The sequence below is a fragment of the Camelus dromedarius genome, chromosome 23 (assembly GCF_036321535.1).
Source record: "Camelus dromedarius isolate mCamDro1 chromosome 23, mCamDro1.pat, whole genome shotgun sequence".
Taxonomy (NCBI): domain Eukaryota; kingdom Metazoa; phylum Chordata; class Mammalia; order Artiodactyla; family Camelidae; genus Camelus; species Camelus dromedarius.
The window spans coordinates 29087974-29160062 of record NC_087458.1 but is presented as its reverse complement, the minus strand read 5'-3'; the positions used below and the strand labels follow the sequence as shown (position 1 = coordinate 29160062).

The 72089-nt window shown below is 44.1% G+C and overlaps 2 pseudogenes; one reads left to right on the top strand and one right to left on the bottom strand.

The window, feature by feature from the left end:
* Positions 1-30824: 30824 nt before the first annotated feature.
* On the top strand, positions 30825-57366 carry LOC135318951 (inner nuclear membrane protein Man1-like; annotated as a pseudogene).
* Positions 57367-69118: 11752 nt separating this feature from the next.
* Positions 69119-72089, bottom strand: part of LOC135318950 (zinc finger homeobox protein 2-like) — a 14599-nt pseudogene continuing 11628 nt past the window's right edge.

Genomic DNA, 72089 nt, shown 5'->3' with positions numbered 1-72089 from the left:
TTTAAGTGGAGCCCTGGGCGCCTCTGCGTGAACGTGGGGCGAGGCGGCCCCGGTCCTCGGCTGCCCGGCCCTCGGCGGCGGCTCTGCGGTGTGTCTGCTCGCGCAGCCATGGCCGGCCGGCGGGCGGCCCCCGTGCTCGTGCTCGTGCTCGTGCTCGTGCTCGTGCTCCCTCCGCCAATTCCCTTAAACAAACTCCAGAAGCAACGCTCACCCTGGGAGTGGGGCTTGCGCAAGAGTGGATGGAGCCCAGGCTGTGGCCCAGGACTTTCCAAGGCCCCCCGACAAGGATCGCCCTCCTGGGCCGCCTCTGAAGGGCTCCAGAGCGGCTGCGGTGGGACCCGAGATAAGGCTGGGCCCCTCGGTCCCTCGGTTCCCTGCACTGAAGGGACTCGCTTTGCTCCTTGCCCCCTGACTCAGCGCACTTTCCGCTGCAGGGACACAGAGCCCACCGCGGAAGGTCGTGAGAGCTCAGTCCTGGCAGCCAGGGGACAGGCGAGTGTCAGTTTGCTCAGTCTCTCTTCCACCCACTCAGCCCCCCACGCCCGGCTCCCGCTGCGTGCTGGGCACCGCTTCCGTACCCACGAGCACAAGAGCTAAATCTACTGGGCGTTTACTGCGCGCCTGGCCCCGTGCTGAGCACCCACGTACTTTTTTCTTTAATCCTCACAACAGCTCTGAGTGTATTTTCCCTACTTTATTATTCCCATTTTACAGATGAGAAAACAGACTCTGGGAGGACAAGTTTCTGCAGTCAGTCAAGAGCAGGCAGGGACTCCAACCCAGGCGTGTTTGATCTTAAAGCCCGTGCGCCTCACCACTAAGCGCCCCCCCCCCCCCCCCGTGGTGCACTAAACACCAAACAGAGGGCCACAAAGAACTTAGAAGGGATGATCTCTGAGTTCAGTCTTCTTTTTCAAATAGGTAAAAGTTAGCCAGATGGTGGAAGCATGTCTGTTCACTGACTAAGCTGAGCGAATCTTCAGGATGGGAAGAGGTGAGAGAGAGTGTGTGTGTGTGTGGCCGCGCACGCATGTTCGGTCTGCTGGTTTAGGGAACAGGCTTGGCACTAGAGACTTCAGCAGGTATCAGGGCCACACTATTGGTGTTTTCAGCTACTGACCTTGATAATTTAATCGCTCCCCATATTTAACTGAGAACCTACATTAGTGATGTCTTACACGTCGCTGTAGTCTTTTGGGTGTCAAACGTCATTTGGTCTCCACCATGATGTGACCCAGACAAATTCAGTTTTTCAGATGGGGAAATTGAGGCTAAGGAGATTAAGACGCTTGCCACCATGCATGTCACTAACTCGACTCCTTGGACTTAGAGACTCTCAGGATGGGACAGGCCTCCGAAGAGCATCTACTGCAGCCATCCATCCACTGCAACCCCCCTCCAACATCCTTCCAAAGTGGCTGCCGTACCTTTTGTGTGAACATATTTAATGGAAGAATGCGCATTATCTTCCAAAACACATCATCCATCCTCAGAGAGATCTCTCAATCGCTGACAAGTTCCTCCCTATTTTGAGGGTAACTCTGTCTCCAGGTCCTTAAACTCCATCACTTCAGCTCCCTTTGGGGGCCCTAAAGGGCAGCATCACTCTCTCCAGGGGCCAGCCCTTCAAAAAGTCAGAAATGATCCTCCAGTCTCAGCCAGGAGGCCTCGGCCATACCATGAGGTTGCTCATGGAGACCTCTGTCCCGCTGCCCTGCCCCTCTGGGCCTGTCCCTCATGTCTGTCCTGGCATCAGGCCAACACAAGTCTGCTCTCAACACTCAAGGGGGGCCCTGTTTGCAGAGAGCTTCTGCCTCGTGGCCTGGCCCCAGGCACATTTGCCCAACCCGGTCTGCGGACTTGCTCCGGCCTGTGTGGTCCTCCCCCTTGTGTCAACTTTGCAGCCACTCTGCTCTCCTCCCCCTCTCCCTGTGCTATTGAGAGAGGGCTAGGGACGAAGCAGCAGCAAAATGCCCTACTGCTCAGGCCTGCAGCCCACTGTTGTGAGTCCCTCCCAGGCCGTGTGGCCCCCTGACTCACCGGGGTCCACCTTGGGTAAGTGTCCCGTGCTGGGAGAACACAGGCTGTCCTTTCAGAGTGCACATTTCCATGAGGCCCAGGCTGGTTCCCAGAACAGCAATAAAGGAAGGACCCACACATTCCCTCAGCCCCCCTTGCTCAGCCAGTGTTGACAGAAGGGCCACGTGACACCGAGTGAGGGAGGTGGGGGCCTGGAATGAGTGGCAGTGGGAGAAGGAGCAGAGGACACGGTCCTTTGCTGGCCATCACCTGGGACAACACCAGGCACTGTCCACATACCCCTTCCTCTGCTGCCCATTGTGGGACCATGAGTTCCCAACCGAAGCTTGAGCTGTTGGGCTGAATCCAGTTCGGCCCTGCAGCCAGTAAGGGCCTGTCCCGGGGAAAATGTCTCTGGCTTGGGCTCAGGAGGCAGCAGGTAAAGACACCCTGCCTGTCACCTTCCTCTGCCTCGTTCATCTGCCCAGCCCCTTGGTCAGACCGCGGTGGTGGAGGGCGGCCTTTACACCCCGAACCCTCCAGCCCTCCTGTTCCCTTGGCTGGCTGTGTTTGTCTTGGCGGCCTTCACCTGGGCTTTTTAAAACAGATTCTCTTTCCTTTGTTTTTCCCCGGCAGCTGGCCCCTGAGGTGCAGCACACAGAGCAAGTCTTGTTTGCAAGGAGCCACAGAACCCTGCTCTACCCGGCAGCCCACCCATGTCACCTACTTCTCTCTGGGGCCACAGAGAGAAGCCATGGATGGAGATAAGTGAGGATCAAGATCTGGGACCAGAAAGCCAGGCTGGGGGACAGGGGGGCCGAAGTTAGTCAGTGCAGGAAGAGCCGGGCCAGCGCAGAGCTGGCACTCGGCACCCTTACACTGAGATGTGTCGGAGGAAAATGGGGATCAAATGGAGAAATTCAAGTCCCCAAACCAGTCTAGAGGGAGACCCTAGGAAGAGGGGACCTACCTTCAAGTCACCCCTTGTTATCTGTAAGGGCCCCCGGGCCCTGCTCCTAACCTGCGATGTAGGCACGGTAGTACTCGCCTCGCTCCAAGGTAAGCAACTGGACTTCTTGAGCTGTTTTCCGGTTTGCAGTCGCTGCATCTCGGCTGGGTCACCACCTCTCACCCCCCACTGCATCCCTGCGGGGCCCCCGGTCCTTGCTGAGCCTCTGGCTGAAAGCGCCGACGCCCCAGTCGCCCCCTCGCAGCCTCGCGGCCGCCGGCCCTACTTCCGCCCAGAGAGTCCTGGCTCCCTGCCGCTTCCCGCTGAGCTGCCTCCATCCTCCTCATGCCTCACTGCCCCTCTCTTCTCTTGGCCAGCTCTAACCGACCTTGTCTATCTCTTGCCACTTGCTCGATCTGCAGTAAATTCTCATTATCTGAGGTAGTTACATTCTGCAAAGTCACCACTTACACTGAATTAGCGAACACAGAACCATTGCTCCTATGGGGGGATATGGGCTTAGGCTCTTGCCAGCCTCTGGTCGCAACATTTTTATCGACCATCAACACATAACCTTGTTGTATGTGGGTTTCCGTTTAAGTGCACCTTGCTTAACAGATATGGTTGACTCATTAATGTGCTGGATTCAGTCCACAGCACTAGGACTCAGGCCTGATCTAAGTGGCTCACACGGCATTCTTGCTCTCAGGAACCCCACACAGCCCTTCAGCGCGATGCTTGGGGGCCATTCTGAACAGCCCAGTCACTCACACAAAGCACAGATAAGCAAAAAAATGAGATGCTAACTAGACTGGAAAAGCACATGTATTTACAGTATGAGAGCTGAGACAAGAGGGCAGGGCACTGCCTTGTCCAACCTCAGAGTTCAAAGTCTCCACTGATCCGTGCATGTCCGTGAGTGACTGGGCCACAGAGCTGGTTTTGAATTACATATAAATTTTAACAAGTAGTAAATTTGAAAAAAAACATCATCTATGAATAACGAGGGTCACTGCAGCCCCGCTTCTGCTCTCCCCCTCTTCCTTCACCGGATCCTCCTGGATCCTCTCTGCCACGTCCTCCCTTAGTCCGTCCTCACTTGTTCACACAACAAACACGTATCAAGCGTGAAGTCTGTATCCGGCACCGTGTCCCCCTGGGCCCAACACTGTCTGCTCCCTGAGTGTCACCCATCTGTGCCTGCCTCTGCTGGAAACCCTCCCCTCCCCGCAGGGCAGAGAGCACAATGCCCCTGCTCCCTGCTATGTCAGGCCTAGCACGCCAGGGGCTATTTATTTGCTAGATAGACAAACAAATTCATCAATCAGTGTCCTATATTTGTTACTGCACAGGACCAAACTATTGAGCCCAACACAATTTTAAAATATTTCAAGCCAACTCCATGATTATATTTAACAACAGACACCTCTAGGGACCTGTCTGGAAGCAGCCCCTAAAATTATAAGCACTTCTTCAGGGATAAGTTATCTGCTGGTCCTCCATCCCCACATTTTCCTCAGGAAAGGGTCCAGAAGGGGACCATGGGCATACAGCTGAGACAGTGAAAGGGGGCACCTCCTTCTTAATATTTTTCCCTCCTCATTCTTCTTTTTTTCTTCCTCTTCCTCTCCCCAAGGAAAGCCAGGTAGCCAGGAGGCTGCTGAGGCTTGCCTCTGACCTAGGGTTTTAGGGAGCAGGGTGGCAGAGGTCCCTGGTTCTAGGTTGCCCAGCCCAGCTTTTCCTTGCCCAGTGGGCATAACATTCCCCTGCACTTGGCTGGGGGCCCTGGGATTGTATCTCCTGAAGACTCAGCACAGCTGCAGGCAGCAGGATTCAGACCCAGGGGAAGGAAAGGACTCCCAGTAGAGGCCTGTCACCAACACAAAGTGACGGCCTCCCAAGAAAGGAGATATGAGGGGATGGGCCACGTGAGTCAAGATGAAAATTAATTCCCAGCCCCCTTACATCTCACTGCACTGCAGCCACAATCCTCGAGTCCCTGGCTCTGCCCCCAGGAATGTGTGTGCACACACGTGCATGTACGAACGCGGCCCCATGGTCTGCAGGGCAGGAAAGGATCAAGCTAGTTTAGGGCTTCTTCCCAGTATGTCACTTCTACCTATAAAGTCTCCACCCAGTAGGGAAAGATTGAGACAATTTGGCACGTGAATCCAGGGGCTTGGGGGTTGGGGGCAACTAAAGGTTGGTGTGAAGGTGAGTCATCTTTCACACTTGCTCATGAGCCTTCCACAGGTGCATACAAAACACAGCCTCACGTCACCCTTCAAGGCTAGGCTCCGTAAGGGGAGCCCAAAGGGGTCTGGCCCAACACTACATAGAAGGCAGAGAAGATGGGGGTAGCACAATGGAACAGGCTCTAGGTGAGAGCCCGTCACATCTGCACCTCTGGAGGTAGCTCCCATATAAATGCAGCCTCAGGGACACAGCAGACAGGGCAAGACCCATGAAGATGCTTTGTGGATCCAGACCCTCCAGGAACAGAAGGCCAGGACCACTCAAAGACCACGTGAGCACTGAGGTCTACAACAACAGCATGTTTGAGAAATGGAAGCCCTCGAGGGGCCTTGGGTGTCTAGTTATGAAAACTCAGACAGCAATGGGTCAGGAAGACATGGCTGTGTGACTTGGGCCCATCCAAGCTCCAGACTCTTCACCTGCACCGTGCGCTAATACTAGCACCCTGCTCATGGGCTTGCTGGGAGGATTAATTAGATAAGGCTTAGCACCGGGGTTGGCATGCAGAAAGTCTGCAAAATCTTAGCAGCCATGATGACAAAGATGATGATGATGATGATGATGACAGAATTCATTTAGCTTTTGAGAGTAAAGAGTTTGATCCCAGTTTCATTTTTGTGGTCCCCTTTCTCATCAGCTTCAGTTGTCTCTTCTATAAGATGAGATGGCTCAGTCAAATGAGTCCCAAGATTGCTTCTCAAGCTAAGGATTTAGGACTCTAGGAGTTTCCACATTCCTGGACTCCATAGAAAGTAATTAATGCCCTGGTACATTCCTGGAATCCATTTGTTCCAAAATGGCGCAGAGCAAGAATAGAGATAACCCAGCTAAAATGTAAGCAGGTCATAGTACACTGGATATTTAACAGCCTCTTACTTGGTGCCTCATCTCCTCTCTTGACCTTTGCAGCCAGGGTGATTATGCTGAGCACAAAATAAGTGCCTCACAAACCAGTCCACCCCATCAATCCCCTCCCAGCAGTGGGGACCCACTGTTCTGACTTTTACCACCATGCATTAATTTTGTCTCATATAAATGGAACCAAACAGTATATGTTCTTTTGTCTCTGTCATCCTTTCCTCGACATGTTTTTGAGATCCATTCTTGTTGTGCTTATCCATAGTTCATCCTTCTTATTGCTGAGTAGTAGTCCATTGTATAGACATACCACAGTCTGTTTCTCCATTCATGGATGTTTGGGCTCATTTCAGCGCAGGCCTGTGATGAATAAGGCTGCGAGGACTTGCAACAAAAGCTCTATTGCTCTTCAATAGGAGAAAAAATGTCCTGCGATAAGTGACAGTGGAGCTATTGGATGTCGAGTTGGAAAAAAATTAACCCTTACCCCTAACCTATACGTCACACAAAAATTAATTCAAAGTGGATTACAGGCTTGAATTAGGAAAGCAAAACAATCATTTTATGAGAAAATATAAGAAAATATCTTCACGACCTGGGGAAGGACAAGGATGTCTTAAACAGGACACAAAAGGCATTAAAGAAATTTAAAAGTACTTCATTAAAGTTAATAACTATTAAAATCAATTGCCTGACCTTATGGTGAAAAACAATATGAAAATGAATATATGTATGACTGAAGCATGGTGCTGGGCACCAGAAATCGACACAGCATTGTAAACTGACTGCACCTCAATTAAAAAATTAATTGCCTGTTCATCAAAACTTCATTAAAATTAATAACCTGTTCATTAAAAGATACCATGAAGAAAATGAATGGATGAGCCAAAGACAGAGAGATGTTTGCAATCTGTATATCTGACAAAGTAGTCCTATTTAGAATGTTTACTTTTAAAATTACACAAGTCAGTGTTAAAGAGAGAAAGAGCTCAATAAAAAAATTGGTAAAATATTTGAACAGGAACTTTAAAAAAGATACACAAAGTAGCTCCTAAGCCTTTGAAAAAATACTCAACATCATTACTTCTCAGAGAAATGTAAATAAAAACAAAATGAGACATTGCTACTTACCTACCAGAAAGACTGAAATTTTAATTAAAAAGCCTGGCAGTCGCAAGCACTGGGGAGGACAAGGAGCAACTGGCGCTCTCGGGGGCTGCTGGGGGGAGGGCAGGCTGGCCCAGCGGCTTTGGAGAAGCATTTGGTAGAAGCTACTGAAGGTAAACCGTGCTCTGACCCAGCAATCCCACCTCCAGATGAATAACCAACAGAAAGCGATGTGCATATTCACCAAAAAGACGTGACAAAGAATGTCTTCAGCATCTTTATTTGCAGCACCCAGCATACCAGCACCCAGCATACTTTGAAGTATAAAATAACAATGTCCTCTAAGATGACTTTCATCTTAGGTTTGAGAGGACACAGAGCAACAGAAGGGAGGATGCAGAGGGCTGCTCAGCTTGGTTCAGGAAGGAGACAGATAACAAAAGGGGGATGAAAGCAGGTGGTCCCCGGAAGGCCACTGCTTAGATGATGAACCTGGAGGTGGGGCGGTCCTGCTCTGAGCCAGCTCGGTGGGCCTGTCAAGCTATATATGAGAGTCAGAGCAACAGCCCGTCACCTGTGCCCTGACTTCGGCCTTTGCTTACATAGTGTATGTGTCCTGTTGGAAAAGACAAGGAAAAGATAAAAGCTCCACCAGAGAAGCCAGGGAGAGCGAGGTCTTTGAGGGGCAACACCTCCCTTCCATGTGTCATAAGTAGGCACCCAGTATCCAATGAGACTCTTGAACACTGGGATCCAGTTCACTGGATGCAAGCCACAGTGGAGCTGGTTCTGCTTCCAGAGGGATGGACCTTCAGCCACCTTGCTGCCTGTCCATGCTGCTCAGCTCCTCCCTCCCACGGACACCACCAGGGAAGGACTGTGCCAGGTGGGGGTCCTGGAAACCCCTGGGCCAGGAACATTGCATCCATCCATGTGGATTGTGCATGCCCAACATGACTGCTTTTCGGAAAGCAGAAATACCCTTGTCCAAACACAGAACAGAAGAGGTGTTTGACAAGGAGCTCAACAAGCACCTCCTGGGGCAGGCCTTACAGCTGTAGAACCCACCGGGAAGGGCACGCACGGGGTGTGGTCCTAGGTGGCCTGGGTCTTACACGGGAAATGTCTGGATGCACCTCTCACCTCAACACACATACTTTGTTAAACTGTATCTCCTGGTGATGGGGGGGGAATCAAAAACATGTCACTTTTAGTAAGAGGAACTATTGGAAAATATTGTTAGGGAAAAATAGAAATAAATAGAAAATTGTTCTGCTTTAAAAGTAAACAGTCCACAGGAAGCCATGAGATTATTTAAAATTCCATATTGAAAGTCCAGGAAAGATGTTAGCTAGGGCTTCAAAACAGCTGCTAAATAATGAACCTGTTGGGCTGGGCTGGTGAAACTACAGCTCATCACAGAAGGAAAACTGTGTTTACAAAAATGGGAAGTGGGTCTAAGGAAGCACAGAAATCCAGAAACCGCCCACCTCAGAGAGGCAGCTGGTGCTCCCCAGCCTGGGCACCGAGCCTTGCCCTGACCCGGCGCCCACGCTGCTCCCTGATCTGTTCAAGCCCCCAGCGTTTTCCTCCTCTGTTCGTTCTCAAAGGCAAGCTCCTCTCTGTAGAAGAGGATGGAGTATCTCATTCACCAGCCTCTCTTTAATGAGCTATCTTGATAAGGTTAATAGGTCCAAAACATAATACAAGGAACTTCTTAAATGAGATATCTCAAACCAATAATATGAGCTATTTCAAGTCAGAGATGAAACCACAGCCCCTCCCCTTGTGGAGGTCTCGGTCTGGGGGAGATGCTGCAGCCTGATGGGGTAGCTAACCCAACAGTCATGGTGGGGGTGTGATAAATGCTCTAATTGAGGGAGCATGGGGGGGCTTTGGGAGCCTAGTGGGAGGCATCCAGCCCTCCCTGGTGTATCAGGGAAGTCTTCTAGGGACCCAGTGCCTAAGCTAGGTCATGACCCAGAAAGGGGAAGGAAAGACATTCCAGGAGGAAAAGCCCCAAGTGCAAAGGCACGGAGCTGTGACTGCTGGGCAGATGGCAGGAGCCTGAGGGAGGGACAGGATGGTGAGAGAGGAGGCCAGATCAGAAGGAGAGTTTTATGTCATGCTCCTCTTCTGAATTTACTCTGAAGACACATACATAGGTGTCAGATGAATAACTGACAGTGTGGGTTTCATGATGCGAAGCAACGTCCAACTCACTCCCACTCCCCAGGGATAAAGGCAGCGTTACACAAGGGGACATTCAGGAAAGAGTGATTATGCCCATAAGAGCACTGAGGAACTTCGACTGAAAATAGATTTACATATTTGTCTTGCTTATTCTCAAGAGTACTGAGAAGACAGTGTTCATGGCATGAAGAATATGGAGGAGGTTCAGCACTTCGAAATGGTGGAAACAGGAGGACCCCCAACAAACTCAGAAAGGGAGGCTTTCAGGGTAAAACCAGGAAGCTGCAAACATCTGGAATGAATCCACTCAAGAGGCAGTAGGGAGGCAAACAAAAATTGGCTCAAGGAGGGTTTTGATCATTTCAGTGGTGGGAGAGTCACAGTGATTGTTAAGGGCAGCTGGGGGTGTTTGACACTCATACCTGACCACCTAAGGCTGGAGTCTTGGAGCACTGCACACTTTTCCAGCAAGCCTCACAGACAGGGTGGACCAAGGGCTGGGCTGGACTGACCACTCATCCAGCTCAGCCTGGCCCTGCTCCTGCTCCCTGCATCACTGGCCTTAAGCCTGGGGGACCTGGTTCTGATAAATGATAGGGGACCAGGACTCAGAGAGGGAGCTACTGAGCCTGTGGACCCAGCCACAGAACTGAACACATGTTCTCTTCCCTCACTACTCACATGTGTGCCAAGTTCTAGAGCCTGAAAAGGGCTGTGAATGCCCATACCTGTGGGTTTGAGCAATATCTGACTATTTTCTTCATGCAAGTCTCATTATTTCAACAAAGAGGCTCATTTTTACATGGATATCACTTACGGGCAAGGGTATCAGGTTTCTATGTTCAATGTCAAAGGTAAGGACATGGAGACAGAGAAGAAAAATTGGATAATAACAAGGAGGGGGCACTAAGGATAGAAGCCAAAGAAATAAACAGCAGTCACCATAATGGTAGAGTGAGGAAAAGCTGTAGAAGTAGAGGAGGAAAAGACAGAAGTGGAGGTGATGGTGACGGAAGTGGTGGTGGTAGAACTGGGTGGTGAAGACGATGGAGCAGTAGTGGTGAAGGTGACGAAGGAGATGAAGTCAGTGGAAGTATAACTGGAGGTGATGATTATTGTGATGAAGGAAGTGATAGTAAAGGTAGCAGAGCATTGGTGGTGAAAATGATGACGGAAGTGGTAGTGGAAGTAGTGAACCAGTGATGGTAGAGGTGATGCAGAGATGAAAGCAGTGAAGATAAAGGTGGAGGTGATGGTGATGATAGTGGTGTTAGTGAAGGAAAAGGAAGGGGGATGGTGGAGGTGATGAAAGAGATGAAGGCACTGGAGGTGATAATTAATGGAAGTAAACATTGTAGTGAAGGTGAGGAATAAAGAAGAAGGAAGTCAGTTATGAGCTAGAGCAGGGAGGGAGGGATTCTGGAACATGTGAGTCTCGAACCAGAATTTACAGACTTGTAGAATTAGAGGATAGAGTAGCACATTCCAAACCAGGGAAAGGTTAGTGAGAATTTGCAGGGACAGAATACACAGGTTGGATTTGTGGGGCAGTGAGGGGAGGATGCATACTGGACTGGCATGGGAAAGGGTGCACTATGAGGACAGAAGGTGTGTTGTGGGCAGTCTGGAAATGGGGAGCAGCCAGCTGGAGATGGGGCAGCCAGCTGCAAGACTGGAACCCATGGGGAGCACAGTGATGGGCACCAGGATCCAGCAGTGGAGCGGGGCTCGCTGAAGCTGGGAGGCTCATCTTATCCTAAATCATAGCTGTTATGTGCCTTCTTTCCTGAGGTCCAGGTTTCAACCACCACCCCCACCTTAACTCCTGAGGAACCAGGATGCATTTTGCCTGGTCTGACCCCTTACCAGGCCGGACTGCAGTGGTGTGCTGCAGCTAACTCAAGTGGGACTGTGAGAGCTGAGTATGGGAATGCCTTCTCAACTTTGAGTTCAGTGACATCATGTTGGTGGTTTGAAATCAGCCATGGTGAGCGCATTTACAACATGGAGATTGGCAATGCTGCAAATCACCTTTGCTTTTCCAGGAGCTCCAGTTGTTAAAAATTTAACAACACACCAATGATTACACTCCAGGAACCCCAACATGAGAAGCCATGGTACTCCCCAAAGTAGGCCCGGGCACAGAGCACATCCTTGCATTCTAATGCCATCTCTTGTATGTTTCAAACCTAACCTGCATTACAATAATTTTGAACCCCCAATAGGCAGGGAAACTCATCAGGTCTGTATACTTTTCTCAAATTTCTATTATGAATAAATTCAAATACACAGAAAACTTGAAAGCCAGCACAGTGAATATGCATATACTGTCTGAACACATATTCAAATTGCCTTCAGTTGTTCCAAGCATGTGTTTTTTCTTTTTTTTTTCTCTTCCAAAGATCCAGTTAAGTTCACTTATTGCATTTGATTGTTCTTCTCTTTCGTCTCTTTTAATCTAGAGCAGGGATCTAGATTTTTCAACAAAGGTCCAGATAGTAAGTATTTTATGTTTTTCAGGCCAAGAAGCAAAATCAACATAGGTACTTAGATTAACAAACATTTAAAAATATACAAGCCATTCTTCCATCATTCAAAAGTCCACAAATGACAAATGCTGGAGAGGCTGTGGAGAAAAGGGAACCCTCCTGCACTGCTGGTGGGAATGCAGGTTGGTGCAGCCACTGTGGAAAACAGTATGACAATTCCTCAAAAGACTAAAAATAGACCTATCATATGACCCAGCAATCCCACTCCTGGGCATATATCCAGAAGGAACCCTACTTCAAAATGACACCTGCACCCCAATGTTCACAGCAGCACTATTTGCAATAGCCAAGACATGGAAATAGCCTAAATGTCCATCAACAGAGGACTGGATAAAGAAGATGTGGTATATTTATGCAATGGAATACTATTCAGCCATAAAAACTGACAACATAACGCCAGATGCAGCAACATGGATGCTCCTGGAGAATGTCATTCTAAGTGAAGTAAGCCAGAAAGAGAAAGAAAAAACCATATGAGATTGCTCATGTGTGGAATTTAAAAAAAAAAATACAAAACAGAAACAGACTCATAGACATAGAATACAAACTTGCGGTTGCCAGGGGGATGGGGGTGGGAAGGGACTGGGATTTCAAAACGTAGAATAGATAAACAAGATTGTACTGTGTAGCACAGGGAAATATATACAGGATCTTGTAGTAGCTCACAGCGAAAGAGAATGTGACAATGAATGCATGTGTGTTCACATATAACTGAAAAATTGTGCTCTACACTGGAATTTGACACAACATTGTAAAATGACTGCAACTTAATAAAAAATGTTTATATATATGTAAAAAATTAAAAATAAATAAAAATATAACAGCCATTCTTAACTTGCAGCTCTTAAAAAGAAAAAGCAGTGGGCTAGATCTGTCCTGTGGGCCACAGGTTGCCAACTTCTGACTTAGAGCACTCTCTCCACATTGTGTCCCCTGTGACCATGGATGTGTGACTTGTTCAGTTGTGCTCAGAAGGACCCAGGGCTTGGTTTGGTGTCCTGCTATCACTCTCCAGAAATTCTTAATTTCTCCTGATACTCTGTATTTGAACTTACGTTTTGTAAGGGAAGTTTGAGGGGACCGTGGACTATGTGTATAAGCAGAGGAGAAATGTACAGTGTGTGTGTCTGCTGTCATTCCTTGCCAACTTTCTGTGTGCAGAGTCCCTGATACCCCACAGGCGCACAGTTCCAGTGGACCCATAATGTGTGCTACGTCTACAGTGGAGTAAGTGGGGCACTTCTGTCCAAAGACTTTCTTCAGATGCAGAACAAAAGCAAGGGGGTTCTAAGAAACAGATCCTTACTTACTCACCTTAATTCCCTGTAACGTGCTTCCCTGTAACTTGCCCTGGAAATCATGACGTATCAGAAAGGGGAAAGAGAGAGCACTCCTTTCCTTCAAAGTCTTCCTTTCTTACAAGCACCTGGAAGGTGGAGACTGCTGGCAGAGTGCATCAAGAAATGAAATACGGGGGAGGGTACAGCTCAGTGGTAGAGTGCGTGCTGTGCCCGTGGTCCTGGGTTCAAGCCCCAGTACCTCCATTTAAAACAATAATAAATAAATAAACCTAATTACCACTTCCTGCCAAAAAAAAGTGAAATAAAAGCAGCTATTATTTTCATGCAACATTCCCCCTTTTCTGGTAAAAACCAAATACACTTGCCCTCGTACAAGCTATGAAGTACCAGCTGTGTAATTTTGGTGATTCCACGTATGAGTTGAGCACTTTTAGTTAGTTCCCCAGTGACCTTTCACCTAATGATTTTGGCGTCCACTGATGATCTTTGCCTAAATCAGTGACTACACTGGAGCCTGTGGACCGGTTTTCTGTCACTCTTCTCGTGTGTGCACGCAGACCTTCTTCAGTTTCAAAGAGAGAGACCTTCCGCTCCTCCGCGCGCGCCCTCTGTCTGGGGGAGGGCGGGGGATGTGGCCTAGGGCTCTTTTTCATTCTTAGTATTACAGGTAAAGACCATCCCTATTCTTTGTGATTTGGCTCAAATTGGGCCACGTTTGTTCAGAGGAAGGCCCTTCAGTTTGGCTCCTGTGTTCTTTTGCCATCGCTCCCATTCACCTTTCAGTGCTCCTGGCTTTCTGGCACAACTTCACTTAACAGTATGTCATAGAAATCGCTGTACACATATTCATGGGGATTTTTGCTCATTCTTTTCTAGGCCTGCCTGGTACTCATTATGTGGACATACCAGAGTTTATTCAGCCAGTCTCTCTTTGGTGGGATTTGGGTTCTGCATACGTTTTATTTTTACAAATAATGCCACAGTAAGTAACCACGTGTTTACTCGTTGAGCTGTACCTTCAGGGTAGATTCCTGGAAAGAGCGGTGAGGCACTGCCACCTTCCCCTCCACTCTGCACTCCCCCAGGGATGCGTGAGCTGGCACAGCCTCAGAGTGAACTGCCAGTTTAATAAGTGAGAACTGATTGTTCAATGAAGTTTTGATAGGCATTTTCTGATTGCTTATGGGGCTGAACACAGTTTCGTATGTTTGAGAACCATTTGCCTTTCTTTATCCTATGAACTGTCCGCTCATGGCATGTACCCATTTTTCTATTAGGTTATTGTTCTGTGTCTTCTCAGTTTCAAAGGGCTCTTTACATGTCATGACTTTACATGTGATACGGATTGCAAACATTTCCCCTCAATGTGTCATCTGTCTTTGGACTGTTTCTGCTGTGTCCTGATGGTGTTTGTTCTTTGGGGAAGGAGAAGGCAAGAGGGAAAGGCCACCAGTGCTTCCCCAGCTGTGTTCTCAAGATTTTAGGCCACTTCTCTCCCTTGCCAGGCCAAAAAAAACAGCCCAAATCAGGTGTGTAAATGTCCCAGAGCTCATGAGACAGGAAGCATGGAGACTAGCCCAAGTATGGGGATGGCCACCACACCACCTCCCCGCAAGAGCTCGGGGAGCCATCAGTTGGAGGTGAAGCAGCCCTCGGGGAGAGGCCAGGGCTCGGGCCCTGCCAGGCTGGGTTTGTACAGAGGCTGTGAAATTCCTCCTGAGCTCAGCAGGACATGGCACTTGGACTCTGGGTGAGCAAAGCAATCTAGACCCCACCCAGAACGAGGCATGAGGGAGGCCAGTCATGAGAGGGGTGGGGCAGGACCCTGAGTCAGTCCTGAGTAGGACCTTTGCTGACTCACCCAGGCTGTGAGGCACCTGGAAGGAGAGAGAAACACCTGAGATCTCAATTCTAGGACTTGAGGGAAGTTAGCACTCCCAGCTGCCCCCTTTTGTGTTTGCAAAATACGAAAACTAACATTATAACTGATAATAGTAAGTGCTTTTTATATATTACCTCATTTGATTCTCACAGCTCTACAAGGTAGATGCTCACCTGTGGAAACCGAGGCTCAGAGAAGTAAGAGTCACCTTCAGCACCTGCCTCCTCCCTTGTTTTATCTGTCTGAGAGATTTCTCCCAGACCAGGGCTCATTCACTGCCAGCCACTAACAAAAGCCAGGGAGTTCCCAGCCCCAGGGGCAGCCCTCAGCCTACGGAAGACAGGGGCTGCTGGATGTGTGCGCCAGCCTCCTGTCTGCAGCAGGGAAGAACATGTGCTCTTCTGAGGCATGTTCCATATGGTTTCTCGGAGTCTACAGTCAGATGGAGCCTCAGTTGCCCAGTCTGTAACCTGCTCATTGATGTACCCTCTATGGGCTTCTCTCTTTTCTCTGACTCACTTTCCCTAGTCCCTTGCTATGATGACCTGTCAAATAAACTGCCAGCACCCCGGACTTGCCCGGTGGTGTGGCTTTGAGGGGAACTCAGAAGACACTTGGTTTCTAGTTCTGACTCAACTTGTTAATGATGCAGCACCTGCTCCAGGTCTCAGCTCCCACGCTGGAAAATGGGGCCATCATCTCTGCACAGCTCATGGTGGAGAAGAGCCACGAGACAATGATTTCACTGAGCGGATGCCTGTGAGAACGTCCTGCACAGCACAGGGACCAGCAGGAAGGATGTGTAGTATCACTATTAATTACACCAGAGAGGAGACAGCAAGGTGATCTTATGGGAGCCAGAGAGTAAATATACTCAGTCACGGACGTCAGCAAAAATTAAAGTGATGGGCCTCTTCCCTTGCCTTTCAGCCCTTCCTCCAGGACTGAAAGTAATCAGTTCCTTGGGTTCTTGTGCCAACTTCTGATCTGGCCAGCTGTCTTCTGTGTTTTTAATGGGCCCATCATGGCCAGGATCATGGCAACTTTAGACCCACCAGCCTGTGTGACTAATCTTTAAGAAGAGAAAGGAGGATTGATATTCATTGAGTGCCTACTCTGCTAAGTGCTTTACATAAATCACCCTTTTTAGTCCTCATAATAGCACTGCTTACCTGGGCTCACCAGCTCCACTTCACAGATGAGGAAACCAATGCCCAGATGTTACTCAGAAAGACGTGGGGGGCATGGGGGGCAACCCCACATCTCTGTGCCTCCCCAACTCCATGCTCCTTCTAGATCAGATGTGCTCCCCGCCAGGAGGCCAAGCACAGTGCCCAGTGACTCCGCCTGAGCTCACAAATCCTCTTTAAGAACTGTCTGCAGAGCCAAGAAAACCAGTCTTGTTAAACCTTGGTTGTACTCGATCAGTTAGCCATTTGCCTTCCCCCTTCTCCCTGGAAGCAGTGCCGTGTGGAGGTTGAAGAGGTAGACTCAGGCGTCAGACCAACTGGGGTTGAATATGCTTCCCTGCTGTGGGATCTTGGACAAGTTACTTAAACTCTCTGTGCCTCAGTTTCCTCATATGTAAACTGTGGACAAGGAAGCCCTACTGTGTATCCCCAGAAGGGCTGTGATGATAAAGCAGGACAATTAATCCACGTAAAGCGCTAGCCTCATGCCTAGACGTTCGGAGTGTTCAGTAAACACTGGCAATGCTATCCCTTCCAAGACAGCCCTGATTCCCCACCCCTCCTCTGTGCAGTTAGGTCTCCCTCCTCTCTGCTCCCCCAAGTACCCCCATGCTGCCTGTCATGGTACTTAACCCCTAGGCACGGTCATTGCCTGCTACCGTAGGCCAGGTAAGAGCTGTGCCCCCTGAGGGCTGGCACCAATCCCACATCAAGTGGGTCGGGGGGCTCTTAGAAGGACGACCAGCTTGTCATCAGGCTGGCCAGCCTGCTGGTCACCCCTGGCAAACCACGCACACTTTCAGTGTTTCTCATCCACAAGCAACCAGAGCAGTGCCTATGTCAGTGGGCGATGGGTAAACGAGCTCTGAATGACTCTGAGCTAGTTTTAATTTTAAAACATCCAGCATCCCCACTGAGAAAATTCAAGATCATTTGGAGAAGGGGCTGGGACCAGTTCCTCAAACAGTGTGGCCTCACTGGATATGTGGGTATCCAGCCTCCCCAGGGAGCAAACTCACTTGCATGGATAAATTCTGATCTGTGGTTTCAAATCAGAGCTTCTTCATGTCCATCATTATGCTGTGTGCAAACAGGAGCTCAGTAAACAGGCACTTACTTGTCAAAGTGCTCCAGAGCCCCTGAACTCACAAACAGAAGCCAGAATCAGTCTCCTCTCTTGCAGGCCAGGCTTTGGTCTGTCTGGGAGATAGAAGGCCATTCACCAGCCTGCTCCCCCTGGGAGTGCTGTCCTGGCCCCAAGCAGGCCACTGAAAGGGGGCCATTCTCTCATCTTAGAAGGGCCTCAGATACCTCACAGTGAGGATTTTCTTTCCCAGCTGCCTCACTTGATCTTTGGGCTTAACAGGCAGTGGGCAAAGTCCAGGGAGGCCTGCAACAGATGGCCTTCCACCAGCCCATGACCTACTCTGCTCTCCTGGACTCCCAACTGGACACTTTTGCGGGCTCTCTGTAACCTTGGAAGAGCATGGGAGACCACAACACTTTCCTCCTTTCCTCCAGATTTGATGCTGGTCTCCACTGGAAGCTAGGAGGCTGCTTCCTAGGGCCACAGCCCCTGAGCCACCACCCTCTCCCTTCCCTGTCTCCCTCCAACATGTCAGGGGGTCAAGGCATTCAGGTATCTTAAATTATAACACAAGTCCTGACTCCCCAGTGGGAGGAGCTCAGAGCTGGGGCGGTCATAGCACAGCCTGCCCTGGGCTAGGGCTCCCTCTCTGCAGACCAGCCTGCTGGGGAGGGGAGGTGCTGCTGGCCACGGCCCCAGGAGCTCGTGCTCCATCGGGTCAGCTGGGGGTAGCCAGTGGGGAAGGTGGGGTGCCATATGAACATGTGTTGGGGGAAGAGAGAAAGATCTAACAGGAGACACTGTGTGGTCTCCTGAGAGATTCAGGTCAGTTGGTCTGACCTCTTGCTTTTGGTATCTCACCCCAACTTCTGGCATTTTCATAACATCATTTACCAGGGAGACCAGGCAGGACACAGCACACACAGTGAGTCCTGAGCAAGTAGCAGTTACCGCAATTATCAAGGACCAAGGCAGAGGGGCACACAGGCAGCAACGCATTGTCCTGTTTGGCTGGAGCTAGGGACAGGTGTGAAACATCATTTAAGGTGGAACTGAAAAGACAGATTGGAGGTCATCCTATAGCTGAGGCCCGTGGGAAGTTTAAACTTATTTCAGTGGTCATGGGTACCATTGAACAAGGTGAAAATGGAGTTTATAGACAGAGGAGGATTTGGCCTGTGGTCTTATCACCAATGCCCTTGTGTTTAGATCATGCCAACCCCACTCCCCCCAAACCCCCATGCCCACCCCCCGGCCTACACAGCAAACAGTCACTGCTTTCTTCTTTCCTGCCCTCTGGATGTGAACGTGGAATCTTGCTTGAATTTGCTGAGTGACAACAGGGCTCAGCGAGAAATCACAGATCTGCACTCCTTTCCAATCAGGCCCTATCTTGATTTAATGATGACTGGTGTGGTGCCTAGTTTTTGCACATGTTTCATCTCATTTTCCTGGGATTTCTTCTTTTTTTTCCTCCCCACAGTGCTCTTTGCCAGTCACCAATAAAGGAATCTTTGGAAAAACACTATACAGGACTGGCAGTCTGTCCTGTGGATCCAGAATGTTGAATCTGTAGGTAGGGAAAGCTGAGGCCAGTGGGAGGTGATCTGCCAAATTCAGTGTAATAGTGGTGGAGGAACAGGTGTTGGAGTCGGGCCACAGCACCCCTGAGGGCAGAGACTAGGTCTGCCTTGTTCTCTGATGTCTTCTCAGGACTTGGAATAGTGCCTGGCACACAGCAGGTGTTCAATAAATGGATGCTAAGTAGAGAAGTGAGTGGAGGAATGGATGTCCATCATCGTGAGAGGTGCATGTGTAAGGAATGCCATGCAGGGTCAGAGGACTGAGGAATGCCTTGCTGCCAATTGCCAGGCTTTGGAAAAGATCAGCCACTCACCCTGCTGTGTGGTGGGCGGTGGGTGATGAGCCAGTGTTGGAGGGAGGGGGCAGGTCCACCTCTGAGGACGAGTCTAGCCAAGGCCCACCTGGAGTGGGATACTGGCAAGACAGCGCCAGGGAAGTCACCCTGCGCCCCTGTCCACCTCTACCCTGCTCCCACCCCAGCACCTCCAACATGCCCACTGCAGGGGTGACCATGACAAGGTCATCTTTATCGCCTCAGTAGGTGGCAAATGCCCATGACTTGCAGCCTGAGAAACCCACTGGCCAGGGAGAGGCAAGAAATCAAGGCCTAGGCCTGGCCTTGCATGGTGGAGCGGAGCCCAAGCCCGGGCCCCAGGAGCCCTGGCAGAGCGTGACCCAAGCCCCCAGCGGGAGTCCACGGCAGGCAGCACGTCCCCTTCCCGGCGTGGTCAGGACACTCGGCCCCTCGCGCGGGCCAGAGAGGCCCCGGGGAGGTCGGGGCCCGGGGCACGCATCCGAGGCAGCCAAACAAGTGCGGGCTTTGTGCGGCGGGTGGGCGGCAGAACGGCGAGTCCCCGTGCCCCTGGGGGACCTGGTCCCGCTGCCACAGCGGATTCCTGCAGCCGCAGTGTCTTGGCAGGTCTGCAGGGCCAGAGGCGGCGGGCGGGCAGGCAGGACTTGAGCGGCCCCTCGCCCTCCCCTCTCTCTCCAGGAGAAAAGCTCCAGAGGCGAGGAAGCAACCAGACAGACCTCTGAGGGATGCAAATCTGCCACCGAGCCAACAGGTCCAGCGATTTGAGCACAGGCTGGCTTTTGATGGAGCAGGCGCTGAGGCAAACCCAGGGCCGGCCCATGGGCAGTTCTCCCCCACTGGAGGGGCCGAAAGTACTTCCAGTGCAGGGTAGGCTGGGGAGAAAGGGGACATCCACAGGGTCTTCCCTCCTGGCCCCCGGACCTGCCTCCCCAAGGCCCTCAGGAGTGAAGAGGTCTGCACACCGGAGATACTGAGTGTCTTGCACTCTCTGAGGTGTGTGTGGTCCTGCTGCAGCATGGAGTCTGAGCACTGAGCCCACCACAGGGACAGCAGGTGGGAGGGAGGCAGGTCTCCCCGGCTACCACCCCAAGATCCCAGTCCCAAGCTACATCTGCCCAATGCTCCCAGGACCAGAACAGCAGCGGACCAGATCCTCTGCCTCTCGCTTGCACCTGACTGGGGTTCTGCCTCAAGTCCAACCCTGCCGACCCTGAGGGGGTCAGTGTGACCTTGGGAAGGGAGCTGTTGGAATGATCTCTGGGCATTCTTAAACTCTGCTGGAAAATGTCCACACAAAGGAGTATGATATTTCAAGGGGTGAGGCCTTTAAAATAGTCCTTCCTTCTGATCAGCAATTTCAAGGAATTTGTCCCAAGGAAGGAGTTATACATGGGCACAAAGATGTTCACTGTGGCATTACTTATAATAAAGCAATTGGAAACAAATTCATAGCTAACAATAGACCTATACAGACATCACATGGCATGGACATGAGAAAAATTACCAGGATACATCATTAAGTAGGAAAAACATAAGATACAAAACTGGATGTTTTCAGTTTAAGAGTTGAAATGGTACTGCACATAGCAAATGTGCTCTTCCACCTTGAGCAGGTTCGATTCTGTGTCGGCTCACTCACACTTGCCTTAACTGCATAGAAACACTTTAAAAACCGATGTGTGCAGCTTGTGAACTGTGGGCCAGAAAACATACGATCAGCATGTTCATTACAGAGAATCTGTGACTCAGGAGCGCTTGGCCGCTAATCAGCGTCGTCTCCAAGCCTTGATTTTTGTAGCAATAGGATCGATGGTGTGTTTTGGTGGATCAAGGCCTCTGTTTTATTGTCTTTTTCAAAATATTTCCAAAAGTAAACACATCATGAGGATTGTAAACTCAGTTTTAAATCACGCTAACAAAAATGTCAGGAGTTACACCTGATTTCAAATGTTTTATACTTGGATCTTTTTTCTCTGCTGCTCATATCAATGTCAAGATGCTGTCTTTCCCTGGCTTAATGTTTGTTTTTTTTTCTGTCAGTTTCTTAACCTTTCTTTTAAATATTTTGAAGCTAATTTTTCCACAAGATCAGCAATAAATTATATTTAGAGAAGAGTAATGCATTGCTGTTAAAACCACCTGAGAACAGTGTTTTCATATCATTTCCCAGTTGTATTCTATTTTAATCTACATAGCTCACTGTGTGTTTGATTTTCTTATTTATTACCTCTGCTCAAGGGTTCCGAAAACAATAATACCTGAACATTATCAGTCGGTGGGTTATGTTTTGGGGTAAGGAATCTCCCGGCTTAGGTAAACTATCTGCAGTGCGGAGACAGTCCCTGTTTCCCATGAGGTCCATTCAGGAAGATGACACCATGAGGGTGCTCAGGGTAGACCCCAAAGTGTGCTCTGTCACTGGCCGAATTAGTTCACACTGAACATAAAATAACAAAGTGTCCCATGGCATCTCAGAAACGCTGTCATCTGAATGTTTTGCAGAATATTTCAGAGTAGCAATAATAAACATGTTTCTTTGGTTCCTATTTTATATTATCTGATCATCTCCCATCCCTGGCCTGGCCAGTTAAATAAGCTAAGGATACATCTAATGTAGTATCCTCTTAATTTCCTTCTTGCTTACTCAGATGCCCCAAATGCTAATCACTTCTCCAGTGCCAAGCAGTTTATCACTCGAGCTGATGAGATTAAAGTAGGAGACTCTTAAACCACATTCTGTAACACCATAATATTAATAAAATATTCTTTAGAGAACTCAATACTTCTAAGTGTTTTCATGATATATTAAATAAATACAAGTTAGCATCCAGTCAGCAGATGACGAAGTTTGAGACAATGAAATGTTAAGTGATATATAAAGTCATGGAGTTTGTCTCCAGAGTGCTGTGCACATGTAAGAAGACTGCTCAGTGTTAACTGAATGGCTGCTGGAGAGCCATCTCTGAGCCCATGACTCTGTCAGCAGTTTCTAACTCTTCCTGGTTTTCATGCACGTATCTGGATTTGCATGAGTGATTTAAGATACACTAAATGAGGTTCCTTGAAATCTGACTGTGTTTTACTATAGTCATATGTTATGTATGCATAGATCTGTGCGATCGTGATGATGTCATCTGTAAAGCAGTGAGGTTCCTCTTACCAAGCAGTTGATCTGTGCACTGCCATAAAGCAGCATTGTCCCCTGGGAGTGCGGGCACTGACTTCTGTTCCTCTGCTCAAGTAGAGGGTGTGGATAGGTAGATAAACATGTAATGATGGAGATGTGCTGGGATACCAGATGTACTGACAAGAGAATAAAAGGGGCCCACGCTTGATCTAGTTTGACTGACGGGACCCCTGTGTAAATCCTAAAGAAAGAGGAATCACCCAGGGAAAGGTAAGAGGGTTAGATGTTAGTTAAGGCCATGTATGCTTCAGAATGTTAAGAATACCCACGTGTGAAGAGGAAACAACAAAGAATATGAGTAAAAAGAACTAGTCGATTATCAAAGAATAGGAAACAGTGGAAGTATGGTGAATTCGTGCCTTTAAACCTCTATTCTCGTGTTAATTTGTAACTAAGTCATAGAATAGTTTGTAAAGAATATTTTTGGGTGCCCAGGAATTAGTTCATTTAATTTATCTCCAGTATCAGCGACCTTTGCAAATGAACATTCTGTACTGTACACCCGGTAATTTTTCTCGTGAGAGTAAGCTGTCTCCTTGGAATTTTCAGATCATCACACTCTAGTCAGGCTGACACGTCCGCACACCGAGGCATTCAGATAGGTACAGGACACATCTTGGTATCTACCTTTGGCTCACAGATCTTACTGACATCCATTTACTGGACGTACAGGGAAAATCACTTATTTAAGGTCTTCCCTTGGGTAATAGAATGCTCTGCGAAATGGTAGACTTCATGAAAGCAGGGGCCTTTTCTCCCGTGTTCATGCCTGTGTCTTCAGTGCCTCAAACTTAACTGTGTTGACTGTCACCCTCACTGATCAGACAGCCCTGTTCTAGTTGAACAGCACTACTCTAGATTCTGTTTTCACCTACAACGTTAAGTCTCAAACATGTTGTGTTACGCTTAACATAATGAAGAAGAAAATCAACGTTGATAATCATCAAAAAGTGTCTCCTGATCCAGTGGAGGGAAGAGGATCACAGAGACAGAGGCCTTCAGATTGTAGTGGCTGCTTTGTTAAAGGTTCCAAACCACTGTCATCCAGACATTCTTAATGTTTTCTTCAAGCATGATTACATTCATATTGTGACCCTTTACTGCAAAGGGTAATAAATTTAGTTTTTCTTTTTTAGCTAACGTAACATTTTCGTTTTTTCCAGAAATCTACATCTATGCGCCGGAGACATTACAGTCTGGGAAGTACAGTGTTCAATTGCCTAGAAATTACTAATTAATGTAGAATTACATGTTGGAATTTTTTCTAATACTTATAATTAATCTCTTTTTCTTCTTGAAATTCCAAGCACCATTAGCTAAACAGATAGCTTGCTTGCAACATTTACTGCAACGTTTGAATTCTCATTTGTCCCTGTCTAACAAAACAATTATATGTTTTAGCATTTTTGCAAAATTGAATTCTTTTTCTCACTCCTAGTAATGTGTTCATGAAGACTTGTCATCTCTCCATCCTGTTATATTAAGAAACAGTTGACTTTTCTTCAGGATTTTCTTTAGCTGCCTCTATTCATGTTTACTGCTCTAACTCACAATAAAATTGAGTACATAAACAAGAATAGGTGAATTTTTTTTGAGTAGAGAGAAAATATGTTTTGGCACCATATCCAAATTCTGTAAAGGATGCAGAATGGTTTTATATAGAGTGGTTTTCTATTTCTTTGATTTTAGAGATGACATAGCTTCTACAGTACACATTATTGGGGAAATACTATATTTTTACTAAAGAACATAATGTAACGTTTGAAACTATTTCAGACTGAACGTTTGGTAACTTTTAGGACGTGGGTTTGTCTATAAGAATTGTGGGGTCCCTTTGGAATTGAAATTCTAGAAGTCTTCAGCTAAAAGGTGCAGCAGTTGAACACTGTGTGTCTGAGGGCAGTTGGGGTCTGAGTGTGTGCGCCTTTGTGTCCTCCCTCAGGTGGAGCATCCGCAGAGATCCAAGAAGGCCGTGTGGCACAAGCTGCTCTCCAAGCAGAGGAAGCGGGCAGTGGAGGCCTGCTTCCGGATGGCCCCCTTGTACAACCTGCCGAGGTCAGAGTCCCTCTGCTGTTTGTGGTGCAGCTGCTCTGCCCCTAGCCAGTGACAGGAGTCTGGCCCACCTCAGCGTGAGCACAGCGGTCCGAGAGGTGGAGGAGACCTGCTGGCTCTTCTGTGTGGCACTTGGGTTTTCTTCTTGGGTCTTCTTGTTGGTCTATAATGTCATTGCCAAACGCCTTTGAGCTGAGGCAGCTCTGCACACACACATGAGGCAGGAGAGAGGAACTAGGGACACATTCTTCAGGGGCCACTGCCTCCACTTGACCCCTCATCTCCCAGCTTAGAGATGCACGAGCTTGGTCGAGTTTCTTACCTGACTTTGTTACAGGTTTCTCTGTACCGTAAGATCTGCCCCCTCAGGTTGTTCAGAATGTTCAGTGGGCTGAGGTATACAGCGAGCTTACAGCGGAACGCGACGCAGTAGACGTTCCTCACCGTTGGTTATTTCTGTGAGGATTAGCCTTTGGGGAAAAGAACCGGCAAGGAACTAAGTCACGGGAATAACACCAGTCTGTTTGGCAGACCCACCAGCCTTCTAGATGTGCAGCAGGCATGCTTGTTAACAAGGAAGTGACCAGTGCACTGAAGTCCAGCCCACGGCGCCACCCCCGCCTGCCTGTGGCTCTCCTGAGAGACTGCGCCTTCCTGCTCTGAGCTTTATGCACGTGGCGTCCGCCCCGTGTCTGGTCCACGGCTCAGCCCGGCTGCATCTCTTTTAGAACATCTCTGACTGGGCCACGCCCTCCTACTTCTTGCACATGGAATGCTTCCTCCTCTGTTCCTGGGACACTTTTATGCACCTCCAGTTGTGCGCACTTCTTAGAGGGTTGGAGCTGTTTGTGTCCCTGATTCAGACTTCGAGACCCTTCAGAGCTGTGTTCAGTTTCACACTCTCAGCAGCCAGAACTTCGCTGCCTTTCAGTAAGTGTTTGAATGAATGAATAATATGTCAGGGAGTAAAAAAGCAAAACCAGAACACCAAAAAAATCCCCACCCCACCCCCACCACCAACAAAGCAAAATGAACAAAACGTCACAACTTCCCCGCCCCCTAAGGCAGGTGCGTTCCTTGCCATCTCGTCACTCACTGAGTAGAAAATACATTAAACTTCCTCCTCAGCCCATGTGCTGCTCCTCAGTCCTCTGACTCAACCATGGCGTCACAGTTTACTCAAGTAGAACACTGGCCTTGAATTCCTGTTCTCAGTCTTCGTCTGGTCCCTCCTACCCAGCCCTCCTCCGGGTGCCGTCAGATGCGCTCTGACCTGTCCCGCGTCGCCGCCCTTCCCTCACCGTCCCCGCTCGCGCTCACTGTGCCGCCTGCTCACGGCACGTGGGTGCAGCGGATTGTGAGTGTGTTTCTACTGTGTCACAGTCTGCGGCCCGCTCTCTCCAGTGTGACATACTCAAAATTGTATCCCTTGTTCCAGTGCTTTCAGGAAATACACTCAGGCATCATTTGAGAAATATCTAAGCCTCAGCCCATTGAATCGGACTTTCTCTGAGGGCTTAGCATGGGTCCTGTTTCAGGGCCCCACAGGTGATTCTGCTGCACCGGTGTGGTAGAGCCTCTGCCCGTACACGGATTTCTGGTGGGTTCTGGCCACTCCAGCCGCATCGTCAGTTCCTCTCCCCGGTGTCAAGACCCTTCGTAAACCTCCCTGACCTGACGTCTCGTGACCCCTCAGCCCACCTTGGTATCATTCAGCGCTCCTTGCCCTGCGATGCCAGCTGGTTCTAACACTCCGATGTTCTCGTATCAGGTCCCCTTTTTGCCATGACTTCCTCCTGCCTTCTCTTCAGGGGGAGCCTCACCCGCCTCTCTCGTTGGCCTCACGGTTGGGTTACGTGCTTGTGGTCTTTGCTGGTCTCTCCCTGCAGGCAGCCGCTCGTCATCAGTGCTGCAGGGTGGTCTTGGGATGCAGACTGCCCCCACAGCAGTCCGCTGAACACGCGGTGTTCCGCAGTCCTCGGGGCCTGTCTCTTCTGTGAGCTGGAACACGGTGGCGCGTCCTCTCTTGATGTTTATTCACATGGTTGATCCTGAGTCAACTTTATGCCGTAACAGCTGCCACTTCATGAGCATCCATCCCACGTGCTCTCCATTCTTGACCTCAGTTTGAGTCCCACAGAACTTAAACTCGAGGGTGTTACCCTAATTCTATAAGTGACAGATGTGAAAGCTGACAGAGTCAGATGACTATTAGATCCAGGTTGGCATGTGGCTGACAAGTCTTGCCTCCCCAGTCGAGAGTAGGAAGCCTGTTTTATTTTATTCTTTTAGCGCACAGATAATCCAGCGATAAAGCACTACTGAAAACTCTTTCAGTTAATTTTTTTAAACTCTTTGTTTGAATGTGTGCTTATCTTTTAGGCATCGGGCTGTCAATCTCTTTCTTCAGGGATCTGAAAAGCCTTGGATTGAAACAGAAGAGCATTACTTTGAAGATAAACTGATAGAAGACTTGGCGGTGCGTTCTTGGTGGGCGGGAGGCGAAAGCGGGCCTGGCCTGGCGGGTGACGGTGGTGCAAGCAGTTGTAGCACGGGAGGAGACCCTGCGGCGTGGCCTGGCCCTAGGAGACTTCATTCTCGGGTCTTACTGCGCTCAGGGTGGAGGGCCGCACTCACTCTCCTTGTTTCAGAGAGCTCTCACCAACGCCAAGCAGCTCAGGAGCTAACTAAACTTTGACTCTTTTCTTCAAATTCTTGCTCAAAGCACCTTCAAATACCTCAGAACCAGGACAGAACTCTAAAAGCTGAACTGTAAAGAATAAGCTGCAGGTTGCGAGAGCCAGTGAGAAGGAGCTGGTTTTTAAACAATGCAGGGCAGAGAGCGCGAGACCGGGCCCAGGAGGAGCCCAGGTCACGGTGAGTGCGTCGTGGGGGCGGCTGGGCTTGGGCCCAGCCACCCCGACAAGAGGGCTTGTGTTCCTGGCAGTGCCTTGCTCGGGGGGCCCTCGTCCTAAGTTTTCACAAGCTGTGGGCCTGTTAAAAAACCTGACAAAAAGCCATCTTCTCAGGAACGTTTGCAAGCACGCAGTCCTGCAGAATTTTGCAGACTAGTTAAAGGCTTCATGACTCCCAACTCAAAGACCTCTTGTCTAAAAGATTCTGTTTTTTTTTTTTTTAACTCACAGATTATCAGGGAACATGGGGGTAAACAAATCTAGTTCATAATACCTTAACCCTGGTTACCTCCATATATTTTAAATGAATTTCATTTGTCTTTAGAATCAAACAGCCCGTAGAGTAGTAGATACCTTGTAGGCATCTTCCCAGTACCTGCAACATTAAACCTTAAATCTGGGAAAGGAGACCGTTTCTGTAGAGAGACAGTCACTCTGAATGGTTGAGTCTAATGGAGACACAGAACTCATTAAATCATTCACTAGAAAGTCAGGATTAATTAATTCTACAGTCAGTAAAAATGCTTAATAATTTTCCTCATGGTGTATGTTCTATCTAATAGAATGAAATCTTTTTTAAGTTTTAACAATAACCAAAGATGAAGAAATTAATGTGGAAGTGGTTCAAACATTAACTCCATCAGCATTTTTTGCTTATCTTTGTCTATGTAGGCAAAGAAAGTGTTTCATTGGATGATCAGTTTGCATTGCTATGTGAGCTAAATTTTTATGCTCGGAGTGACATGCAGCTTTATTGCAGGTCTCTGTAAACCGAGCACTCTCTGCAGCTGACATCCGCGTAGCAGATGGACTTCCAGTTACGAATCTGCTCCTAAGAGCAGCGTTCAGAATTTTTAAATGATGTAACTCATTCTTGCCCGTTGTGTTTTTTGGTCCTATTATTAAACTGCTTTTTTTAAAAAGCTGCATGCTTTGGCATTGATAATACAACACATACATATGTGCAGCTCCAACACATGATACATACACACATGCCACAGCAGGAAGAGAAGGGCCTGGTTTTGAATACTTTTTGTTCCTGGCCGTCATGCTGCTCCTGGGTTTGGGGGAACATTTTGCCTAAATGTGAAATTTTTGAATTTGACTTTCTTTGTAGAAGCCTGGAGCGGAGCCTCTGGAGGAAGATGAAGGCACTAAGAGGGTCGATCCTCTGCACCAGCTGAACCTTCTGTTCAGTTGAACAGCTCTGACGGAGAAATGGTATGGCGGGGAGGGTTCACAGGAGGCGTAGGAGGAACAGAGTCCCCACGTCTGAGTGTCCTGTGTGTCGCATTTGTGTCTCGATTGCATCTCGTTCTTGGTAGCAGAGAGGGTTATTCAAAGACGTGACCAGCCTGGCATCCACCTGTGAACCAGCACCATTCCATTCCAGCTTTGACACTTACCTATCAAGTAGTTATGTAGCTCTGGTCTTTCTTAACAGCTCTGTAATTAGCTGACTGAGTTGATTCTGAATCTTCTTATAAAATGCTTTTCCCCTCTATCACAAACAGTCTTGATAAAATAAAACCAAAGAACCCAAAGCAAATCTCAGTGCCAGAAATGCTTAGAGACCATGGGTGACCCTAAATTTCCTGGGTAGACTCTGTCTCTGTTATGCAGTGAGTCTTGGGAAACCTTAGGAGACAAGTGAGCCATCATCTCAGTGGGCAGTTTCTTGTGGGGTGGGGATTAAGGGCATTCTCCATTTCTCTTGGTTCCTGTGGTCTGGCTCACGTGAATTCACCAAAGCCACAAAGGGCAAACCTCTCTGTAGTTAAATGAGAAATGCACTCGTAGACCAATAAGCCATTTGTGCTCAGCACCTGCTCCGTTCAGGGGCACCACGTAGCTTGACTCTGCAGATAAGAAGACGTGTCAGGGGCTCTAACACCTCCATCTGCTTCCCTGCAGTTGGAGGAAAGCCTGCTTTGCCCCAGGCCCTCCTCGTCTTCTGCAGAAGTGGGGAGAACATTTAATTGTCATTCCTAATCCACGAGAGTTGAAGAGCTCGCTTGACCTCCAGGCACGTGCTGCGCGTGTACATGTCTCCCTCTTAGCCAGCGTGCTCACCCTTCTCTCCCGCTCTTACTATTTCCTAACTGCAAAGCCATCTCACCCCTAAGCAGAGAGCAGCCCTCTGTCTGGCACGGCCACATAATGAGGTGTTTCTCATAAGTGGTCTTTCCGAGGGCTGAAGTTTAACTGCTGAAATGACTTGGCAAACATCAGGTATTTTTTTGATGGAAGCCTTTCTTCATGAGTTAGCGGTTTTCACACTTTTTAAAAAGAGAATAATAAACGTACTTTAACCTTTCTTAGTTTTTAAGAATCACTCTGACCGCTGTATTGTTTAACTACAGAGCAGCGCAGTGGTTTGGGGAGTCTTTCCAGCAAACGTCAGGTATCACTTCTGCTGTCAGGAGCCTCTGTCTCGTTGAAATGTGCTTGTCTCAGCTTTTGTAGTTCCAAGAGAATGACAGCTGTCACATTTGTAAGTCAGGATAGACCATCTGTCTCTCGAGACTTGGGCCTCTTCTGTAAGGAAAAGTGGGGCCGCTGTTTAGGAAGCCAGAGGTCTTTGCTTCTGATTCTGCAGTATTCTTGAATGATTCCTTTGCCTAAGTTTGTGTTTGTTTTCCTTTAAAAAGAGATACTTGTTGAAAAACAAAGATTATTTTATACAGTGATGGTACTTTTGCATATGACCAGCCTTCTACTTCAAAACTGATTTTTTTTCTTGTTTTTCATAGCAAACTGGAAGAAGATTTTTTATATATGGCTTATGCAGATATTATGGCAAAGGTAAATAAATATCTTGATTCTAATGTTTAGTTTTTATAAATGGAAATCATTTTCATCTGGCAAAGCATAAGAATCTATGTATTTCTGGATTAAGATTAAATATTAAGTTTTAGAAACTTAAGGGACACTAATCTGAACTTCCCCCTTGTTTTATAAATATCTGTTCTGACTTTCTTGACAGGTTATTATTCTTTCTTCCTTTAGCATTTTACTTTTGGGGGAGTCACTAATTTTCCAAACATTCATTCATTCAACAAATACTCATGGGCGTCACGGTATTGGAGACACATGGTGAGTGAGACAGACACACACGCTGCCTGCGTGGAGTCTGTCATCTGATGGAGAAGACGAATCTTGACAGATGATCCTAGAAAGCCCTGCCTGACAAGCCCAGTGGCAAAGGAACTGTCAGGAATACTGGGAGCAGGTCGCACAGCCAGCTTAGTCTCGGTTCAAGGGAGTCCTCTGCTGTGGAATGACTTTTGCAGGGTGACCATGTGAAAACTGTAAGAGCTGGTGTTCACTGTGTGCTTATTTCATTTAATCCCATAACAGAAGGAAGGCTTGGGGGAGGAGGATGAAAAAGGAGTCCGGTCTCCCTGAGGCCGCTGGCTCGGGCACAGGGCACACGGTGGCACCAGAGGCTGGGACCGGGAAACCCCTGGACAATCGCACGCCTAGAGCAAAGAGGAAGGGTGGCAGGTTAGGCTGTGGACACAGCAGTGTGAGGTGGCTAGGTGGAGACCTCAGACGTGTGAGAGGAGGGTCGTGTCTGACACCCACACCTCCCGGCAGGCTTGTGAGTAGGTTGGGATTCATCAGCACAGGAGAGAAATGAAGGCAGTAGATGGCTCGGCCAGGCAGGGAGGGCAGCGCGGGGAGCAGGAGGCCCAGGGCCTGTTCCTCCCAGGCCTCCAAAGACGGGGATGCTAAGAGATGTCAGAAGAAAAAGACCCTTCTCCACAAAAACAGGAGAAACCTTATGTGTGAGCATATGTAGGGCCTCTGGGAGTGTGTGGTCAACAAAATCGTACTCTGCTGAGGGGCTGAACACAGTAAGGACTGAAAACTCTCCAGGATTTATTGCATTTGTCGGGTAATGGTGGCGAGCACAGTGGCAGAGGGTGGGGAGAGGGAGCAGTAGAGGTGCAGGTGCGGGCGGGGCCCGTGTGGCCTGGACGTCTCCACTGAGAAGACCGGGAGCGCAGCTGGGACGGGGGTGGGACATGTCTAGATGGGGTTGTGAGGTTGGCGGGAGATTGTTTTTTGCTTCTTTGCCATTTTTTACCTTTTTTTTTTTTAAAACAGAGACTTGAGTATGCTTCTATTCTGGGCCGAAGGACCTAAAAGAACAGACAAAGGAATAATTTGAGGAGTGAAGCCTTGAATGGGTGGGAGCAGAGGGGCTGGCCAGGTTACAGAGCATAAGAGGAAAGGTGTGGCTCTCCAGCCCCTTTGGAACCATGGCCCGCAGTGAGACTCCTTTGCCCAGTGTGTTTACAGAGAGACCAAAGCAGATACCCTGGGAAGAAAGCTCCCATGAAATCACACCTGCACCACGGGCGGTGTGGGCTGATACTGTCTGTTCTATCTAAGTTAAAAAGTTGCTTGAGACCATGACTCGCTAAACAGATTTCGCGTCCAGTTAATGGGTTGAAACCCATAGTTTAAAGAACACGGATGGAGAGATAAGAAGGATATTTCCTTCTGCGGAAATTGGCGTGGAGGGAAATACTGCACAGGTAATCTTAAGGAGCAGGTCAGACAAAATTCCTCCATACCCGACATTAGAGGTACAGTATTCATGGAGGGTACAGACTTGCCTTCCAGATATGTTTTGCTAAAGTTCTTATGGGTTTTTGTTTTCAAAATGCTGGTTAACTGAAGACACGGGAGTCAAGGTGACCTTGGCATACAGCAGACAAGCTCCTGTGGTCTGACGGACAGTTAACATCTTGGTTTCTGTGGTGGAACCTACTCTTTAGCAACCTGTCCGTGCAGTGAAATTGTCACGGGGCTGTTTTCTCCTTTGCAAACCATGTCTACATTCTCCTGAAGTGGGAAAGGTGATGCCCAGTGCGTATCTGTTGAATGAATGAAAGAACAGAACAAACCTTGTAGAATTTATCACTGAGTTGGGGGAAGGATGACATTTTGTACCCTTGCTCCCATTCTCACTTCAAAGTACTCTGAATCATTGAGTCAAAAGTATTTTCCTGACTTGTAACTTACATCTAACCACTTCCTCCGTGAGCTTCATTGCTACACTGAGTGTACCAGCCATAACATTCCATGAGAAGGGCTGGAATAATCGAACTTCACAGAGTAGTGGCTTCTTCCTACCACAGGCACCGCTCGCTGACCAGCTTCCTTTGGTCAGCACGGTACTTCTAGTGCCGAACCACGATGAGAACAGCAGTCGAGGTTTGTTACAGGTTACTGTTTCTCAGACGCTTGTGCCTTAGTGGCCAGCACTTCACATGTATTAATTCATGTGATCATCTCAGGAACCCGGCTTCCCTTCTTGGTATTTTCCATTTTACATACAAGGGTGTGGAGACCCGGAGAGAGAAAGGAACTTGCCCTGGGCCAAACAGCCAGTAATTGGCAGGCGCTCTGCAGCCTCAGGCCGTGTTCCTCATCCACTCAGCACTGCTTCATCCAGCAAGGTCTTCAGCTGCGGGAATCAGATCACAGTGCCTCACAAGACCTTTGCCATGTCTGGGAAAATAACTTAAAATAATGAAATTGTCAGTATTACCACTTTGGTAGAAAAGAGTAATATTCATAGCAGGTGGGATTTCGCTTTCCTCCTGTAGACCAAATACAATAAAAAATTGAACTTACCAAAAAAAAAAAAGATGACAAGATTCACTTTAATTAATGGACACTGCTTTCCATTAATTTTATTCATGATTATTTATTGTATCTGTATTAATGCCTTATAAAGGCAGCATAAAAAAGAGAAAACAGTGATCCTTGTCTTTAAGGCTTGTGACTTGGTTTGAGCGAGGAAAGTGCATGAGTGAGTAGTGTGCGCAGCACGACGCAGGCCTCGTGGATGTCCCCGTGATGTGCGGAAACTGGTAACTTACCATAAGCACGGCACAGGGTTCCTTTCGGTCACGAACTCGTTGATCATGTCGTCTAAGCTTATTGTGTGTGTATTTAAACAATATTGGTGAGAAATTAGCACAAGTGATTGGTGTCCCTTGCTCAGTGACCTTGCACTTCCTGCCTCAGCCTGTTCTAACCCTGTTGACCTTTCTTGTGTTCCTGGCACATCTGAGCTGTCATGACGAGGAGGAGGATGACGGCGAAGAGGAGGTGAAGAGCTTTGAAGTAAGATGGCCTTTTCCCACGCCCGTCCCTGTCCACCTGGAAACATTGTCTCATAGCTTCTAACTGACATTTATGTTTCTTGCTTCATGGCTTACTGCAGCTTATTGTGTCAAGGAACTGCATGTCACAAGCTGGATGGACAAATCTGAGTCCTCATGTTTGCTGAAGTTAAGACTGAGGGACGTAGAGTAGTTAAAGAAGCAGGTGAAACCCATATGTTCAGGATGAGTGTTCCCGGGAGCCTCGGAGGAAGTGGTTAGATGTAAGTTACAGTCTGAAATTCACATGGAGGGTCAGTAAAACACTGGTTAAGGAGTGAAAATTTCCAAATCTTGTCTATTGTGAACATTGCCATGTGAACACGTGGCAATCACTGCAACTTCAAATTCTTGTCTCGTCCTGGGACAGCCACCCTCGCCGGTCTCTGTCTCCTTTTTGGGACTAATCACCCGTTTTCACTGTCATGTCTTGCCCACCACTCTAAATCCGAGGCATGCAGCCCCCTCTCCAGGCAGGGCTCCGCTTGTTCTGTCCTCAGCTCAGTGCATGTTGTGCTCGGAAATTCCCAGCAGACACGGGAGAAAAATGTTTCCTGAACAGCAACACGACGTCCAGGGTTTAATTAAACCCTCGGTCTGATATCTTTTCCTGACCCGATGAAGTCTTAACGATTTGGCCTCTTGCCTTCCACCCGGTTGGGCCACTCATCCCCTGCACATATATCGACGGGCACCAGGGCTGCCTGCTCGCATGAGGCAGGGCGCGGTAACCTAGGGCTGTCTCCTAGTGCACCAGTGTTTCCTCAGGTGGCCTCAGTTTAAATTTCCACGTAATTTGAAATACTGCTCAATATTAATTAGCCAAAGGGAAAGTAAATACTATTTTCCCCTTTTGATTAGACTAGACTTTTGCTTTGTATAAGAGAGACAAGTTGTTGCTAATTACCACTCCATATTTATTGGTTCTTCTTTTCTTTTTCCTTTCTTTTTTTTTTTTTTTTGAATTTTTCAGAAAGAAATTCAATGGAAAGAGATAGATTAGACATTTCTTTTCTTCTGTTAATTTACATGTCATCTTTGGAAAGCTAGAAGTCTAGAAATGTATTAGTAGGCAGCAGTAGGTCTTTAATCATAGTGGACCCACCGAGAAGCGTAGGTGAGGAGTAAACATGGAGTCGTGCCCCTTTCAGGGACAGTCTGATGTGAGCATCTCTGAAGCGTTGAAGTCGCTGTGTGAAAAAACCCCAAAATGAACTAATTTGAGAATAACCCTTGAGTATCACTGACTGAGAAAAATGCCTTGAGGTTAATTTCCTGTGTGACACTCTAATCTTTTCTAATGTATATGTATTCTATTCTCAAATCCATCATTATTGCTGAGAAACTGAGCCAAGTTAGAATGAGCTGTGAGCAGCAAGCGATACTGTCTTCCTGAAGTGCACACCATTTACGGTCTGTTGGTTGTGTTCCGAGCAGTTGTTTATTGCTATTTTGCTTCTTGTCCTCATTCTTTCTGGAGGTCACAGGATTGCAGCGCAGCAAGGTAAAACAATATGTACGTGTGTATTTGTCTGGGTCTGAGTTTCAGCTTCTTGTGACATTTACCTTTGTTAGACCCAATATCTTCGATTCTTTTGTTCAAAAGAAAAAATCAATCTCTCTACCAGTTTGTAGCTCCAGCGCAATTGGTCTCTTCAGTATCCCTTCCGTGACACAGGTTTGTTGTTCTTGCAGTTTACCTGACTCCCGATCTGACACTTTACCCTCTGTGCTAACTCTGAGCTGCCCATGGCACTGGGATGAGAGTCCACCCTTCAGTGATTTAGCTTTAGCTGTTGACTTCCGGTGCCGCGTTCTGGCCTCATCCCTCTTGAGGGTCCTCCTGCCGGGCTCATGTCCTGGAGAGCGCTGCAATGTGGCGCTGCTCGCTGGCTCGCTGCTCGCTGCTCGCTGCTCGGGAGGGGCAGTAAGTCTGCTCTCCCGCTGAGCCAGCACACCTGCAGTTGGCGTCTAGAGATGCTGCTCACGGTTCCAGGGTCGACTCTGTGTCTCTTTATAGGGAGAACTAGGGGAGCCTTCCTCGCTCTTAACATTCTAAACAGCTACGTCTCAGGGAAATTTGCTAGGACAAAACATTCTCTTTTTTTTAACATTTTTTATTGAGTTATAGTGATTTTACAATTTTGTGTCAAATTCCAGTGTAGAGCACAATTTTTCAGTTAATACCTGAAGATACATATATTCATTGTCACATTTTTTTCCACTGTGAGCTACCACATGCTCTTGTATATATTTCCCTGTGCTATGCAGTATGATCTTGTTCATCTATTCTGTAGGACAAAACATTCTGATCTCGAATTACAAAAGTTTTACTTCCATATGAACCCTGTTAAGCTTCCATTTTACATTCATGAGACTATTTAGTAGAAAAATTGATCATAAACGTCCCAGGAAGAAGATACCCGTTATGACTTTAGTTAAAAAAAAGAAGAAAGCCTTTTCAGTTTGGAAGTGCAGTCTTCTTTTTTGCCTTCTATTTTTAAAAAAGTGAAATATTTGCTGTTAAGGTGAATTTAGAATGTCACAAAGAATCTACTTAGAAGAAACAAATTGTCATGATTTTTACTCACTATTATATTTGGGGGAATATATTGTTCTTACATGATTTTAAAATTTGAGTTCATGCAGTGGCTATCAGATTTAGCTCTAATCAGATGGGCATAATTTAATGGCATATAATAGGCATAACACTTAGTAATATTATGGGTTTATAATGATAGGTATGGTGAGCGTGATCCTAATGTATAGATTTTGTAGTTTTATCACTAATTGTCTCAGATAGAATTCCTGTGACTTAGTGAGGATTGAAAACATGAAGAGACCTCGTAACATCCACCAGAGATTTGATCTCATGGATAACACTGAAATTCAAGTCCAGGATGTGCACGGAAGGGGGTGGATATGCAAGGCCAGGATGAGGGGTGTTGCTCGGTAAGAAAATGTTTTACTTTGAAAGAGGACTGCAGTTTCAAGGAGACCTAAGAGCAAATACCCTTTGGCAAATAGGATCCTATTTGGTGATGTTAGAAGGTCCCCTATTGAGGCAGGAAGTCTGGGAATAACTAGTCATGGAGTCTCAGCCTGCGGAGCGCAGGACCCAGGCCGTCCCAGCAGGCAGTCGGGAGACGCGCGGAGCCCTGCCTGGAGAGGGGGCTGCATGCCTCGGATTTAGAGTGGTGGGCAAGACATGACAGTGAAAATGGGTGATTAGTCCCAAAAAGGAGACAGACTGGCGAGGGTGACTGTCCCAGGACGAGACAGGAATTTGAAGTTGCAGTGATTGCCACGTGTTCACGTGTGTAACACAATAGACAAGATTTGGAAATTTTCACCTCTTAACCAGTGTTTTACTGACCCTCCATGTGAATTTCAGACTGTAACTTATTATTTATGCCTAATCTGTGTAACAGTCTACTATTTGCAAAATATATACTCTGTAAGTAAATAATATGAACCCTTCCCAAGTTGAAAAACAGTTGTGTTTGTCAAAATTGACAATCGATCACTTATGAAGATAAATTTGTCTGAGGTTGACCCTCTAAACCAACAAAACCACTGAAAAATTTGACCAGACAACTGGATTATTACTTTCTCTTAATAAATTTAATAATGTACCAGACTTTTACATTGAGTTGTCTGGCTGTTTAACATCATTTAGATGCAGTCTAATAGGGGAATTTTTCATCTAAGCTGTAGTGAATTTGAAAGGTTGTTTGGCAGTTTCATAATCCTTAAAACAAATTATGTTACATGAATTTGGGAGTAACAAACTTGTATGATAATTGAATTTTATCCCTGTAGCTGGCTGGTTATTAACGTTTGCTGTACCTCCTACTTAAATCTCTGGTATCTGTAAAGATACTGAGAAGGAGGAAGAAGTAGCTATAAAAAGGCAGCACTGTAAGGAGAATTCCCATGAGGAGTAAAAGTAAAACTCAGGAAACGTGGAGAACAGGGGGTGGAAGCTGAGATGCCGCAGATTGGCCATTTCCTCTCTCCTTCCATCACATGTTTGTTTCCTGGTATGATCCTGTTAAACTTGCCTGATTTAAGCTGATAATTTAATTCCCAACTTCATCGATGATATATGTATATATACTTTTCCTACAACTATTTATTTAAAATTTTATTGCATATTTAGTTAGTAATTATATGTAGTCTTTTATTGAGACTGCTTCAATATTAAAACTACAGAAAGGGACAGTTAAATCTTAAAAAGAGGCCATACTAACTGAAAGGGAAGAAGCGTTTGAGCAGTCCCCTGAAGTGTTAATTACTGCACTTGAGCGCTTTGTTTACCTTCGAGTTTTTCATGAGCCCAAACAAATGATAATAGTAACAAATAAACCATAATGTTTCAAGTCAAATACCTTCATTTTTCTGAGCATGGTGTGCTTTTCTCACCTAGAACAATGAGGAACTTTGGTGCCGGAAGTAGACCGCATTGTCACATTACGATTTGGCAAAATGCACAGAAACATCCTCCAGATGGCTGCTTCTCCTCCTGCCGCTCTCTCAGGTCTGAGGGCTCAGCGCTAATGACGATGCAGTGACAGCATTTCTGTGGGATGTTAAGGACCGTAGTATAGACTTATTACTTATGGAAATCCTGAGTGAAGGACCATGGAGCGTAAGCGAGCAGAGGCTAACCATTGACGCGCCTTCCAGACCATCCTTCTCAAGCGAGCTAAGGTGCGTCACCCGCTGGCAAGTGCCCGACTCCTGATCCACAGACGAGACTTCTCCGCTGAGTCCCCAAGGCCCTCTTATTCTGCAGTACTGATTAAAGAGAACTTCTTGTGTCTTACATGCCAAATACGCCTGTGGAGGAGCTGATACTCTGCAATAAGAACTTAGGAGACTGACCTGAATTCCCTCCCCGCTGGGCCTCAGTCACAACTGAAGTGACAGCATTCCTGCTGAGAGCTCAGAGCAGCGCCCCGCTTGTGTCCCACAGTCGGCGCCACTGAGTGCAGGAATCCATGTAGGTCCAGAGAGTCTTCTGGGCCGATGGCTCTACACAGTGAGAAGACCGCCTTTGTCTGACCCCTCCAGTGATCCAATTTTTGAATAGAACTGAATTTTTTGGAAGTTCTCTAAGAATGAGTTGGCCCTGAGAAGATCCCTCTCCAGTAGCTACCTAAACTGATCTCTGAATGGGTTTATTTATTTCTGCTCATAGGAGCACAGCAGGTTAAGTTAGAGGGGCTTCCTGAATCTTACCTAAAAGAAGCATCAAATATTAAAAACTAAAGATACAGCTATAAATGTAAAACATTGAAGCAGTCACCTCTTTCATCAAGAACATTTATACTTCCTTAGTTTCTACTGCAGAAGATCTGTGGTATCAAGATACGGACTAGAATGTTGAGTTGCTTGTCATACTGTTGAATCGTAGAGGGGAGGGGGGAGGGAGTTCTGATGGCCAGTGTTCTCCAGTGCCCATGCCTGTTGCTGCAGTCTGCCCACTGCATATTCACATACTGGAACTGGTGATCTCAAGGAACGCCCTCAAGTCTTAGCCCAGGTTCCCTGGGCTCTATCCCCTCGGCATTCTGTTCTCTTCTTTCTTTGGTGGTATTGCCACTGCTGCTGGGGAGACTAGCCTCCCCACGGCTGATAAAAATGGCCATGCAGATCGTGCATGGATGGCGAGGCGGTCAACGTGCATTGTACACTCGTTTTGTAGGTGAGAATTCTCAGACTCGGAGAGTAAACTCAGCAGCAGCAACAGCATTGACGTTCTCTCCCTTTATCACAGTGTTGGAAATTATAAGCCCCTTGTGTTTCTTTCTTTTGTTTTATTTTCTGTTTGCACTGACATGTGAAGCTTTATGACAGTACATTCTCTTGAGAGTATATCTTTCATTATAAAGTACCCAGTGTCCCCTTTATACACTTTGCCTTGAATTCTAGCTTGTCTAATACCAACTTTACCATCCTTATTTTCTTTTGATACTATATATGCCTGGTAAACCATTTTTATTTTTTAAAAACATATTTGATTTTTAGCATCACTGTTATCAGAACCTTGTTTCCGCTCTATACCACAGCGAGTGCGAGGGTCTGATGTGTGCAGATTTCAGTTAACACAGTGCTGGCAAAGCAAGGACAATTTATATCTTAATTTTTCTTTTCTGCCCTATCTGAATGTCATTATTTTTAAAAGCAGATTTTAATGATCATAGCTTTGCTTTTTATCTTTTTTCTGCATTCTTAGTTTGTATTTTCTGTGTGTTGCATTTATTTTTTTTCCCTTTTTTCCTCTTGAACTTACTAGAATTTATTTTCTTAATTTGTTTTTTTTTGTTCATTGATTTTTAATGATAGCTTTATTCCACAGTAAAACTTAAACAATAGGAAGTGATTTCCTTTTTCAGATATTACATAATTCACTTTATATATATGAGTTCCAGTTAACCATAATTAGGCACTATTTTTCAAGTCTATGCAAATCCAGCTCAAAACTGGTAAATTCTTAAGTATCATTAAAGTCATAATGTCTGTAATTGTGACTCATGATTAGAAGTTAACTCAGAAAACAAGTTCTTAGTCATCTTTGCATGGAGTAGTGTTTGGTGTGGATAGTATTACATTTAATGTCAGAAGAGCTGAGTTAAATTTCACTTCCACTTACTGTTAGCTGCCTGACATGGAATATTACCTAGTTGTTCCAAATAACCATTTTGTTGTTTGTGAAATGAAATTAATATCACCAACATCATAAGGTCTTTGAGAACATTGAATAAGACAATATATGCAGAGCACCTTTGTTCACTGTCTGACACACACATTGTAATTGCTGTTTCTCCTGTGGTTGTGTTGGCCATTGGATCAAGTCTTAACTGTTTTTCTTAGGTGGAGTGGGAGCCACATAAGGTGGGGCCAGCCTTTCCGACTCCACCACGTCACAACAGGGAAATACTTGAGTCTCCTAGAGGACAAAAGCCTTCTACTCATGGACAAGGAAAAAGCTGACGTCAAGTCGACAGCATTTACCATACGATCTTCCAAGGTAAGACAGAAAATATAATTTTGGATTTCCTGTAAGTGTATCCCTACCACATTTCCTTTGATGTTAGAAAGGCAAAAAGAAGTGATGTGTGCTTTCTGTGTATTTGTAAATGCCCACTGTCTCTTCCGTCCATCCCTCTTCAGTAAAATCCATTTCCTAAACCACTGAAACCTGCCCTGGTGTTTCACCTGGTGGCTAGTTCTTTGGTTATTGACACATAGTGCATCCATCCAGCCCCTTTCAGTTTTCCTGGACTTTGACAGTGCAGTTAGCGCAGACCTCGTGCTGCCGTCGTGTAACGGGGGTGGGCACACCAGGACCTTTTTCTCACGGCACGCTTCCATAGCTGCTCTGTACACGAACCTTTCTTCTAATGTCTGTCGAATCATTTGTCAGAACACAACCTGAGAGAATCCTTCAACTCTTTCAAGAGAATCCCTCTGAACTAGATGATGACTAGAATACAAACAAATACACATCGAAGTCAGGTGGGAACGCTGCTGCTGCAGCACAGCAAGGCCCACTCTGTGCTCATGGGAGGGGCCCAGCTCGCCAGCCCCGCAGGGCGGTGGGTTCCTAACTGGGCCTTGGCAAAGCAGCAGTTTTCCTGAACAGCAGATTGCTCAGTAGTTGAAAATCACTTGTTTATTTGACAGATGCCAAGCATCTACCGTGTGCATTTTCATGATAATTGAATCTTTCTGCCCTTAATTTAATGAAGATTGTGAAACTTGGGCATAATGGTAGGAAAGGTATTGCATTACTGGTTCGCTTCTGTCGGAGAGATGGAAGAATTTATGCCCCTGTTACCGATAAAGGGAAGTTTGAGCGAGACCAGAAGTAACTCTGAAAAGATGTCAGCATACTCAGGAGGCTGAGTGGACAGTAGCCATGCTCTAGTTCTGTTGCTTTGGAGGACACAGAATGGTAGAAGATGCTTCTGATTCGACGCATTCCCCAGAGATCTCCAGGGGAGACAGCCAGCATGGTCCCCATCCCCTGGAGAAAGGCAAAGCTGGTCAACTCCAGTGGATAACCTGAGACAGGATGGGCATCTGTAATTTGTTGTGGGGACCAAGCGGGGCTCTGGAGGGGCACTTCGGTGGCCCGCGGGTGAGCAGTGAGTTGCTCCTCGTCTCTGTAGATGGAAAGCGCAGGTGATCACATTGTGAACACACTTGGCACTGGTCGGCTTCTTCCTCAAGACTTTAAGCAGGGAGGTGGGAATTTGCTGGTTTGTCCACTGATAGCATCTCAGCCCAGAAAGGAAAAAATTCAACCCGCTGAAGACCAATCAGTTATTTGATGGTAGAAACCCTTTTCAAGTAAAAAAGATGGCACACAGTGGCATACAGCTTAATGGCAGAAAATTGGAAAAATGAAAAGAAATGCATGTGCCATCCCAGCAAAATGTAATCAACCAAAATAAAATCCCAAAGAAGGAGGAAAATCTGAACAGATATATCACAGTGAAAGACACTTGGAAGGTTTTCAAGATATGGCACTTAAAAAAGCAAAATATGTCTAACAAAAAGTGAGAGAGGCAAAGTGAAAGGTTCTCTGATTGCTGCCTATGAAACAGTGAGAAGTCAAAAAACTTTCTTAAAACTGCAAAATCAAGTCATAAATAAGATATTTAATAGTAAAAGCCAAAGACTCCAATGTAATAAAGTTTACTAAAATAGGGTTGTGGACAAGAGGGAAGTTGGTAAAAGAAGGGAAGTGGGCATTTGTGCACCACTCAGGGATGTGTGGGGCTGACCTGACCTGGTCTGAGAGTGGGGACAGGCTGGCAGTTCATGCCCTCCCAGAGCCTGCTGTGGGCGCTGGGAAACGAGGGCCTTTCTTTCCCCTCTCCTTGGCCTTCTGAAGACAGCAGCTGCTGCCGTTCTGTGATGGTAGGTCTGTCGGTTGAGTTGAGTTCTCTCCATAACTGATCTCGCTGAGACTCAGGACCCCCGTTTTACAAATGGAGAAACTAAGGGCCAGAGGGATGCATCCCTTGTCCACGTCCCTGGACTGGGAGCATAGAAGAGCCAGTGAACACGAGGTTATCTCTACCCCAAAGCACTGGCCAGGGTAGGTTTCAGTAACCCTGCACTGACCAGTCACTAGTTCACCCCTGGGCTGTCAGGGAGGCCACAGGGGCCTGGAGGTGCCCTGTAGCTGCATGGGTTCCCCCACCCCCTCCACAGGCTCCCAGGCAGCTGCCGGATACTGTTGTCCAGCTGTAGTCTCCCCTAAATCCTGCCATTGCTGTAGAAATCTGAACACTGAGCTATTCTTTCTCTTTTCATTATTTCTGTAACAGTCATGTTCCCATGGTCTCCAAAAATCCTGCTTTTGCTATCAAAAGCTGAATTCTGACACAGTCCTCCTTTCATTCTTTCTATAACAATCCCGATTTTCCAGGAGGGCAGTGGATGCCTCTGGCAAAACAGGGATCAGATTATTCCAATGGAGATGCAAATGCAAAAGAGAAGAGTATAGTAACATATTTCAGTAATTTATTACATACATACAATCATTGATCCAGCATCCTTCTATATATATATATATATATATATATATATATATATATATATATATATATATGATTACTTTTATTTTTAATGAGAGGGGTTGTCTTACAGAAATAAAATAAAACCTGTACATGTTACCTTCATCATTCTTTGTCATGGCAAAAAATTGGTAGACTTAAATGTTCAACAAATAGAGTTGATAGCTAAGTGGTATTAGCTATAAATATATTGATCTGGAAAGATTTCTGTCATCTATTGTTGAATGAAAAAGAAAATACTGTAATGCAGTTTTAAGATTTTTTTTTTAACTTTAAAAAACCCTTGTGTGTATGATTATATGTTAAATGGGGAAGAATCTAAACTAATCCTTTTAACTTTGACTACTTTAGGAAGATCAAAATGGAAGGTGAATGGGAGTATGAGGGAACATTTTTTAACTTCTAAACAATAAGTCTCCGGATTACTTTGCCTATTATAACAGTTGTTTTTCCTTTGTAGCTAAAAAATCAACCGTTGCACTGACATACTTGGACATAAATTTTGTGCACATATTTATTTCTTTAGGGGGAGATGTAGAAATTGAAATATTGGCTCAAAAGCTATGAATATTTTAAAAATCTCTGGATAACAGTTCTTGCCCAAAGCAATAACTTTTGAAATATTTTCCCCTAAATATCTCTGCTAGTACTTTGTCAGTGTTAGAGTGTAGCTTGCATTTGAAGAATTTTAACTGACCAGATCCTTCTGTGGTCCCTGCTCAGAGATTCTGTTTCTGACTTTTGGCAATTCTGTAATGTCACAGCTTACACTGAGAGTAAAGAGACTAGGATTCCAGCATTGCCTTTCAGTGAACGATTCAGTTTATCTAAAGCTGGTCTCCTTCCTGGAGCCCATGTTCATGGAACCACTCTAATATGCGGGTTGTTGATAACCTACTGTCAGTTATCGTGATGAGAGTTGTATGTGATGACATGGTTGAGAGTAGTGAAGGTGGAGGTGAAATCCAGGAAAACATTTTATTTTTAAAATCACAGAATTTTTGTTTTAAATCACTGACAAATTAGTTAATAATGTGTTTTCTATGAGACAGAGACAGTAACTATATTATTTCTTTCTAAAAATACTTATTATATATAACGCATAGTCACTATAGAAAAATTTAAAAGGAAATACTACAAAAATATGATAAGGGGAAAATTAAAATCATGTACCATCCACCACTCAGAAACAACTGTATTGTGTGTGTGTTTCAGTTTTTAGCAAATATATACATATTTGATACTAATAGGTTAATTATTAAAATTCATTCATCATGAAAATTGCAATTACATAAGGATGCATTGAACTTAGAACTAAAATAGAATTTTAAGAAGTGGACTCCTTGATTACAGATTGTATGTTTAAAAAAAAATTTTTATATTGTCAAAATTTTAGAAATGGTATAGTTAAACAGTTTCTTTCATCCTTTTGTTAATCATCACATTTAGTCATGGCCCTTGGTCTTTGAAATAAGTATCAGGTTTACTTACTTAAAGGTGTATTTGGTACTTTTTTTTCCCTGAGTACCACTGACAGGTTGAAAATGCTTGCCATATTTTTGTTACTATTTCCAATGAAAATAATGAATACTTAAATTTCTGGAAGGCAAGGACATTTTTGTGTAACATATTTCTTCAATTCTTGGTATACTTTGAGTACACAATTAATAAATGACTATTTGATATAATTACTATGTTGTAAATCAAGTTTTCATAACTGATGAAAAATTAAACTTTTTTAGGTCAGTTGAAAATATCAACTTTTATCTTGGATTCATGGGTACAATTTGGGAAATTCTGAAGTGAAGATCGTCTCTCATGAACCCTTATATTTATGTTAGTGTTTCCTTACCTGTGGTTATGTGAGACACTTGGAAATTATAAGCATGTTCTTGAAATGTACATTTTAAAAAATTACAGATCTTTGAGATCATTCTTATTTAAAATTGTGAGAATGGCTTTAAAAACCTATTCTACCAGTTAATATAAAGAGCAATTTTCTTAGCTTGTCCTTGGGATATCTTTGCACTAATGTGAACACTCACTAGCCAATCTCAAATTCAGGATTTGCAGAATAATCAACAATTGTTGATAGCTATATATATTCAGAATAAACAATAAAGTGGAAGACAGTTTATAATATAATCTACGTTGGTCCTCCTTTTCCCCCAGCTTTATTGATATATGATTGACATAAAATTAAGATGCACAATGTGATGATTTCATGCAACAATTTATTGCAAGATGCTTATGTTGGTCTTCTTTTAAAGAAAACATTTTACATCATGAAGATTCAGTCTGATTCATACAGGTTTTCCTAGCTCTATTCTTCACTTTCTTTATTCCTAGAATTTTAACCATCACTTTCAAGCATGTTTAAATGTCAGTTTTAATCATAAGGTAGGTCATGCCAATCACACATGTAGTACACTGCCCCCAAGATGTCATTTTTTTTTTTTTTTTTTAGATTAAAATGCCACTAAAATATTCCTCTGGAGGTGATTTCCTCCAGTTTTTCCTCCCTCATGCACCATGAATTAGAAACCTTTTGCTGTTGAAATGATGAAATACCAACCTCAAATAAGATTGCCAATGAGATTACAAGGATTATGGAGCAAACGGCAAAAACAGAACAAAACATTTTTAGGACATAGGTTTTAGTCTTTTATTTTTATTTTAGATTTTTATTCTTGTAAAATGTTTAAGATTTTTTAAGACACATAGACCCACACAATGCAAGTAAGAGTAATAGCTCACAATTTATTACATGCCAGATGATGTGCTAAGCACTTCACATGCTTTTTCATATTCAATCCTAGTTCAAACCTGTGAGGGTTAGGTAACAGTTTACATCTTCATTATGCGGATGAAGATATTTAGGCTTAGATTAGTCAAGTGGCAGATCCAAACTCTGAAACTTAGTAAAACCAAAGCCCCCTTTAATAGGAAAATTTATGATTTAATAATAATAGCAGATGGAAAAGATATGTTCTCATCTGTGATCGTCTGAATATTATAGTTGCTTAGTGATTGATTAAATAGCTAAAAATTAAAAGCAAAGTGGAGAATTTGGGCTTTTTTCTTACCAAAATAGTTATACAAAATTATCAATGGAGATGGGTTTTGCGTTTAATCAGGATTAAATTCAAAATAAATTTTTGCAATCAGGATATTTCTCAATGAGTTTTGATAGCATAATAGAAAATAATGCCAACTATGGTTTTACAGAAGATACAGAAATTCAGTTATAGTTTCTATGCTGATATTTTTAGTTGCAGTAAGCATGAAAGGGAGCTCAGTGAAACCATCTGTGGTTAAGTTGAGGTGTATCACTAATCTGAAAGACTGTGTGCAGCACTGTGTTTGTTGCAGCATCATTTACAATAGCCAGGTATGGAAGCAACCAGAGTGCCTGTCAGCAGATGAATGGATAAAGAAGATGTGAGCTACACACCACACACACACACACACACACACACACACACACAATATTGCTCAGCCATGAAAAGAATGAAATGTTGTCATCTGTGATGGACCTAGAGGGTATTATGCTAAGAGAATAAGTCAGAGAAAGGCAAATACCATTTGATCTCACTTATATATATGTGGAATCTAAAAACACAAAACAAATGAACTAACATAGCAAAACAGAATATACTTATAGAGAACAAACACATGTTGGTTGCCAGAGGGAAGGGAGGTGGGGAGATGAGTGAAATAAGTGAGAGAGACTAAGAGGTACATACTTCCAGGGACGAAACGAACTGCGTGAGGAATGCAGTCAGTTACATTGTAGTATCTCCGTATGGTGACAGCTGTAACGAGACACATTGTGGTGATCACTGAGTTATGTATAGAAATATTGAATGACTGTGTTCTGCACCTGGAACCAACATAGTGTTGTAGGTCAGTTAAACTTCAGTTAGAAAAATGTAGACAATTAAAAATCAAGATGCTAATGATGGTTATCTTTGGGGGAGATTATGGGTGATGGTTAATTTTTACTTTATACGTCTATGTATTTCTAGTTGTCTGCAAGGAACGTGTATTGCTTGTAAAATTAGAAAGAAAACAATGTTACTAAAAATGAAAAAAGAAAGACAGCAAAACAAAAAGCAAAAAGTGATGAGGTGTCTCAGTTGGAGTTCAGCCAGAGGGGAAAAGCTGTGAGGTGTGCGTATGTGAGGGGAGGTACTGTGTGCACCTGCTTTCTGAGACTGAGAGGCCTGGGTGGGTGAGCCTGGGTCCTCCGTGCAGCTGGCCTTGAGAGATCTTAAGCAGTATAGGGCCCTGAGGCACTCACTCTCTGTAGTGTCTGAGCTCAGGGAAAGCCTGAGCCCTCTTTTAAAGGCCTCACCTGATTAAGTCTCACTCACCCAGGATCTTCTCCCATTTTATTTGCTCAAAATCATTTGAATAGGGATCTTAATTCCCTCTGCAAGATCTTTTCACCTGTGCCGTGTAACACGCCCTCATCATGGGGTGGTAGCCCACCATGTTGTTGGCTTGGTCCACACTGCAAGGGAGGGCATTCGAGTACAAGATATTCAAGGGCTTCTCCTGAGGCTCTGTGACCTCCTTTCATTGCCCCATGGAAGCCCTTCCAGGACCCTCTCAGTACAAGAAAAGTTTTAAAGCCCTTCTCTCCACAAACCCACCCATCGGCATGTCTCCTCATGACATTCCTGAACACCGGGGATAAAGAAAGCTATATATTTTTTGCTGCTCTGCTCTGGATGGGCTAAGCTTGGCCTGGCCTGTCAGTCCCAGCAATTTCTGTGACCCTGTAGCATGTTTAGACTCCTGTTTCACAGTGATCAGCTATTCTGTGCCAAAAGGTGACACCATTGAGAAGCAGATAAAAAAATATTCTTTCGACCCTTTAACTGTCCTAACTTTACCCATTATTTGACTTAAGGAGAACTGGCTATTATAAAAACAAACACACGCCATCATCTAAGGATAAAAGCCTTTGTTTTCTTCCCTTCAGCCACTTGGCAGAATAGTTTGGATACATTTAAGGAAGATTTCAGTTAATGCTAGAAGACTCTCTGAACTTGGTCCGTGTAATAAAAACATCCTACAGGACGAGTTTAAATTTCTTAATGAGTAATTTCGTATAGCCAATGCATAGAGATTACTTAATGAGGACAGTTATTCAGAAATAGCTTTGACTTAGAAATGAGCCAGTTTGGTGTGCCCAGTGCCAAAATATCACTTGTTATGTTCCAGGCTGATCTTTTACACTTCTGGAAGCCTTGTGATACTTAGTTGAAAATTAGATTTTCCAAGCCTTCATGAGTGGAATTGTTTGAAGGGTAAGATTGTGAGTAGTTTTTTCCCTGAAGAGCAGCTTTGGTTTTGGCAGGTGGTTAACCTCGCCGGACTGAAACTCCAGTTCCTTTCTCTCTAGTTCCGCGGGCAGCTGCTTGTACTGTTTGTGCTCAGTTACTTCCGTTTCTAGCTGCTGCCGTTAACCTGGCCTCCCCTGAGCATGCATGATATAGCGCAAGAATTTGGGCCAATTTTATCAACGGATTTTGTGGCTACCTCTCTCATCCAGGAATTGGCTCATCTGATTTTCTGCTCATGAGCCCCAGAGTGTGTCCTCTGACACCTGAGGTGTCAGTAAGCAGCTTTCACCTGCCTGAGCTGCAGGCAGAGGCGCAGGTCATGCCCCGAGCCAAAGGCAGCTTCTTATAAGTCACCTGGCTACTCTTGTCTTCAGAAAGGTCTGCTGCCCACTTTCTCTCTGCCTTTGTTCCCTCTCAGGTGCCTTCAAAGAGATTCTGAAAAATATTTCTTCCAAGTTTTACAATTTTTATCTATGGGAGGATTAGCCCAACTGACTGCTCCATCATTTCCCAAAGCCAGAAAAAGTCAAAAGAGAAATAAATCTAAAAGGTGATACCAAAGCTGAAGGCCACTAACCAATATAGAGTGGCTAATACAGGGTTTTGTTAAGAATATTACTTGCCTAATCTGAGACACTTTATTTCTAGTAATACAGGCTAATTTTCTGTTAGATGCTTTTACCGCATAGTGGTTGGTCAGAGCATCTTGATTATTTTCACCTGAATTTGTCCTAAGTCTGAGCTACAGAAAATGATAGGAACTATAAAAAGGAAAGAATGTGACTGGACTATGTTCTTTTAAACATGAAATAAACACACTTCTTTTTTTTTTTCCTCTAATGTCACCTTTTTTTAAATAGCAGTATTGTTAATTTACAATGTTGTGTTAATTTCTGGTGTACAGCAAAGTGATTCAGTTATATGTATATGTATTCTTTTTCAGATTCTTTTCCATTATAGGTTATTAGAAGATACTGAATATAGTTCCCTTTACTATACAGTATATCCTTGGTTTTTTATCTAATTTATATATGGAGTGTGGATATGTTAATCTCAAACTCCTAATTTATCCTTCCTCCCCTTTCCCCCAGTAACCTTAAGTTTGCTTTACTATGTGAGTCTTTTTTTCTGTTTTGTAAATAAATTCATTTGTGTCATTTTTTTAGATTCCACATATAAGTGCTATCATGTGGTATTTGTCTTTCTCTCTCTGACTTACTTCACTTAGTATAATTCCCAGTCCATCCATGTTGCTACAAATGGCATTATTTCATTCCTTTTTGTGGCTAAGTAGTATTCCATTGTGTGTATATATATGTGTATATATATATATACACACACCACATCTTCTTTATCCACTCATCTCTCTGTGGACACTTAGGTTGCTTCCATTTCACTCAAGCAGTTCTCGAGGATCAGAGTAATTACAAAAACATGGTTATTGTGAAGTTTCACAATGACAACTTCTAATCCAGAGAGTGATGTGAACTACTTCAGTAAAAAGCACACAAAGCATAACTTTGCAGTTAGTAACTGTGACTTCTCAAAACACAATCCAGAGGCTTATAAATAGACTACAAACTAATTCCTTGGATAAAAGAAAATGAAAAGTGTGAATGTTAGAGGCTTATTGTTTGATTCTGAGGAGATAATTGCATTGTTATATTTTTCCCTAGAATTTAATTTTCTCATTTATAGGGTTGATGGAAGTAGATTAGTAGCTTATCTTGTTTGATAGAATGAAATTGGAATGGTTTATTATCTGTTTCATTGTGGATTCTTAGAATAGTGTTTCAAATTATTTGCATAATGGTTAAATCAGTTTAACTTAATTGTATTCACTTTCTTGTATGACTTTAACCTTTTTACATAAAGAATTTCAACTCTTCAATTTTAATTTTCAATTGTTGATGGACTACCCATAATTATTTTGGAGTTACTAATTATTAGTACAGTGTGAAAATGACATGAGAAATCTATCAAAGTTTTGTCTTACTTGAATTGTCCCTTTCTGTGTAACAGACATAAAATTTACTCCAACCTAATCTTAGAAAACAGTTGTTTAACTATTACTAATTTCAAACAACAGTCAAATAGCCAAAGACATAGAGGAAACTTAAAGTCAGTTGAACAAGGAATGTTAGAGCAAGAGGAAGGGTAAGAAGCCACAGCGGGAGGTATTGCAACCAGTAGAAGATTAGTTTTTTTTGGTTTTTGTTTGTTTGTTTGTTGCTGTTATTTTAAGAACTATAGAGAACTTGAAGACATACAGAGTTCTTGAAGATCAGAATGAAGCCTGGGAGGGAGAATGGAAAGGGAGCATATTGAAGGTGGGAGCGTTAAAATTAGTAGGGATTTAAGGGAAACATTCAGTTGGTATCAGCGGAACGATTGTTCCCTCATAGTACAGGGAGCTCAGCGCAGCAGCCCTCTAGGAGTGAACGCCTCTGTGCTCCAGGTTGGAAACCACAGTGGTGGGAACTGAACTGTAGCTTTGATTAGTTCGAAAGAAATCATCACTATCCCTGACACCCTTGTGAAGAAGGAGATCGTCATCACCATCATCAACACTGTTTTCATGGTCAAAATCATTAAAATTCATTGAAGGATTTATTTTAGCCCAGGGACTTTGCTGAAAACTTTTCATCCATTAGTCATTTTTTCTGATGCTAGCTGGGAGATTCTTTTGTTAGCTTAATTTACAGATGAGAAAACTGAGGCTTTAAAAGGTTTACTTAACTTGTCCTAAGGTCACAGAGGTGATAAGGGGCAGAGATTGTACTCAAAATTGGGTTTTCTGTCCCCATGCTTATACTGTTAGTCATCAATAATAAAAATAATAATCTGGAAAGAATATGAAGCCTCAGCTACCAATTTTAATATCTCTGGTTTAGTGTTTGCCGTGAAGCCATATAAAATTTTGTGTTGAGGCCGAAATAAGCTTGTAGCAGTGTGAATAACTCGGGACTGTGAGATGTACTTTTGCAGCCTCCTGCTTTGGTTCCGGTAGAGACCGAGCTGCTAGGAGAGGAGATTTTGACCATCCTTATTTCTGAGGCCGTCAGAGGGTTGCATTTTTCACATTTACAGCAAAGTTCTCTTGATGTTATAAACTCGTATTTTTTTAAACTGTTGCTTCTCTTTTTTATTGTCTCTATCTCAGGAAAAATTGGATGTAGGGGTGAGGAAAGAAGTTGATGGCATAGGGGCGTCAGAAATAAAGTACGGGGACTCAGTGCACTACATACAGCACATAAACAGCGGCCTGTGGCTCACCTACCAGTCTGTGGACGTGAAATCTGTGAGGATGGGATCCATACAGCGTAAGGTGAGAGGCTGTCAGAACCCTGTGTGGCAGTCATTCTGTACAACTGAAGAACCCAGCGCGACAACCAGAGGTGGCCAGCCCTTCAGCCACCTGCTAACTGTCATTGTTTACATGCTAAAGGTTCCATCCCACCCTCATCCACTCAGGTTTGTGCAGTGAACCAGGCTGGATGTTACATCAGTGGTTTAAATTTTAAGTGAAGAAATGTGCTGCTCCTTCCTGGGTTCTAGCTTAGTCTGCCCCATTCCCCTGGTCCTCCAGGTGCCGCAGGCATTATGCTTCTGAAATGCAGAAGTTCTCATCCCGTCCCCTCTGCATCCTTCAGCTACACACCCCACTGCTTACAAGACAGCAGCTACACGTCTTGGGAGTGCAGGACGCCCTTCCCGACCTGCCCCGACCTGCCCTGGCCTCTTCCTCCTGTCTGCACAGGCTCTGGGCACCCTCTGCAGTGTCCCCACACCACCACTCACTCAGCACAGTCCTTGTAGCCCCTCAGAGAAGCTCGGCCTTCACACATCTGCACCCTTGCAAATAGTTTCCTCTGCTTGGGATGCCCTTTAAAACTTTTTTTTTTCTCCACCCAATTCCTATCCATCCCCCAGGGATTAAAAGTTGGTCTTAGAAGGTCTTCCTAACGTCTAAGCTCATCCTGCACACCCTCCTTTGTGTTCTCATAATATTGTGTATAACTTACTAAATTTTATGTGCGCTGTCTGGGCTGTTTTATCTGCTAGGCTACATGCCTCTCTCACTGTCTCTCATTTGTGAGCTTCCTTAGGGTGCGTACAGTAATTCTGCAGACTGTTCAGATTTCATGTTTTTATATCACCATGTAACACAGTGCACAGAATCTAATAACAGGACAAATACTATTTCTATGAACATGAGACCTCCGGTCTCTTTATTCTCGGTAGACTTACTCATTGTAACATACATGTTCCAGTAAGGATTGCTCAGAGTTACTGTGATCTCTTCAGGGTGACCTGCGCTGCTTTTAGTGACGTCGGGGGCTGGCTCTGTTTGGATGGAGCTAGTCTTAGATGCATCCGTGTACCACCTTCCTCAGAGCTGTGGATGGAGGGCCAGACCCGGATCATTTTCACAATGAGATGATCACTTGTGTTCAGGGTCTTTGATCCAGGCTCACCCGTTTGAATGTATTTGTTTGCATTCAGTATTTGTCCGTCATTCACTGTTTCCTGCAGCTGAGCCTGGCTGTTTCTAACTTTTTATTATGGGGAGAAATAGTGCAGTTAGACCCTGTGTTTTCATCAGTCATCTTCAACATTTTCAGTGCTCTCCTGCTTTCTTTTTTTCAGGGTAAGGGGGAGGGAAAAACAAATTCACATGTGGCTGTTTGGTGCTTGAATGTGGCTAGCAGTATAAGAACTGAATTTTTAGTTTTGCTTAACTTTACTTTAAATTTAAAAGTTTATACTTAAGTTATTAGAAAGCTTGTAAGCATGTTTGGAATACTTGGATAAGTGAATGTACTTTCCCAACTATAAATGTCATGAATTCTAAAAAAAATCAGGTATTTTCAAATCAAGTTATTCTAGAAGCATAAAATACACACTGGATTATGAAGACAAGGAATAAAACAAAGTAAAATATCTCATTTACAAGTTTGTATATTTATTACATGTTGAAATAATAATATTTTCCATACAGTGAATTAAGTCAAACAAGTATTAAAATTAATTTTACCTTTTAAAAATACATTAATGTTAGTTCTGGCAAATTCAAAGCTACATGTTTTTAAACAACTTCCTCACCTCCCATCCCTGACGACCTGGTGCTTCCCTCCCACCACTGCCACTCTCAGGGATAAGCCCTATCCTTGCTTGTCATATTCTAGAAGTGAGTTTCACTGTTGGGCTTTTTACATTATTTTATAGGGAGTGATTTTATTAGATTTGCCATTTTGCATTCTGGGTTGTTAAACCTTAATATTTACCAGAAGGTTAGAAGTTCAAAGTATTATTTCACAAATCATAAAGAACAGAGAGAGGAAACAAAGAAAGTTCTTAACTAAGATACTACTTTGTAAGAGCTGTTGTCTAACATCGCTTTTTTCTTAGCACCGTTATTATTTTTTTACCATTTTTTGTTGAATTATAATCATTTTACAATGTTGTGTCAAATTCCAGTGTACAGCACAATTTTTCAGCTATACATGAACATATGTATATTCATTGTCATATTTTTTTCTCTGTGAACTACCATAAGATCTTGTATGTATTTCCCTGTGCTATACAGTATAATCTTGTTTATCTATTCTACAATTTTGAAATCCTGTCTGTCCCTTCCCACTCCCCACCCCCTTGGCAACCACAAGTTTGTATTCTATGTCTATGAGTCTGTTTCTGTTTTGTATTTATGTTTTGTTTTTTTTTTAGATTCCACATATGAGCGATCTCATGTGGTATTTCTCTTTCTCTTTCTGGCTTACTTCACTTAGAATAACATTCTCCAGGAGCATCCATGTTGCTGCAAATGGCATTATGTTGTCAGTTTTTATGGCTGAGTAGTATTCCATTGTATAAATATACCACTTCTTCATCCAGTCATCCGTTGATGGACATTTAGGCTGTCTCCATGCCTTGGCTATTGTAAATAGTTCCTTAGCACCATTATTGAAAGTTTAACGTGGCATATGTTTATAGGAAAAGTATAGGTAAAAATGATAACATGTAGACATATATTATTGAAGAAATAGAAGTAAATCTCAATCAGAAAATCGCTAGAAACTCTTTAGGTGTTATATCCCTATTCTATGATTCAGTGGAAAATACAAAAAAAAAAAAAAAGAGAGGCTTAAAAAGTTCTTTCAACCATTTTTCTGTTCATGTACCCCTTGAATGAATTTTTAAAACCATATACTTCATGACATAATTTTCATTATAAATTTAAATCTTTGCATATAAAGTGGTTTCAGGCCTTCAGCATACATGAACATTTTAAACCAAACTGTACCTATGTCATTTAAATATGTTATATGGGAAATAAATCCCAAGAGTTTCCACAATTTCCTCACCTTATTCTGCTGAGTTCAATAAAGCACCAAGCCCTGGCAATTTCATCTTCCACGTGTACCTCATACCAGGCCCTCTGCTCCACCCTTAAGAATCTAGTTCCACCTTTATCATGCCTGGTGTGCACTGTTTCCATTGCCTCCTAACCATCTCTGTGACCTCAGTCTGACCTGCCTCCAGTTCTTTCTGACTGGGTGATGCCATGCTTAGAACCCTTCGAGGCTGAGCCTTATTCCTGTCATAATTCCAGTCTCCTTACCATGCAGGACAAACCAGCTGACTCATCTCACCTCACCTCCAGCCCCTCCTGCTTCAGTCCGTTGCAGTAATGCCAACGTTCTTTATTGTTACTCCCCTTTCTTATTCCTTAACCAGGATTAAAGCCAAAATGGGGCTTACCTTCTACATCATAGGCTAACAAAGAGCTTTATGCTTCACAAAATGAAAGGAATCCATTCCATGAGGGACACAATCCCTTCGTGTTTGTGTTATCCACCTTTGCAATTAATCAAATCCAGAAGTAGCAAACCAGCCAACAGCTTAGGTAGGCCAGGTTAATGCTGGGCCATTTCCAAGTAACGTGTGATAGAAACTTGCTATAGCATCTGATTAGCTACTTCACACTAAGATGACTATAGTAATGAGTAAAAAATGTTGCAACAAATATGATTTCAAAAAGCGAAAAAGAGAGGAGGTCTGCTGGGAAAGGTTGTATAGAAAAGTGTAAATATGGTTCTAGTGAACAGCCAAATAGCTTTCTGGCTTTACCAGTTCTGAACATTTCCCCCCATTTGTGCACACGCTCTCTCTCACTTGCTCTTATTTTTGTCTCACCTCCAAAGTTTAACATCGATAAAATGTTATTTAATATACCAACCATATTCATACTACCCCAGTTATTAGTAAATATCTTTACAGCTTTTTGAGAAATTCTGAATTCACTCAAATGTAACACTTTATATTGGTGGTCATGTCTCTCTAGTCTTTTATAATTTTGCCTATTTTTTTCCTTCATAATATTGATAGCTGAAGAGGTCAAGCAAGCTGTCTTGTAGAATGGTCCATAGTATAAATTTATTGTTTCCTCAAGGAGCCAAGGAAGCTTCTACAGGAAGAGCAGCAGCACCACCACCAAGATGCGTAACAGCGATGACAGTAACGCGGCGGCCGCCACGGTTGTCGCTCCGGGGAGGGGGCTCTGGCCGGCCTCGGGCCACCTCCCATACGGACCCCCGGGGCGCCCCACGGCCGGCAGCAGAGTGCTGTGGCGCTCCAGCTTGGCCGAGTCGGGGTGGAGGCCGGTCCCCGGGGCCGGGCCAGCGGCAGCGGCGGCGGCGGGAAGAAGGACCGGGCTCGGCCCCAGCACCGCGCGGGCTCAAGCCGCCGTCGGCGCCCCCTAGCCGCCAGCGCGGTGACCTGCAGCCACGCGGCCGCGCGGAGGAAGCCCCGCTCCGGGCGGGCGGCCCGAGGCCGGCGGCTCCGGAGCTGCAGAGCCCGGCGGGGAGAGACGGGGCGGCAGAGGACGAAGGGCGGGGCGGCGAGGACGGGGTCCCGGAGGCCGAGGAGCCGCTGCGGTCCGGCCGGACGGTGAATGGCAGTGGGCTGCTCCCTACAGCTGCCGGGAAGACTGTTCGGGCTCGGAGGAAGGGGACCCGGGGACGTGGCCTCCAGCGGACGGGAGTTAAAGGACGGCTCCCGTTCCCGGCACCGGCCCAGGCGGGGCCGGAGTGAGCCTCTCTCCCCGCTGCCTGCGACGTCGGCCGGCGGCCGGCTGCGACCTCAGTTCCGGGAGAGGAGGAATCGCGATGCACGACAGGGCGGCGGCGCCGGGAGTATAGACCGGAGCCGGGAGTGTAGACACACGCCGGGAGTGTAGACAGGAGCCGAGGCTGTGGACAGAAGCCGAGACCTCGAGGCGGCGGCGGCGGCAGCGGCGGCGCAAGGGAGGAGGGTGTGATCATCTGGACTCCAGCCCCGCGCCTAGATGCCGTGTTAACGCTGAGCACCTGGCCCCTCTCCTGCCAACGCCGCTCGCCGACATGGACTCAACCTTGGATTCGTCCACAGGCTCCCTCCTTAAGACCAATCATCATATCGGCGGTGGGGCCTTCAGCGTGGATTTTTCCCAACAGCCTCCCTCCCAGAGCGGCGGTGGCCGCCTCCAGTTCACTGAGGACCAATCACTCCAATCACACCTACGTGAAAAACACCTGTAACAAACCAAAGCGTTCCGAGGCTGAGGAGGAACTTCTCCAGCAATTTAAACGGAGGGGGTGTCCCCAGCAGGGGTTTTCGGTGCCCACCACTTGTGGATGTTTCTCTTAGCTGCTGCCTGCTTATTTTCCCTCATATTGGGACTGACTTAGCTACGAGTGAGAGGGACAGGACTCTCCGAGGATGGAGGACTCGGCGGTAAGTATTAAACCCTCTGGGCAGGGGAGCAAAGTGCCTGTGGTTAGTGCTGGGCTCTGACCGCACTGGGCATCTTACCTGAGTTGATTTCTGTCAGCAAAGTCATGGTTTAATAGTGAAACGCAGCAGACTGAGTGTATTTTTGTCATCTTTCTTTAAGAAAGAACATGATTACCATGATCAGAATGAAAATCCCATGGCTGCTTTTAAGGTTTTTGTGTATGATGTATGCGGGAATTGAAGACATCTTACAAAAGAACAGGATGTTACAAGTAAGCCTGTTAAGTAAAATGCATTATGTGTTTAACTTAAATTTTCCTTTGGCCTTAAATAACCATAGATGCAGGTTCCAATCCAATTACTCGATAGTTTGGAGGTTTTTTGATTGTTCAGGAGCATCATACATGTACTGGAATTTTGTTTGTTTGGTTGGTTTTTGTTTTCCCAAATTGAGTTGTGGTTCTAAAAGGTGAAGTAAGAGCTCTTGAAACTCTGGTTAATTATTTTGTAGTATTAAATACATGTGTAGGTAGTTCCATACTTCCTTTAAAATCTAAAAATGATCGATTTCCAAGCCCAAAGCACCTCCCCTCCCACCAGTGGAAAAAAAGTTATGGTAGGGCCGTGCAGGAGTTTACAGACAGATTCATCTGAATTGGTTTCCAGGCCATGCCTTTTAACTTGCTGAATGGGTGTAGGCAGGTGTGTTCGTCCACTCGTTAAGCCAGCATCGTTTTCTGTGCTGAGCACTCAGGATACAGGAGTGATAAGGAAGAGCATCCCTGCCCTTCAGCACAGGAAGGAGGTGGGTACTGACCACTTATGTTCTGTGAAGGGAGTGAGGCTGGAGTGGTTGGTGTGCCCTGCTTCAGAGATGATGAGGGCAGGCACTATGTGAGGTGAGACTGGAGAAGGAGACAGCCTTGCAGGCGTCAGGAGAGCATTCAGAGGAAAGGCCTTGAGCTGAGCGAGAGCCTTCTGTAGGTGAGAGTGCCTTGAACAAGGGGGAGCGAGCCAGAGTTTGAGCTTCCCTTGCATAATCTGTAAAACAGTGCGAATCTTGGTTAGAATGATGCCTGGGAAGATTAAAAGAGAGAAAGTCATTTTAGTGCATGATGGATGGCCTGCTGAATACGTAATTTCTCAATGTTAGGTCCTTTCCCTCACCCCATGAAACTTCCTGCCCTTTTCACCCAACATGAATTCAGTGTATCATGGTTTGTAAAACTGGCTTACTGTTATTAGTTTTATTTCAAACTAGTGAATGATAGCAGACTTAAAGCATAGGAGCAAAAATAGTATAAGCTTTGAATATAGTATAAGGTTTGAATATAGCCAATTCTAAGACAGTCGAATAATTGATTATAATATTCCTTAACTAAAGGGCTTAGAAGAGGACTGAAATCCAGCACTCACTTTAATTGGTACCCTGATTACAAGAGTGATATAGTGTGTCCTGCCTCAGATATTTGAGAGAGAAAAGAAATAAGGTCACATAAGAAGCTAAATTAGTAAAGTCCAGGTAAATGACATTACCTATGAGCACTACCTGTCTGCATGTTTGTTTCTCTAGCAGAACTGGTCTGTTCTGTGAACTGGGCCTTTTCTAAGAATTAAATGCTTTACAAATATAATATCATTGAATCTGCCTAACAACTCACAGAGGCCAATGGTGGTATCTTCACTTTATAGACAAAGACACTGAGACTCAAGGAAGTTAAGAAATGTATCCACAGTTGTACAGCTATTGAGTAATAGGACTAAAATTTGGTTTCAGATTTTTTTCAGTGAAAAAGCCCATTCTACTTTTGATATTGTTTGTAGAGAATTTTCTAAAAGGATACTTTTATCAGGATTAAGAAAATAATTACTTAGTAGGATTACATACAGAATTACTGATATGCATAATTCTCAACTAAGATGACCTGTCACATCCTTCTTGTCACTATTAAGATGAATGACTAATATCCCCTTAAGTACTAAAATTTCAAGTGGAATAGAAAAGGATTGGCTTGCTAGAGCTCTGGTACCCTCCTCACCTCCACCAACGTGGAAGGAAGGAAGTTATATAGTGGTTTGCATTTTAATAAATGGTAAATATGAGGTAGCCTGGGTGATGGAAAAAATAGTGGCCAAGAGGTAGAGGATCTGGGTCCTAGGACTCGTCCAAATGACCTCAGTCAAGTTCCTTAACCTCTGAGCCTCATTCTTATGTATTAAACTGGAGTAATAACTTCTGCTGTCTATGGGGTTGTTGTGAGGATCAAATGAGATAGTTTGTTAAATGTAAAGTGGTATTATTATTCAAAAGTTTAGATAAAATTTGTCATTTTCCTGGTGAACTACCGTATATATGTAAAGAAAGTCATTTCGGTAAATGATATTTAGTAGTGTATTTCCTACCTCTTCAGCATTTATTGTTTATTAAATTCTTTAAATACACATTGTAGACATTGATAGAGAAATCTGAGTCAAAGTATAATGAATCCTTAAATGCATTGTACACTTGACCTGTTGCATATCCTGGCGGAAAGAAGTGCTTGTGAGTTCAGTTAGTCTGCACACCCAACGGTGAAAAATTTCACTACCTATATTCATGTATCCTTTGTCATGTTATGATGTTTTGCCAATGCTTAGCCACAGGGTTCATTGGTCAAATAGTGTGCTTAAGGAAACAGTTTTACTTTGAGTAATAATTTCACCGGAAGATTGTAGGTTGTATGTTAGAGTAAGCCTGAGTAAGCTTTTATTAGTTATTTAAATTGTGTATAGCATATAATAGATTAGCCTTTTAAATAGTTCCTAATCATTTGATCTTTGAAAACTTTTCATTGATATCCTAGTTTTGTTAACAAAATTACCTTCATTAAATTAAAAATAATAATAATAATAAATAAACAATAATAAAATGTTTTGTCTACCAAAGATACACATTTTAGACTTTTAAAGGGAATTCTTTTTCTTTTAAATGCTTTTTCTATTAATTTTCCTGTTTTTTTAGAAAACAGTGTTTAAATTTTCAGATTTTAAGGTACTTAAGACAATATCCACTTCACAATTGTGTTCCAGTTTATAGGTAAACTTGCATTTTTTTATACTTATATGGCTTTTTAAAAATATCATTCTGTATTTTCCAAATGTGTTATGGAAGATGCATGTTGTAATTTTTTTTTCTTTCATTTTTAGCTTCTTATTTTGAAATACTTACAGATTCACAGGAAGCAGCAAAAAATGTTAGAGAAGTCCCATGTGTGCTTTTTAAAGACTTTTAACATTAAAAAAATGTTTTTCTCAAGATTTTGTGTCTTATATCTCCATACTTAAAATGGTCTGAGGAACAGAAACTCGCTTAGCATTTACCTATTTACATGATCCTACAACTCTCATCCTCCTGTTTTTATTTTGTTTTGTAAAACAGGCTAAGATAGTGTGTCCCAGTAGGACTGTGGTTTTGTGACAACTAGCAGAGCTGTCAGGAAAGACAATTAAATGTACAGGTAACAAGTTTTGTATGTTTAAGAAGCAGAGGAAGGTACGTAAGAGGAAAACCTTCTCCCAGCTGAGCTAAGTGTCATTTCCACATGTGACTCTCCCTCCTGTGGAGTTACGTGGCGCTCCTCTTTTCTACATGCTTTTGGTGCCTCTGCTGCTTGTCAGAGTCCCCTTCTCTGCTGTATAATCAGACTCCTAGTTGTGGGGGGGCATGGAGTGGGGGTGAAATAGAACCAAAAAAAAAAGTCCTGTCTCTGCGAATCTTGCCACACCTCCATAGCTGGCCAACGCCCTTTCTGATTGCTATATGATCTCTTTAATAGAGTTAATACAATGATTTTTTTCAGTTAAATTCCTCTAAGCTCTAGAGTTCCACAGATAGACTTTAGTAACTGGAGGAAAGCCCGAAGCCCTGTTACTGTCTTTTGACCCAGCCCCACCTTCTCACTTGAAACTTACCAATTTGTGTAAAAAAAAGTATGCATTTGTATGGACACACACACAGACACACACACACACATATGGTTCTTCTTTCTGCAGAACCTATACATGAATCCTAGTTAACCACCCTTGTTTTATAACTTACATATAATATGATATAAAAATGTTACATATAGCATGCAAATATATATCCTAGTTGCTAAATTGATTCACATATAAGCTTCTGGAGAACCAAAAAACTCCTAAAACTGAACGCAAAAATGTCTATGGACATGCACATGTATCAGCTCTGCATTTCTGCAGAGAAGACCCTTGGGTTTGCTAATAAGCTTCTCAAGTGGGAGAGGTCCTTTCCTGGTCTGAAAGTAATGAAGAATTATGCTTTATGGTATCTGTAAATCATTACTCAACCTACTATATTGATTTGACTTCTTCTCTTTTCCTTTATATTCAAATGCTTAGAAGAGTGTATGATTTCCTCCTTTAACAGCAGGCATTTCCACAAAAATCACATGGCTTTTTTCAGGCAGTTTGAACATACACAGCGCTGAGTACCAAGCCCATCTGCTGTCAGGCTGTGACACGGGGTCAGCAGGGAGAGACAGCGGGATGGTGTACTTTCACGGTGCTGGCTAAGCCACAGCCCCTTTTAACAGGTAGAAAATGAATGACGGCAAAAATTGTGGACTGAATTGCCCCCATTGAACTCCAATGCCACAACTGTAGAGAAGGCAAAAGAAATACGTTAACTATTAATAACTACTAAAACAATTTGACGTGGTGGACATAGCTTAAGCGGTAATGAAAGAAAGCCATTTAATCAGATCTGAAGTGTGTGAGACTGGATGTGCTCACTTTGTTCATAGCCATAGGAAGTGGAACCAATTAAATTGGACAAAACCTTAGGTACTTTAAAGGGAATTTCTATCACTCACTCTGCAAATGCGGTATGTAGTGTGCATTTCTGGAGACCATGAGGTTCTCAGTGGTGATCACTCATGCCTACATGCAGCATCTGCAAGCAATGAAAGGGTGTGCACATCCTGTTACAGAGCGTGAAGGTGGATGACGGCAGCTGACAGACAACACCGGTCCTACCTCAAGCTGTTTTTAACCTATTTTTACTGAGCATAAAATGCTCTTTGACTGAAAGAAGAAATAAAACATTTTTGAGCCTTTTTCCTTTGAACGTAATCCCTAGGTGCTTTCTTTAAAGAGGGTTGTGATCCTTTGTTAGAAAGAATGTGGTTGGCAATTCAGGAAGTGAAGGGTGGCACGTTAGTAGTTATGAGACACAATGTCTGCCAATTGTAACCTAAATTCAAATCCTATAAAGGAAATATTTTTGTCATAAGAAGGAAATGGGTCATGTTAGATCTACTGATTCAAATAAAGTTTCATGTGTCGATGAAAGACATTAAGCCATCGAAGAACCTCTGGGTGGATTAGATAGATGTGCCAGGAGCCCAGCAGAAGTTTTGCTTAGACTCTTTGATGGCAGAGCTTAGTACTTTTAAGGCTCTCAAGGAATTTCCACTGTGATCCTGTGATAAGAATGAAATGCTAGTCATGAATAAAAAACACACAGAGAGAAATTCATTTAGTTACACCAGTGGTACAGAGGGGAAAGCATCAAGTGAAATAGAATGCTGAAGGAGTGAAGGGAATGCCACATGAGAGGAGCTAAAATACCATGAGGACTGAAGGTTTCTTAAAGAATAGCCCAGCACTTGCCACAGTCTGTGCAAAGCACGTGGCTTCTCATTGATGACATTAGGAATGGCTGAATCAACTGGAGCTACATTCATGGTGTTGTGCACTTCTAGTCATGAACTTTAACTACAGATGTTATCATGCTGTGAACCTAGCACAAAATATGTTAGTAAGAGTGTGATATATGAGACTAGGCTACGCCAAAGTTTGATAGCTGCAGCGACTTGTGACACTAATTAGAACCAGGCCAGGCCTCACAGGTCAAGGGCACAGTCCTCCGTAAATCTGCTCTCACTTCCCGCAACCAGGCTACCCTCACTGCTGACCAGCTGGCTACCCCGTTACCCCTCAGGTTTGATAATTCACTGGAATGACTTACAGAACCCAGGAAAGTGCTATCCTTACAATTACGGTTTTGTTGTAAAGGATACCAATCAGGACTGGCCAAAAGGAGGGACACACAGGGCAATGTCTGGGAGGGTCCCAGATGCAGAGCGCCCCTTGTCCTCTCTCCATGGGGTTAGAATGTGTTACCCTCCCGGCACAGAGATATGTGACAATGTGCAGAATAGCGCTATTCAGGGGAGCGCAACCAAGCTTTGGCATTCAGAGTTTTTATCAGTGTTTCCTTGCATAGGCATGACTGGGTCATTGGCCATGCAGCTGAAGTCAGTCTCTTGACCACTTTCCCTTCCCAGAGGTCATGCTGGTATCACATTGGCTCAGAGCCCCAACTTTCTAGTTGCATGTTTAGTCTTTGAGGTGTGGCCAGTCCACATCCTGAGTCATCTCATCAGCATAAGCCACATAGGGTCCCCACCATAAGTCACCTTATTAGCATAAACTGTCAGGAGCCACCATCAATAAGAGACACTCCCATCACTCCAAAAATTCCCAAGATTTAGAAGCTACTTCCCAGCAGCCAGGGACAGAGGCCAGCCAAATTCTTTATTACATAATATCTTATGCTCTAACTAGTGATAGTATCTTTGGTGTTCTGTATTAGGGAAATAATTTACTTTTCTCATTTCTCATTATTGTAAGAGATAACTCTGAAGTCAAGTCTGAATAAACATGTTTCTGTGTCTAAATAGTTCCCTTTAGCTGGTTCCACATCTTAAAAGCATCTCTAAGTAAACAATATACTATTTAAAGAATAAATTATAGTAAATTCAAACTCAGTATGGAACAAGAAACCTATATTAGCTCTTCATACATGCCTATTATCTTAATGGGTGCTCTCACATCCTCATTATCTGTGCTCTATTTCCAGGAATCTAAACCTTTGAATGTTCTTTGGTTATTTTCCAAAGCATGGTCAGATAGTAAGAAAAGTCTTTTCTCTTCCATGTAGTCTTTAAAAGAGATCTTGTTATGTGCCAAGAGATGGATGTCTTTATTCCAGTCCTGCATTTAACACATATGGAGGGAGCTCCCAATATAACCCTGAACTATGACAGCAAAATCCCTTTTACCCTCACTAGCACGGTGTTGTGAGGTACCCTACAAAGACTTCAAGTATAGAGTTACATTAATGGCCCTGACTTTATTGCATGGTCTCTTACCTTCATCTGCCAATATCTAAATGCCTTCAGAATCTCACCAAGTTGTCCCAGGATCCTCCAAGACATCTCTCATGGGCTCACGAGCAGCCCTTTCATGCTTTGCCTGTTTTGTCCTTCTCCAGCCCAATGCCTGCTGCCACTTTTGCTCGCACTTGCCATAAATTTACTCACATCCCTTCCAAAGGTTCTGCCTCCAGAGCTCCTAGTGTCATTAGTCTTCAGGGCACCAGACTCACTAGAATCTTCTGTCCCGGGCTGACCGCCTGCACACCAGGAGCCGTCTGTCTCCCACGTCTCCCTGCTCTGGTTCTCTGATGGAGACACTTCCTTTAGCTTCTGTTCTGAGTCAGACTGGGACCCCTGCTACATAAAAATGTAGAGAGACTTCTTTTCTTACTCCAGCATTCCTAACTTTCAACTTTTTACATTTTGATTTAGCATTATTAGGCTTCTTAAGTCCTGTACCACATAGTGCTGGAGTGTCAGGCCTGAAAATGGCCATAGAAGGACACTTACCCTGTCCTGTAGCCAGGCAGCACCTGAACTGTCTCATGCCACTTCTTCCCAGGACTCTGTCTGACTACAGTTCCTATTACATATGAACGTAACTATTGATCCACAGGAGAAAGGCTCTTCAGACACCAGCTAGAGGGCCATCTGTCAAGCCAGTCAACTCTCGTTCATTTTACAAGTATTTGGGGAGATGTTTCCATTTGCCAGATGCTCTGATAAGTTTCAGTGGTACAAAGATAAGTGAAGCAGTGCTCCCACCTTAAGCACTGCATAACAGGGAGGAATGATTATGGCTTATTCAGTGGCAAAGTAGATAGAAATGAGGGAAAAGGCCATGGAAGTTCTCTTGGGGCAAAGCAGAGGGAGGGATCAAGTCTTCCTGGGAAGAAGCAAAGTGGAACTCACAGATCACAGCACATTTGAGCTGGGTCTAGAAGGATAAAACAGTGCATCACACAGAAAGGAGGCAAAAGCAATGGGCAAAATGGGCAGTTTTTTCAAATCCTAATGGTATGAATGTGCTTAGAGAATTTGAAATAGTCTTGCTGACCACAGGGTGTGGGGGAAGAGAGCAGAAATTGAGGGGTGAAAACTTGACAGGAGCTAGACTTTGATTGGAGATTATCCTGTGGACAAAAAGGAGAGCTCAAATCATTTTAGGGGGAAAATGTCACAGCAAGAGGTGTTCTTTGGTAGGACAAGCTGGATGTTAGTGTGGTGGAGGACTTGGTAAACAGATTATACACAAGAGGCATATCAGAAGCGTGCCATGGAAATGGAGAGGAAGTGCTAAAGGGCAGGTGGAAAATGGATGGGGTGCCAGGAAAGGACATGTAGGTTTATGGATGGAAACTTATAAGCAAGATAAGGTTTAGAGAAAGATCAAGAGTGTGGTATATGGTATCACTTACATGTGGAATCTAAACACACACACACACACACACACACACACACACACAAATGAACTTATTTACATAACAGAAACAGACTCACAGACATAGAAAACAAGCATGATTACTAGGGAGAAAAGGGGGTGGGAAAGGATAAATTGGGAGTTTGAGATTTGCAGTTACTAACTACTGTATATAAAATAGATAAACAACAAGTTTCTGCAGTATAGCACAGGGAACTATAGTCAATATCTTGTAGTAACCTATTATGACAATATGAAAAGGAATATATGTATGTGTGTCTATGACTGAAACATTATGCTGTACACCAGAAGCTGACATAACATTGTAAACTGACTGTACTTCAATTAAAAACATTTTTTAAAGAAGAGGAAAAGAAAAAAAGAATGAGTTTCATGGGATCCAAATGAAAAGAGGCAAATAGATGGCATGTAAATGAAACTAGAGGCCATTGGGTTTGAACATTAGAGGGGGCAGACTTTCCATGGGTGTAGTTCCAATGTAATAAGGAGGTAAACATGCCTGATGTCTTTCCACTCTCATGTCAACTTTTCATCACTCTTCTTAATTTGCCCTTTGTCTCAAAAAGCTGACCATCCATGTGTTCTCTTGGTGCCTGGCTTCTAGTGGGTTTGTCCAATGAGGTGCGCCAACAAGAGACTGGAAGGAAGGAGAGACAGGTCAATATATTTATTTCCCTGCTCAACCGCTGTGAGGCCACATTAGATGGGATAGTCCAAAATCACCACTCTTCTCAAGGTCTACACAGCTCTCTCCTTCTGGGTCTCATTAACCACCCCTCCCTTGGGCCTAGTGGTCATTGCTTGTAGCTCCTATGTTACTAACCCCAGGGTATTACACCATCTCTTATAAATATTCCCTTTGTAAATACCACTTTCCTAAATAATCCTAACTCAAGAGTGCATCTGTTACTTATTGGGAATGAGTGAGAATGGAAGAGCCATTTTAGGGGACCTAGAGAGTGGAGACAGCAAACACAAGCCTTCATTGAAGATGTTCAGGGGAGGGGGGACAATGTAGCTCAAGCCGTAGAGTGCATGCTTAGCATGCACAGGGTCCTCGGTTCAATCCTTAGCACCTCCTCTAACAATGAAACAAATAAGTAAACCTAATTACCTCCCCCCAAAGAAGACTTTTTTATAATGTTCAGCTGTGAAAGAAAAACTAAGAAAAGAGGTTGTAAATTGAATAGGGGCCAGAATAGAAAGAAAATATTTAGGATGAGAGGCATGATGATTTTTTTATCTTTTAAGACATGGACACTTCCTCTCCTTTAAGTAGGTCGGTTTATTACAATAGAGGAAGCAACATGTGTGTAATTGGCCTTTTACTAAATCCTACATTTTGGCTAATTCTCATGTCTAACTCTAACCTCCCTTAATGGCCACATTCAAGATAGGAAGGGGGAGTCTTAAACTCATTTTGAACTCAGAAGCCAGAGAATGAGTCTGGCAGCAACAGCTCTAATTGCTCATCAGGACGACCTAAACGATAAAATAACTGTACAGTCTTGGTTTGAGATCAGTAAGAAATCATGAAATGGCCATGAAGAAAGTGGACATGTAATAAACCTAAGAAGCAGGGATGGAGTTCTTCCCAGCCAGAAGATGAGTTACACACTGGAGAAGATCAAGGAAAGGAGGACCTGTGGGCTGCTCAGGGGATAATGGTCAGAGCTGTACTTTGACTCCTGAAGAATTTCGGCATTGCTTTTGACATTCCCAGGGTGGCGGACTACTGTGGTGGACAGCGCCTTATATTTTGTGTTCCCCGCATTTAGTCTCCTGGTTCAGGTACTGGCCTTCCTCACAGAATTTATTATATTAGGAGAGGAGCAATCAAGGTTGTATAACACAGTGTCTCAAGGCACTTAGAATGCTTTTTCACCTAATGAACAGTGCAAGCAGCAAGCTCCAGGAGTTCAGACAGGGAGAGAGAGATCACTGAATACACAGACATCTACAAACGACTTATCTAAATATGCAGATCCACTGGACAATCCATTGAGTCTGAGAAGGAGGCAGTGTCATAATTTTATATATAAAATTTATTAAGATTTTAGGATCTCTCTTGGTTTGAAGACTCCCACAGTTTGCTATAGGACTCTGAAAATTGCCAATAACTTTTTTTTTTTTTTTTGGTTAAACCACCCAATGCCATCAATTACCCCAAAGTGCTAGGTGTTGAGCACAATATGAAGTAATACACATTTGTCCTTGAAAGTCCATGGTGTTTTGATTTTGTTGATATTTCTAAAATGTTTCAAATAACTGTAATACACAGAGAAATAACTATACGCTTGAGTTAGGAAGATGTTAAAGAACAGTTCTAAAATAAAAGGCTTTTCCCAATATAAGTGAATTTACCCCTAACCCCCCCCAAAAGAAAAAAGCAGAAAGCATTGCAGAACATTGGGGAATTAATACTATTTTTTTTAAGATTTTTAAAAATTGAGGTGCAGTTGATTCGCAGTGCTGTGTCAGTGTCTGCTGCACAGCAAAGTGCAATCCAAGAGCATGGGGTGTCTTTCCATTTTTTTGAATCATCTTCAATTTCCTTTACCAGTGTTTTATAGTTCTCAGCATCTAGGTCTTTCACCTCCTTGGTCAAGTTTGTTCCTAAGTATTTTATTTTTCTTGATGAAAATTTAAAGGGTTTTTTTTCCCCTGATATTTCATTGTTCATGTAAAGAAATGCAACTGATTTCGGTATGTTAATCTTGTATCTTGCTACCTTAGTGAATTCATTCATCAGTTCTAATAGGTTTTATGTGGAGTCTTTAGGGTTTTCTGTATATAATATCAGAACACTGGGGAATTATAACATCTTACTTAGCATTATCCACCAATATTGATGACACATCTGAAGCCCAGACATTTATTGACAAGACAGAAGCTCTGGGAGAGAAAGCAAGGCATGCTAAGTTGAAGTGAATGGTGTGAATTGCTCCACAGGCTTAATTGTATCAGCATATCCTCATCTCTTTTTCTTCCCCCCCCCCAAATAAACTGTGCAGTCTCTCATCTCTGTAATACCAGGAATTTCAGTATCTCTCTCCTTTTCTGTTGAATTGTCAGAGAATTCTAGGGAGTTTTTCAGTTCTAATTCTAAAGGAGTTTTAGCATGATTAAGTCCAAGTTGCCAGTTTCCCACTCCTGAAGTGTGTCGTAACGGGTGACTGTTACCTTAGTCTGCTGCACCGCGTCAGCCCTCTGCTCTGGTGGTGTTTCTACTCCTTCAGATCTCTGTGGCAGAAAGATAGTTTTTAAAAGAGACAGATTCTTCCATCCCCCAGTGCAAGGGTCATCTTTCTTTGGGTTCCCAGGATCACAGCTCTTAATAATCAACTATTAAAATTCATATATCAAGGCCTGGCCTCAAAGTACTAGATCAGAACTCATGCCTCTATCTGCTCCTTTCACACCTAGAAAACAATCACCTGCTTTTCCTTCTGGTGACCACCTCTCCCAGAAGGATGGTACATTTTCTTTAAATCCTCACAAATCAAAGGTTTTTTCCTCTCTCTCTCTCTCTTTTTTTTTTTTTTACATTCCTCTCTATGAACAGTTGGACAGTTTAAGATTTAGTCAAACAAAACCTACCAGTAAGTGTAACACTTCTCCATAATTCCATGTAATATTGTATCTTAGGTTATAAAATGAAAAATATGGCATTTCTGTAGTATAAAAGGAGGGAAAAGGGAACAACAAAATCTAAAACAAACAAAATTTCTTTAGCCATCCATTCTCTAGCAGAACATCTGTTCATACAATATTTTGTAATTCCTAGGACTGTACTAACTGCTTTAAACATATCATCTGGTTTATAAGTTGCCAGTTTGTAGGGAACAAAATCTAAAATCAGAGAAGTGAGTACTTACTCAAATGACACACTGACTAACATGAATAAGTCAGGAATGTCAGCTTAGATGTCTGAAGTCAGAGCTATGTTCCTCCTCTCATGTCCTTGAACGTGCCCTTGGGAGAACCATGGGGCCTAAAAGAAGTCCATCACACAGTCTTCAAAGAGTTCACATTAATGGGAAGGGGGCAAGGAAAATGCCAGATTTACACCTGTAGATGAGTTGGAAAATCATAAAAGCATGCAGAAGAGTGATAAATTACATTTAACCAAGCATGGTTTTGGAAGGACTTCTCAAAGGAGTTCAGTTTATTTCAATAATATTTATTAATGTTGCTACATCAGGATTCCTGCTGGTGAAGCACTTTACCTAGATGGTGCAGATTGTCTTACACAATGCCAACTCTAAGTCCCCTTTGGTGTATCCTCCTGTGCTTTAGAGGCTAGAAAGCTAAAAGTTCTCAGTGTGGCTTCTGTGTGTGACCTAAATTCCACTAAGCAAGTGCACCATGGAAGACTTGGAAAGAAGAAGTCCAAACTATGAAGAGGCAGCCACAAGCACAGACTGATTCTTTGGAAAAATTTGGTGGCATGAGTATCATCATAGAACAGAAGGGACCATGGGTTTTTGTTGAGTCCCGTTTTGCTAAAAAGCCTCTTTTTCCTGCCCCTATCATCTAGCGTCTGGATTACTAGAAAATCTACAAGATAATTGTAATAAATTCCTCCCTGTATAGTAGAGCTGTGAGAGATTATGTCATTTTCTGCTAAAAACTTTGAAAGATACAATAACTGATCCCAGAATGGCTTCAGGCAAGGTACCAGGAGCTGGGATTCTTTACCTGACTGGGTTGGGCTGAAGGTAGGGGTAGTCTAGTTGGTGGTAGGGATTGGAATGCTGGTAATCTGTAACACTTAATGGTGAAAGAGTTATTAAATTATGACCTTCTTTGAAGAATTAATGGCAGTGGGATGAGCTGCTCTGCTTCCAACTGAACTGGAAAGCATGAAGCAAGAAATGATAGAGGCAAGTTATCAAATCCTGGTTCAAATCTTGGTCAAAGAACCAGGAAGTTTCTACAGCTACCCTCAAAAATATCTTACATTCCTTCTAGGCATTGGGTATTACAATTGGGTATTTGAGATTTACAGATACTAACTACTATAAATAGATAAACAATAGGTTTCTTCTATATACCACAGGGAACTATAGTCAATATATTGTAGTAACCCATAATGAAAAAGAATAGGAAAACAAATCTATGCATATATGTGTATGACTGAACTACTATGCTGTGTGCCAGAAATTGATGCAACATTGTAAACTGACTAGAATTCAATAATAATAATAAAAAAGTCAGAGCCAGAGACTAGTGGTGATGTTGATGAAAAAGCACAGGCAGAATTCAGATCTTTGCCAAGGTTTTGAGTAAAAACATGGATATTGATAGGGGAAAAGTGTAACATAAAAATTTCTAATGTGAGTATTTGAAATGATCTAGTTGACTTTGAATACGCTGAACCCCCAGTTTTACAGAATGTCACCAGATGGTTCTAGCAGCCGCTTACTCCCCTGGGCTGGTGAGGCGCTTCCTGCTTTATTTGAAAATGATGTAATCAGTAATTTTCCAAGGGAATGCCTATTTTTCTCTGTATTCCATCCTACCATTTATGTAACTACAGATATATCTCAGTTTGACTGAAAGGACCTGAGATTCAAGTCCAGGAGGATAAACTATTTCTAATTTAGACTGGCAAATGCCTAGAATTTGTTTGCTGAAGACTAGATATGAGTGGCTTATTTGAAATGAAGTTGAGATGCCAAAAATTCCTGAGTTTTACAGAAGAAAAATTAGACAAGCCTATAGAGTTTAAAAAGATGGCATGGGTTTATCAAGTACTAATGGCTCACCTATGTTTAAATACATTAAAGATAATAATGGAAAAATCCATTGAAAATGACTTTGAGAAACATCATGTTAGGGATGCACTAGCGTGTTTGTAAGGAGCTGTGGTGAAGAAACTCTTCAATAAGGCAAGACTAGAGGTGGAAAGTGTTATCCTTGAACTAGGCTGTCTGATAGCGGTGGGACTGTTGGGATTCTGGAGTCAAGAAAGAGGTCAAGAAACAAGTTTAGGAGTAGTCACTCAATAATCAGTGAGGCTGGAGTGATCATCAAAATGGTTTGGTAAGCGGGTAGCTTTGGCAGTAGCTAC